At 33.1% G+C, this 58,720-nt stretch overlaps 2 protein-coding genes and 3 long non-coding RNA genes across 18 annotated transcripts in view; 2 read left to right on the top strand and 3 right to left on the bottom strand.

The window, feature by feature from the left end:
• The first annotated feature begins 1,429 nt into the window (after positions 1 to 1,429).
• Positions 1,430 to 5,905, top strand: LOC129928849 (uncharacterized). 4 transcript variants are annotated; one of them, XR_008780367.1, is made up of 4 exons: positions 1,430 to 1,634; positions 3,282 to 3,416; positions 3,779 to 3,847; positions 4,209 to 5,905. It is a non-coding gene; the product is annotated as an uncharacterized LOC129928849 (long non-coding RNA). The 4 variants fall into 4 exon arrangements; XR_008780369.1 differs by lacking the exon at positions 1,430 to 1,634 and adding an exon at positions 1,855 to 2,045; XR_008780368.1 differs by lacking the exon at positions 1,430 to 1,634 and adding an exon at positions 1,855 to 2,079.
• A 5,393-nt stretch (positions 5,906 to 11,298) lies between these two features.
• Positions 11,299 to 14,997, bottom strand: LOC129928858 (uncharacterized). The gene is made up of 4 exons (XR_008780379.1): positions 14,379 to 14,997; positions 13,048 to 13,154; positions 12,631 to 12,698; positions 11,299 to 12,267 (listed from the first exon to the last, which is right to left on the bottom strand). It is a non-coding gene; the product is annotated as an uncharacterized LOC129928858 (long non-coding RNA).
• A 5,596-nt stretch (positions 14,998 to 20,593) lies between these two features.
• Positions 20,594 to 37,411, bottom strand: LOC106079976 (TBC1 domain family member 7-like). 7 transcript variants are annotated; one of them, XM_056044471.1, is made up of 8 exons: positions 37,287 to 37,411; positions 33,195 to 33,313; positions 32,402 to 32,597; positions 29,644 to 29,831; positions 29,293 to 29,436; positions 28,387 to 28,535; positions 27,947 to 28,076; positions 20,594 to 21,222 (listed from the first exon to the last, which is right to left on the bottom strand). In XM_056044471.1, exons 3-8 carry the CDS (start codon positions 32,586 to 32,588, stop codon positions 21,088 to 21,090), a joined length of 933 nt encoding a protein of 310 aa, XP_055900446.1. In that variant the 5' UTR covers positions 32,589 to 32,597; positions 33,195 to 33,313; positions 37,287 to 37,411; the 3' UTR covers positions 20,594 to 21,087. The 7 variants fall into 7 exon arrangements, with proteins under 7 accessions (XP_055900446.1, XP_055900445.1, XP_055900450.1 ...); XM_056044470.1 differs by having other exon boundaries at positions 37,291 to 37,411; XM_056044475.1 differs by having other exon boundaries at positions 28,387 to 28,532; positions 37,291 to 37,411.
• On the top strand, positions 24,103 to 25,831 carry LOC106079977 (uncharacterized). The gene is made up of 3 exons (XR_001220104.2): positions 24,103 to 24,302; positions 25,370 to 25,497; positions 25,583 to 25,831. It is a non-coding gene; the product is annotated as an uncharacterized LOC106079977 (long non-coding RNA).
• A 4,983-nt stretch (positions 37,412 to 42,394) lies between the features above and the next one.
• Positions 42,395 to 58,720, bottom strand: part of LOC106054872 (ubiquitin carboxyl-terminal hydrolase 44-like) — a 61,644-nt gene continuing 45,318 nt past the window's right edge. For all 5 annotated transcript variants that reach the window (XM_056044045.1, XM_056044043.1, XM_056044044.1 and 2 more), the window contains one exon: positions 42,395 to 44,727. In XM_056044045.1, coding sequence (XP_055900020.1) covers positions 44,464 to 44,727 — 264 coding nt within the window. In that variant the 3' untranslated portion in view covers positions 42,395 to 44,463. The remainder of the gene's footprint in view (positions 44,728 to 58,720) is intronic.

Below are 58,720 nucleotides of genomic sequence, written 5' to 3'. Positions count from 1 at the left end.
TTATTTTTCGCGCATGGTGCAATATGGAGAAATTCAGGAGGATGCAAAAGAAGAAATTTACTCCTCCAGTCATTTGGATTGACCTCCAATGAGAGTAAAACTTTCCTACGCTTTATTTTATTAGATCTCTAAAAATTTCATCCATTTTCTCACAATGTTTTGTGATTTATAAAATTTTCCCGAATAAGGGATCGTCACAAAAGTTATTTTTTTAAGGCCACCCCATTAAAATAGCTGTTTTCAGTACTTTCACATTTGGGTATTTTACACAAAATCTGGATTTTTTTTATGTACATGAAATCATTATCATCTGTCCCGCGTAACCAAATCCTCCACTTTTCCCGGTCACCAATGTTCTTAACAAGATATCATGAGAGAGAGAGGCTGGTCCATTATTTGCGTAGTCCAGCCAGCTTTTATTCTGACAAACCTTTTTTCGTTTATTCTCTTGAAGGATATTTTTTTTTAAGTTAGTCTTACAAAATACAATTCCAAACCAACTCATGCAGTTATCGAATCGTCTTTTCGCAGTATTGAGGAGTCATCCTTTTTGCCAGCCAGAGTGTTAATTGGCTAAAGTAAAAAATTCATTATTTTATTTTTTTTAGTAAATATTCACAACTATATCTTTTATATAATAATATATTTTTTAAATAATAATATCTTTTATATAGACATGCTTTAATACAGTGATGCCCAACCTAATTCAAACTGCGGGCCATTTTAATTTCCGACACTGGTGTCGCGGGCCACATGACCAAAAAAATGTTAAAAAAAAACAAACAAATTGACCTGAAACTATTTCATTAAAAACTTTTGGATCTAGTAATTACATTAATAATTTGGTATATTTGAAGTTTAACCTTAATCTATTTGTTTTCTACGTGTCTGGAAATGGCTTTAGTTCTCTACTTCAATTGTGAGCAACTTAGTAGTTAGCCTCGCCATTAAGTCATGCTCTTGTCTCTTTTTATTCTTATGGATTGTTTTTTGATGCTGTTGCTATATGTTGTGTATTGAAACAGCTTGACTTTCTTTATAAAAAAAAAAGTTTGCTGGCTTATTTCCATGTTCCACAAAAAAGATTCGTTCAATGGTTCTGGTAGATTCTTAATTTCCTTTTCATAAAGGCACAAATGTTAAAGCTCTTGGTACCAATTTATCAGAGAAAAAGTGAGGGCCCTAACGTAGGTAAAGATTCATTTTTCAACCTTCAAATTTTTAAAGGGGTGGGGAGATTTTCTAAACTTTATACAGACGTTTCGGCGGGCCGGATGGAACCTCGTCACGGGCCGGTTCTGAGCATCACTGCTTTAATAGATCTAATAAATGATTAACGCGGCCCTACCAATATGGGTATATTAATACTTAAATCTGGGTATTTTAAATTTCGAATGCGCATTTTAAAAAAACCGAACTTATCTATAGATCTCTAGCTACAACACCCAGACTTAGACTATGGTTCTAGATCTATTTAAAGATATTTTTTAAAAATAACTCAATAGATCTAATAAAGTCATGATTTCCACTCTATTTTCTCTAGATCTAGACCATACATGAGATCAATATGAATGTTTATAGATCTAGTCTACGTCTAGAACTCCAGATCTATCGATCATCTATAGCTGTACACTGTATGTATAGTCAGTGTATTGCCTGTTTTTCACTTTTTGTAGATCTAGATTCTAGTACCTGTACTATTAAGTACTAATATTAGTTATTAGTAGATGTAGATCTATAATAATAATACTTTTTAATAGTAGAAAGTAGATTTATAATCTATCTAATCTAGATCTAAATCTAGACTTCACTTTCACATCACACGATTATTCATACAGACTGAGACAGTGAATGAAACGAATGCAGTGATTATATTATAGTTTATACTGATTATACTTATAGCTCTACCAGTTGATTATCATCATCATCATAGATAATAATCTAGACTATTCTAGATCTATAAATAATCATAGTCACCGTGATAGTGCCCTTTTTAGTCAATGTCCAATGTAGTCAAGTCAAGATAGTGGAACGTAAACTCGAAGGTTTAATATAATACAGTATAAGTAGAGTCTATGAGTTAGTATAAGGTCTAATTATTTTGTTTCTTTGTATGTCAATGTCTCATTTAAAATAATTAATATCATCAGCCATATCATTTTAAATATTAAAATAGTAGACATAGATTTCTATATTATAAATAGATAGATTAGATCTATAAAATATAATTTTACAAACATTAGAAATGATTGATTTTATTTTTAATTGATCAGCCTTCTAGACTAGATCTAGCATCTCTAGCTAGACTCTAACTTGTAGTTTGTAGATCTTGGAATTGGATCGAAATTCACCTTCCTAAATTGTCTCTAAAGTCTGTAGCTGATTTGAGAGGCCCAACGAGGCAAGAGTCTATTACTATTAGCACTCTGTCTCTTGATCTATCTAGTAGGCCTACTTAGCTAGTGCATTAGCCTTAGCCATAGTGTAGTCACATCTTGACAACTAGTCTTCTAGATCTAAGCTTCTAGAATAATTAGATCTAGATCCAGTTTAGATTTAGAATATAAAAGTATTTTACTACCTAAAATACTAAATCTACTGATCTAAATTCTAGATAGATATACAATATATAGATCCAGTTTTGATTTGGAATATAAAAATATTTACTAGCTAAAATTCTAAATCTACTGATCTATACTTAATATTTTAGATATTATATGACATCTACAAAAATTATTATTAAGATATAATTATAGATCTAGACTAGCTATTTATGTACATAAAATATATAAATAAAAGATAAAATTTATGCAGGCCTAGATCCCATAAATTTATAATTGATCCAGATCTATCAGTAAAAGTTACCTTCGATGGGAAGTTTTACCCAATCTAATCTATAGATACAAGACAATTTATAATCCATGCCTCGCCTACACCCCATACATTAAATAATATTTCCCATTCCATGCCATGCCCAGACCCATGAGTTCATGAAATAATAAATGATGTGGTGTCAAGTTGGATCTATCCCCTGAAATTCAGCACTTTAATATAAAACTCACATATCTAGTTAATTATTTGCTATGACACTCTGATCAACTTGGACTTGTGTGATACATTATATATGTTTCTTATCAGATTTAATGAATGAAGTTTTGGTTCATTTTAAGGCTACAAAAGTATCATCAGGTGCATTCTAACCATTGGTATTTTTCCTGGCAACATTTCTATTCTAGTCTGTGATAAATTATAAATTTAAAAAAATGTTTGTAATGTTTCAGTTATTAACAAGTAGAACCATGCCAACCAGTTCTGATGATGTACCAGAATGGCTCAAGGATCATACTTATAGTACTTATACTATTTCTACTCTCTGGGCAGACATTAATAATATTGGCATCCATTCAATATTTATTGTAAGTACTACTATACAATTTTTATTTTAGTTATCTAAAAGATGTTTTATGAAGTGTGATTTTCATGGTCAAGCAACATCCAAATATCGGGGATGGAATTTAACATTTTTCTCTAGTTTTTTTTTTAACACTCTTAAGCAAATTCATCTTTCATGAATGCCTAATATACATGGCTGTTGTGCAGGCCATTCCTTTACAATAAACTGTTAGATGAAATTAGGCAAAATTATGTCTGATAATTTGTATGTTTGATACAACAATGTATTCAATTTAATAATATTATTTTTTATTATTTAATATTATTTTTTAATTTTAATGTTTTCGAAAGAAATTAGCCATTATGCCTAATTGTATAATTACAGTTATGTTTGGAAATGCAAGAAAAAGGCATGCATTCCTGACAAGTCAATGATTGGTTGCACCTCTTAAAGGTAAGGTACTGCAATTTTTCCCAATGCACTTTTCTCATAAGCTGAAGTACTTCTATTTTTTAAAAACTAATTTTCCATGAAAATGTAAATCATAATATATGTTATAGTTGCTTTTAGATGAGTGCAATGTCCATCAAATTAACTGAATAGCTGCCTTCACCTTTAGTAATAATTCATAACTATTAAGGTCAGGGCCATGTCTACACATTAACACAGTAGCTAGTTTTAGGTACAGACTATTTTTAGAATGGCAAAATTATATAATTATACTTAATAACATATATACGTTTAGCATGGTCAACACATATGTCACACATATTTTTCTTTTTTTTTAAATCCTTTTATTTATTTTTATAACTAGATAACTTTCTGTTATGAGAAAAGATGAGATTCTTGGACTCCTGCATAGCACCACCAGAAAGGAAAATCCCATCATGTTGCAAAATAAAAGTCTTGGACCAATTTTAATTTAAGATATATATATTATGCTGTAAGCTCTATACATATTTATGTATATCCTGTCATTCAGCCAACAGGTTTGGATTTAGTATTTCTTTAAATCTGTTTGATATTGTACTTGAAAACTATTAATCTGAGCCCCATTAAAACAATAGGGAGTGCAGTGAATGAGTGGTAAAGCACTTGGCTTCTGAACTGAGGGTTCCTGGGTTCGATTAAGACTGGGATTTTCAATTTCAGAATTCAAAAGGCTAGGGATACATGGCAATAGTAAGGAATAAGTAAAGGCAGTTTGGGGATCCATGGCTGAATGGTTAAGTCATGGGTTTGAATCTCTGTGAAGACTCAGATTTAAATTTTTTAGATTTTTGGGTGCCCCTGAGTCCACCTAACTCTAATGGGTAGCTGACTTTTGTTTTGGAAAGTAAAGATGGTTGGTTGTTGTGCTGGGTACATGACACCCTCGCTAACCATGGGGCACAGAAACTGATAAACTTTATATCATCTGCCCCATAGATTGCAAGATATGTAAGGGAAATTTTACTTTTTTAAAATTAAAATAAGAATCTATCAAAAGTAAACATATAAAATATGGTGCATTCTCCTTAAAACTAAAACCTGGTGCGAAGGTTTAAAATGTTGGCAAAAAAAAGCAACATCATATATTCTTAATTCCCTTTGCAAAACTTACTGAGAAGAACATGCATGTTGTTGCCTCATAAGTTTCTTGACAGAGGAAATCTTGTTTATATTAGATTTGAATTAAGCAAATTAAGAAAAAAATTATAATTATTTTTTCAAATGGTTGTATCTAAACCTTATGAATTATTTTTCAGTTATAAGTATATTGAGATTAATGGATAATCATGAATTGTTAAATAATTGCTGCTATCATTCCATTGACTAAAGAACCATAATTATTTTTTTTTAAATTAATTTCAAAATGATTTTTTTCAAGCATAGAGTTCACATAGATCTTGAGTGAAAGTTTTTTTTTTATTTGACTAATGCTTTAATTTTATTGTATCATATTAGTTGTTAATTTTTATTACCCAGAATATTTAAAAAATGAGTACACTATTTTCATGTAATAATGTGTTACTTGGTATTCACACAATGCTAAAAATACACTATAATCTTTAGGCCATACAGATTTGTATAAATTAACTTGTTTAAATACATTGTAAATGTATATTGTTTGGATAAGAATAAAGTTTTTCTGTAGACAATTATTGTTCAAGATTTGTTGATGCTCCTGCTTAATCAATTATATATACAGGTCATTAGTTTTAACACGTCTGATAATAAATGACAGTACAAGTTAGTGAATGAAAATTTGTCATTATTTCAGCTGCTTTAGGCCTACATCAATGTGAGGTACCAGTACTTTGATTGTGTCATATATCAATTTAAAGCAACATTTTGAAATGAATAGTCTGTAGAATTGACAGTAAATACATTTAAGTGATGGGCTGTGATCTGCGTGAATTGAGAGCTGATCATGTATTGAATTTGTGTTTTTGATCTTTACTTCAAGTAAATGTTAATGAGCAATTAATTTTCAATGAATAATTAATTTAAAAATAAATACAAAAGAACCATAAACATCTACTTTAGTTTAATAATTTTTTTCATCAGAACAGAATTTCCAACTTTGCATTCTTAAAATAAAATATAATTTATTTAGAGTAGAGTCAGAACACAAAATCATAGTTTTAAAATATTTAGTAAATTAAGCTAAGCTGTGATCTCTTATAAACATTTGTTACAATTTGTATATAGACTATACACAATTTAATTATTATTTTTCATCAAATTGCAGGAACTAGTACATGTACTTATGCCTATTTGACAATAAAAAACCTTAGTCAATGAAATAGTAATACTAGTAAATGAGATAAAAGTAAACTAAATATCATCAATGCTATTGAAGCCACACTTGTTTTTTTTTTATCTTGTTTGGTGGATTGCAATTAAAGTTGCTAATAATTTTACTGATCGTCTTATCTGAAATGCCAGTGTCGTCTCTTTGAAACCTAAGCTTATTTTCTTGGTAACTGGAAGTCCAGATATTTGGAGTTTCATTTTAAGCACCTATACTTTCCGAACTGGCATTCCGATAGGCTAAACCATTTGCCTAACATGTCATATGCACGTAAAGAGGTACCACAGAAATGCTTTAAAGACAAGCTTAGGCGCCAACTTACTTTAACTGACATAGAATAAGAGAGCACCTGGTTGCATACAGCTTCAGAACGAGACAGCTGGAGGTCACTTACAAAGGTGTGGTATACACCAATGAAAATTAATTGCCGAGGGTAGACGGCAAAAAAAAAACAAAAAAAAAACTGACTCTACCACAGGTGGACAATGGTTATGCCTGTGCTCAGTGTGGCATAATATGTAGGTCACAGCTGGGGCTGAGTAGCCTCTGGAAACAGCATTCCTCATAAGTCTTAGGAATCAAAGACAAGCCTATCATTTTTGTAGCATAGTTTGTAGCTTCTGTAAATGCATGAAATGCCGTCACAAATGACACAAGTCCTCTGTGAGTTTGATGAATTATAAACATCTTACTTCTTTGCCTTATATTAAATGGTCCTTCTCTCTGTTCCTCTAGGTACTTGCGTTTATCTAAATATCATTGATATATCGTAACATGTCATCAAAATAAAAGCTAGAATCTCTGCAACTCGTGTACAAGTCAGAAGTCATCAATAACACTTGCCATTTAAAAAATAACAATTTAGATTAGTCAAATTAGTGACTGATTATTCGATTCATTTAGGCCTATAAATTTTTTATTTGAATATATAATGATCCTTTACACTTTGTGACTTTACTAGTATACTTTGGAGTAGACTTGTTGAGCTAAAGTCGGAAGTACACATTGAGTTTTACTGTGATCTACTAGATCTAGATCTATATATTATATAGATTATAGAAGTAGAGAGAGTATCTCATCAATAGTATCTCACATCTGTCATATCGTGATCAGTAGGCGGCTGCAGGTTTATAGATCTATTCCATGACAAAAACCCTGGCTAGATTTAGATCTACTGGTCTAGACATCTAGATCTAACTAGAATTAAACTAGAAAAATGAATTAGAGAAGTAGCTTTCTGGATCTAGAACTAGAATCTATATTATCAATATTAGATCTAGTTGCGTCGAACGTTTAATTTTTGGTTGTTGTTTTTAATAAATGCACATAAAATACATTGTATTTTGGCAATAAAAATACCCAGTTGTTAGTCAAGTAATTCTAATAATTAATTAATGAATGACTATCAGTATTTGTTTTAGATCTATCAGATTCATATGACTATGACTTATTATTTATACTTATTTTGTATCATTCGTCCAAGAAAACCTAGCTCTAGATCTATTTCATTTTAGATTAGGCTATAGTTGTTGTTTTTTTTGGTCATTTTATTTAGGCTACAATATTACCGAGATGAACTTTTTCTTTGTTTCCCACGAGAAGTGTATGCCTATAGCCTAGTCCTTTCGATAATAATAATTAAAAAAAAAACGATTAGAAATGCGTAGCTTGGAGTGTCAAAACTGTATTAGGCCTCCTATTTTATTTTTATTTCGTGCAATTTAGTATATCGTAACAAATACGCATTTAGCGGAACGGTAGACAGGTCTTCATCCAGATTTAGTGTAAATAAACCAAACACAGAAACACTGAAAGATTGTATTTTCGGAATTTAGATTCTATTTTTTTGAAAAAATGTGGCATTTTATAGGGTGGTCGAAAAAAATAACTTTTGTGACGATCTCTTATTCGGGAAAATTTTATCTATTATATCAGATAGTCAGAAAATGGATGAAGTTTTTACACATCTAATCAAATAGAGCGTACGAAAGTTTTACACCCATTGCAAGGGACTGACGGAGTAAATCTCTTCTTTGGCATCATCATGGATTTCTCCACATTGCACCATGCGCGAAAATGATGCGCGACGGCACTTCGACTCTCTTTGGCTTTGTAAAAAACTCGAAGCTGGTGTTCCATTAGTATAGTTCCATGGTTATACCATGGAACTATACTAATGGAACACCAGCTTCGAGTTTTTTACAAAGACAAAGAGAGTCGAAGTGCCGTCGCGCCATGGAACTATACTAATGGAACACCAGCTTCGAGTTTTTTACAAAGCCAAAGAGAGTCGAAGTGCCGTCGCGCATCTATTTTCGCGCACCATACCAATTTGAAAAATCGATGAGGATGCCAAAGAAGAAATTTACTCCGAGAGCCACTTGGATTGACCTTCATTGAGAGTAAAACTTCCCCACACTATATTTTATTAGATCTGTAAAAACTTTATCCATTTTCTGACTATCTGATAAAATAGATACAATTTCCCTGAATAAGAGATGAAGATCTGTCTACCGTTCCGCTAAATGCGTATTTGTTGCGATATACTAAATTGCACGAAATAAAAATAGGAGGCCTAATACAGTTTTGACACTCCAAGCTACGCATTTCTAATCGTTTTTTTTTTATTATCGAAAGGACTAGGCTATAGGCATACACGTCTCGTGGGAAACAAAGAAAAATTTAATCTTGATAATATTGTAGCCTAAATAAAATGACAAAAAAAAAACAACAAAAAACAAAAACTATAGCCTAATCTAAAATGAAATAGATCTAGAGCTAGATTTTCTTGGACGAATGATATAAAATAAGTATAAATAATAAGTCATATGAATCTGATAGATCTAAAACAAATACTGATAGAGTCATTCATTAATTAATTATTAGAATTACTTGACTACCAACTGGGTATTTTTATTGCCAAAATACAATGTATTTTATGTGCATTTATTAAAAACAACAACCAAAAATTTAGCGTTTGACGCAACTAGATCTAATAGTAGTAATATATTGGTTCTAGATCTAGATCCAGAAAGCTACTTCTCTAATTCAGTTTTCTAGTTTAATTCTAGTTAGATCTAGATGTCTAGACCAGTAGATCTAAATCTAGCCAGGGTTTTTGTCATGGAATAGATTTATAAAACTTCACATAAAAAAAATTATAGGCCTAAATGAATCGAATAATCAGTCACTAATTTGACTAATCAGTTACAATCTAAATTGTTGTTTTTTTTTGAAATGGCAAGTGTTATTGATGACTTCTGACTTGTAAACCAGTTGCAGAGATTCTAGTTTTTATTTTGATGACATGTTACGATATATCAATATTTAGATAAACGCAAGTACCTAGTGGAACAGACAGAAGGACCATTTAATATAAGGCAAAGAAGTAAGATGTTTATAATACATCAAACTCACAGAGGACTTGTGTCATTTGTGATGGCATTTCATGCATTTACAGAAGCTACAAACTATTCTACAAAAATGATAGGCTTGTCTTTGATTCCGAAGACTTATGAGGAATGCTATGTTTCCAGTGGCTACTCAGCCCCAGCTGTGACCTACATATTATGCCACACCGAGAACAGGCATAACCATTGTCCACCTGTGGTAGAATCAGTTGTTTTTTTCTTTTTTCCGTCTACCCTTGGCAATTAATTTTTATTGGTGTATACCACACCTTTGTAAGTGACCTCCAGCTGTCTCGTTCTGAAGCTGTATGCAACCAGGTGCTCTCTTATTCTATGTGAGTTAAAGCAAGTTGGCGCCTAAGCTTGTCTTTAAAGCATTTCTGTGGTACCTCTTTATGTGCATATGACATGTTAGGCAAATAGGTATTGCCTATCGGAAGGCCATTTCGGAATATATAGGTGTTTAAAGTGAAACTCCAAACATCTGGACTTCCATTAACCAAGAAAATAAGCTTAGGATTCAAAGAGACGACACTGGCATTTCAGATAAGACAATCAGTAAAATTAATAGCAACTTTAATTGCAGTCCACCAAACAAGATAAAAAGAAACAAGCTTCAATAGCATTGATGATATTTAGTTTACTTTTATCTCATTTACTAGTATTACTATTTCATTGACTAAGGTTTTTTATTGTCAAATATGCATAAGTACATGTACTAGTTCCTGCAATTTGATGAAAAATAATAATTAAATTGTGTGTAGCCTATATACAAATGTTTATAAGAGATCACAGCTTCTAAAACTTAATTTACTTAATTTCAAAACTATGATTTTGTGTTCTGACTCTACTCTAAATAAATTATATTTTATTTTAAGAATGCAAAGTTGGAAATTCTGTTCTGATGAAAAAAAATTATTAAACTAAAGTAGATGTTTATGGTTTCTTTGTATTTATTTTTAAATTATTTATTCATTAAAAATTAATTGTTCATTAACATTTACTTGAAGTAAAGATCAAAAACACAAATTCAATACATGATCAGCTCTCAATTCATGCAGATCACAGCCCATCACTTAAATTTATTTACTGTCAATTCTACACACTATTCATTTCAAAATGTTGCTTTAAATTGTTATATGACACAATCAAAGTACTGGTACCTCACATTGATGTAGGCCTAAAGCACCTGAAATAATGACAAATTTTCATTCAATAACCTGTACTGTCATTTATTATCAGACGTGTTAAAACTAATGACCTGTATCGTCATCATTGGCCTCCTTCAGTCGTAGAAAGACTAAGGTTTCATCTCAGAGCACACTTCCTCATGTGGCTGTGGAGCCCTATTTTGGAGACACTCCTGTCCACAGATAGCACAGGTTAAGGTGGCTTTTGCTTCGGTGGTAGAGGAGCTGGCCGTTTTTTGGACTGTATGTTTTTCTTCCTGAGCTGAGACCTATGTACTTTCACTGTCCATAGCTTTCTTGGTCATTGTCTCTCCATCTGTTGCGGTCTAAAGCTATGTCTTCCCAATTGTCAGTATTGATGTTCACTGATTTGAGGTCACGTTTTATTACATCTATAGATGTAATGGAAGTGGGGGCGACCAGTTTTTCTTGTGTCAGTAGTGTGATAAAACTAATGACCTGTATATATAATCTATTAAGCAGGAGCATCAACAAATCTTGAACAATAATTGTCTACAGAAAAACTTTATTCTTATCCAAACAATATACATTTACAATGCATTTAAGCAAGTTAATTTATATTTATACAAATCTATATGGCCTAAAGATTATAGCGTATTTTGATGTGTGAATACCAAGTTACATTATTACATGAAAATAGTGTACTCATTTTTAAAATATTCTGGGTAATAAAAATAAAAAACTAACGATACAATAAAATTGAAGCACTAGTCAAAAAAAGAAAAATTTCACTCAAGATCTATGTGAACTCTGCTTGAAAAAAATCATTTTGAAATTAATTTAAAAAAAAATTATGGTTCTTTAGTCAATGGAATGATAGCAGCAATTATTTAACGATTTCATGATTATCCATTCATTTCAATATACTTATAACTGAAAAATAATTCATAAGTTTTAGATAAAACCATTTGAAATAATGATTATAATTTTTTTCTTAATTTGCTTAATTCAAATCTAATATAAACAAGATTTCCTCTGTCAAGAAACTTATGAGGGAACAACATGCATGTTCTTCTCAGTAAGTTTTGCAAAGGGAATTAAGAATATTTAATTGATGTTGCTTTTTTTTGCCAACATTTTAAACCTTTGCACCAGGTTTTAGTTTTAAGGAGAATGCACCATATTTTATATGTTTACTTTTGTTAGATTCTTATTTTAATTTTAAAAAAGTAAAATTTCCCTTACCACTCATCCACTGCACTCCCTCTTGTTTTAATGGGGCTCAGATTAATAGTTTTCAAGTACAATATCAAACAGATTTAAGGAAATACTAAATCCAAACTTGTTGGCTGAATGACAGGATATACATAAATATGTATACAGCTTACAGTATAATATATATATCTTAAATTAAAATTGGTCCAAGACTTCTTTTGCAACATGATGGGATTTTCCTTTCTGGTGGTGCTATGCAAGAGTCCAAGAATCTCATCTTTTCTCATAACAGGAAGTTATCTAGTTATAAAAATAAATAAAAGGATTTAAAAAAAAAAAAAAAAATATGTGTGACATATGTGTTGAGCATGCTAAACGTATATATGTTATTAAGTATAGTTATATAATTTTGCCATTCTAAAAATAGTCTGTACCTAAAAAGAGCTACTGCGTTAATGTGTAGACATGGCCCTGACCTTAATAGTTATGAATTATTACTATAGGTGAAGGCAGATGTTCAGTTAATTTGATGCACATTGAACTAATCTAAAAGCAACTATAACATATATTATGATTTACATTTTCATGGAAAACTAGTTTTTCAAAAATACAAGTACTTCAGCTTATGAGAAAAGTACATAGGGAAAAATTGCAGTACCTTACCTTTAAGAGGTGCAACCAATCATTGACTTTTCAGGAATGCATGCCTTTTCTTGCATTTCCAAACATAACTGTAATTATACAATTAGGCATATTGGTTAATTTCTTTTGAAAACATTAAAATTAAAAATAATATTATTAAATTGAAAACGTTGTTGTATCAAACATACAAATTATCAGACAATTTTTCCTAATTTCATCTAACAGTTTATTGTAAAGGAATGGCCTGCACAACAGCCAAGGTATATTAGGCATTCATGAAAGATGAATGTGCTTAAGAGTGTTATAAATAAAAAAAAAAACTAGAGAAAAATGTTAAATTCCATCCCAGATATTTGGATGTTGCTTGACCATGAAAATCACACAATTCATAAAATATCTATTAGATAACTAAAATAAAAATTGTATAGTAGTACTTACATTAAATATTGAATGGATGCCCAGAGAGTAGAAATAGTATAAGTATGATCCTTGAGCCATTCTGGTACATCATCAGAACTGGTTGCCATGGTTCTACTTGTTAATAACTGAAACATTACAAACATTTTTTTTTATTTATAATTTATCACAGACTAGAATAGAAATGTTGCCAGGAAAAATACCAATGGTTAGAATACACCTGATGCTACTTTTGTAGCCTTATTACTGGTTAAAATGCACCAAAACTTCATTAATTAAATCTGATAAGAAACATATATGTATCACACAAGTCCAAGTTTATCAGAGTGTCATAGCAAATAATTAACTAGATATGTGAGTTTTATATTAAAGTACTGAATTTCAGGGAATAGATCCAACTTGACACCACATCATTTATTATTTCATGAACTCATGGGTCTGGGTATGGCATGGAATGGAAACTATTATTTAATATTATATATGGGGTGTAGGCAAGGCATGGATTATAAATTGTCTTGTATAGATTAGATTGGGTAAAACTGCCAATCGAAGGTAACTTTTACTGATAGATCTGGATCAATTATAAATTTATGGGACCTAGGCCTGCATAAATTTTGTCTTTTATTTATATATTTTATGTACATATATAACTAGTCTAGAATCTATAATTATATCTTAATAATAATTTTTGTAGATGTCATATAATATAGATCAACATATTAAGTATAGATCAGTAGATTTAGAATTTTAGCTAGTGGAATATTTTTATATTCCTAATCTGAACTGGATCTATATATCTAGAATTTAGATCAGTAGATTTAGCATTTTAGGTAGTAAAAACTTTTATATTCTAAATCTAAACTGGATCTAGATCTAATTATTCTAGAAGCTTAGATCTAGAAGACTAGTTGTCAAGATTTGACTACACTATGGCTAATGCACTAGCTTAGTAGGCCTACTAGATAGATCAAGAGACAGAGTACTAATAGACTCGTCTTGCCTCGTTGGGCCTCTCAAATCAGCTACAGACTTTAGAGACAATTTAGGAAGGTGAATATCGATCCAATTCAAAGATCTACAATCTACATGTTAGAGTCTAGCTAGAGATGCTAGATCTAGTCTAGAAGGCTTATCAATTAAAAATAAAATCAATCATTTCTAAAGTTTGTAAAATTATATGTAGATCTAATCTATCTATTTATAATATAATAAAAATCTATGTCTACTTTTTAAATATTTAAAATGATATGGCTGATGATATTAATTATTTTAATTGAGACATTGACATACTGTCACATACAAAGTAACAAAATAATTAGATCTTATACTAACTCATACTCATAGACTCATACCATATTATTGTATTAAACCTTCGAGTTTACGTTCCACTATCTTGACTTGACTATATTGACTAAATAAAGGGCACTATGATTATAGATGTAGATTATTATCTATGATGATGATGTTTATCAACTGGTAGATCTATAAGTAGTATCGTCACTTTAAGTATAATCCGTATAACCACTGCATTCGTTTCATTCACTCACATTCACTGTCTGTATCAATAATCGTGTGAATGTGATGTGAAAGTGAAGTCTAGATTTAGATATAATTGATAGATCTACTATTAAAAAGTATTAACTATACTAACTATAGTCTATAGTGTCTATACTATAGTATAGCGGCTATAGCCAGTATGACTCGTATGAGTATACTCATAAACTGTAAAAGTGTATAAGTATAGCTATACTAGACAGACTAGATGATCGATAGATCTAGACTCTAGACTAGATCTATAAATATTCATATTGACAATTATTTGAATTATTGATCTCATGTATGGTCTAGATCTAGATAAAATAGAGTGGATCTCATGACTGTCTATATTAGATCTATTGATTTTTTTAAAACGTTAAATAAATCTAGACCTTAGTCTTTAACTTTAGTCTAGGTGTTGTAGATCTAGAACTATAGTTATATAGTATATATTATTCTAGATATTATACAAGAGATCTAGATCTAGATCTATTTATAAGTTCGGTTTTTAAAAAAATCGCATTCGAAATTTTAAATACCCAGATTTAAGTATTTATATACCCATATTGGTAGGTCCGAGTTAATCATTTATTAGATCTAGCATAAAGCATGTCTATATAAAAGATTATTATTTTAAAAATATATTATTATATAAAAGATATAGTTAAGAATATTTACTTTAAAAAATTAAACAAATGAATTTTTCACTTTTGCCAATTAACACTCTGGCTAGCAAAAAGGATGACTGCTCAATACTGTGAAAAGACGATAACTGCATGAGTTGGTTTGGAATTGTATTTTGTAAGACTAATTTTCAAAACATATCCTTCATGAGAGAGAACGAAAAAAGGTTGTCGAAAAAAAAAAAGCTGGCTGGACTACGCAAATAATGGACCAGCCTCTCTTTCTTGATATCTTGTTAAGAACATTGGTGACCGGGATAAGTGGATGGTTTGGTTGCGCGGGACAGATGATAAAAATGACATGTACATAAAAAAAATTCCAGATTTTGTGTAAAATACCCAAATGAGGAAGTACTGGAAACACCTATTTTAACGAAGTGGCATTTAAAAAAAATTGTTTGTGACGATCCATTATTCAGGGAAACTGTATCTATTTTATCAGATAGTCAGAAAATGGATTAAGTTTTTACAGATCTAATAAAATATAGTGTGGGGAAGTTTTACTCTCAATGAAGGTCAATCCAAGTGGCTCTCGGAGTAAATTTCTTCTTTGGCATCCTCATCGATTTTTCAAATTGGTATGGTGCGTGAAAAAAGATGCGCGACGGCACTCTGATCATAAAATCTCGAAGCTGGTGTTCCATTAGTATAGTTCCATGGTTATACACATTAACACATCTCTCTACTGAGTCTGTTCCTAGGTCTAGGTTTAAAACTCTTATTGAACTCTAAGATGATAAAACTTCTTTTCGCAAAGATAGTTTTGTGCTTTAACACATAAACATACTAATTATTGTCCATTCATTTGATATTTTAATCAATTTAACATTCAAATTTGTTTTTCTAAAGCATTTTTAATACATTCGTTCGCTGTTCGCTAAAGTTGCGTAGCCGTGTTGAGATAGGCCTATATTCATTCATGAAAAAAGGTCACGCATGCGCAACACAGAATGAACTCTATAAAAGCCAATTTTTAACTCTAGATTAGTGTAGATTTAGATCTATGTCTACCTCAAGATCTACTTTATACTTTAACACATGAACATACAAAATTAAGTCTATTCATCTCAAATTTTAATCAAATATATATGTAGGCCCACAAGCAAATGTTTTAATTTGAAAAAAATGGATTTAAGCCTATTAGCTATTTTTATTTGATAGCTTCATTCACACTATTTTTACATTGACACATTCGCTTTACTTATTACATTATTATTTCGTTTAATTGTGACTATATCGACAGTAATGCGCAAATAAAGACCCGCGGGTCGCGGGTAACATAATACGTCTAGTTATATAATAAAATTACCAAGAATGTAAGGTGTATGTATGTATATGTGACTTATAGACATCAAAACCGCTTGACCAATCTTGATGGCAGGAATGTTTCTTGGGTACCAACTTAGACCGTAGTGTATGTATTGTAGTCCTAAAACAAACTTAAGACCCTAAAAAAAAAATAAAGTTTTCCGACTCTATTAATTAAAGCTATAGTATTTATGGATATATTATAGGCCATGGTTAACAATGTTGACATGAGAAAAGATCGAAAGGATTTAGACCTAGATCTAATTTTAAGAAATACACTTTAATGCGCAGATAGTTTTTTACTTTCATTAGACAATACCGTAATGAATCGCGTACTAAAAATTAATTCGTTTAATTGTTTACTTTATAGTCCCATCCCTAGATCTAAAACTCCTAATTCAACTCTAAGATGATAAAACTTCTCTTCGCACAGATAGTTTTATACTTTAACACATGAACATACTAATTATAGTCCATTCATTTCATATTTTGATCAAATAAACATTCAAATTTGGTTTTCTAAAGCATTTTTAAGAGACTACATTCGTTTACGAAAGCTGCGAAGCCGAGTTGAGATAGGGAAAGGACCAATGGCGAACGCTTTTGTGCCAGTTTTTAGTTTAGAATTTATAACTCCGCAATGGTTAAACTTATTTAAAAAATGAAAACATCTGCGGACTCCTCAGCTATTGGGCGATAAAACTAAATTTGACTCTTTTTTTCCAAATCAGCTATTAAATTTATAATTCAAGTCAACTTACGGTAGGGGTCGGACCTAATCAGCGAACGCAATTTTCGCGGGAGTCATAATGAGCGAAAGGCCGTAAAAAATAGCGAAATAGCATGTTAATATATAGGAAATTATGCTTCAATTAGTTCTATCATTGAAATTATGCTTCAATTAGTTCTATCATTTAACTTCTTCCATGAAGCATTATAACTATTGTCCTCCTTGTGGCATTAGGCCTAATTTTTTTTCACTAATCTTGTGCTCCACATCTTTCTCTGCTTGGAACTGATGTCTATATATAGCCTACGAAACTCGCGATCAAACTACAAAATTCTATCTCGCCTCCTCCCTATAGGCAAGTCCACGTCGTTTTACTTTCCATTTCATAATTTCTTGTTACTGCGACTATTTTTTTTTTTAAGCACACATGTTCAGTGCACTTAATCACCATGCATCAACTCGATCTCTCCCCCCCCCCCCACACACACACACGCGCGCGCTGATTGACCCAAAGGCAGATCCCGAATGCGATGGATTGATGATGTATGGGAGGCAGATCTACAACAGCTTGGGTTTCGGGCATGGAGACGAAAGGCTCAGGAGAGATCTTGTAATTTTATACATGTATATTATATGATAATTCTTATATTTATTACTAAATATATAGTTCGTATTTTTTCCGCTCCTGAGTACGTATATTTTCTCCTGGAAAACTCTTGGAAATCTCCTGAAATCCTAATCTCAGAATGGTGGGGGAACCCTGTAAAAATGAATTATGATCTTTTAAACATTTATACACATTAATATCATTAATTAGTAACAAGAGGTTAACCAGCCAGTTAAAAAAAGGAGGACGGCAAAACAGAGGTCAACCCCCATTCCCCCCCCCCCCCTCCCTCCCGTATAGGCCTAAGCGCTGTTAAGATCAATTTAAGCGTCATTTCACCCTCACTGGCACAGAGGAAAGTAACTGCCGCCAGCATATGACATCTGAGAGACTGTTGGAGAACCTTTTGAATAATGTTTTACTTGAAAAATATTCTAATATGAATTTATAGGCCCTTACTACATTACAAATACAACCAATTTGTAAGATACACAGATTTAGATTAAGGCTTTGAGGATTGCCGCCGAAAAAAAAATATAATTAAAAAATAGTTTTTTTTTTAAAAAAAAGCTCATTTGCAAGTGATAGCCTGTACATTTTGTTCTATAGTCCCATTTGTAACTTCGTTTTGTTACAGAGCTATAATTAAAAGCTCAAAACAAAAAAAATTGGAAGTGGGAGGAGAAATTTAGTAAACCAAATAGGTTCTACTGTAAATTTTTGCATTTTTAGCATTCAATCATAAATGTGATTTATAGTCCCAAATTTATTTATACAGTAAAAAAAATATCAGATTGAGTAAAGATTGGGAATAGGCGACAAAGAGAAAATATTTGGGTTCAGAACTTATCTCAATAGTTACTATTAACTGAAAAAATTTTTATGAATTCTAAATTTATCAAACAAAGTCTTTCTTAATATAATTATAATAATTCATGTGCAATTACATAATCTCTGTCGCCATATTTGACTATTCTTTTTTAAAACGTCAAGTTTTCATCTGAAAAAGGGGGCAGTAGAGTGAAAACGATTAATCGAGTAAGAGTCCTTGCTCCTTTTTATAATTTCTGCTTATGATTACATTGGCATTAATGGGCTGGGGAGACTCGATATAAGAATTTAATTTATAGATTTAATTTATATAAATTATATTAGTGACAGATTTTTTATTTTTATTTTGTAATTTCTTAACTAAAATACAATTGAAAAAGTATTGGTTTTTCTAATGGGCTAAGGCATGTATCGCCCCTCCCACCTGGTACAACCCTTTTTCATTTACTAAAGATAAAATTTGAGATTCGAGTGTGGTGCAACAAAACCAACATAAAATAAAACAAAACATAACAACATAAAATCAACAAATTTTGTTCACAAACTATGATTTCTCCATAAAAATAGGACCCCCCCCACACACACAGGGCTAGAGTGGGGAGGGCAGTAGAGGCAGGAATCAGCCAAGATACCAGAGGAAAGGGACATAATATAAAATTCTATAGTAATTCAACTAATTTTGTTCACCAACTATGATTTCTCCACAAAACTAGGACCGCCCCCCTCCTCAAAGGGTTTAGGTGGGAAGGGCCCCCATTGGCCAACAGGGGAACGACATAATATAAAGATCGGTTAATATATCAATAACAAGTTTTAATCATATAGATATTTAATTGATTTAGTTAAACAAGCTATGATTTCTACAAATAAATTGGACCGCCCCCACCCCTGAGAGTTTAGGGTGGGGGTTGGGGCGAAATAATCTAAAAATATGTTGAAATATAAATAATTAGTATATATTATATTCAATGGATACCAGCTCATATACAACTAGAAGGAAATGAGAAGGCTGACACGCTCGCCAAGAGTGGGAGAACTAATTCAAAATAAACTCTTCACTCTATCCAGAAGAATTGAAGAAATTAATTGTAAATAAAATAAATGAGAAATGGACGAGCTCTCATCCAAATCACAAGAAAGATGACGCTTACTATAAACTATCCCGAAAAGACCAACGTCTAATCTTTCGACTCAGGACCGGACACAACAGAATGCAACAACACATGTACCGGAAGCTCAAAATTGGAACTAGTGAAATCTGCCCATGTGGAGTATCACCAGAGAATGCCGACCACGTCCTCCAAAACTGCTCTCTTTACCAAAAGGCCTGTATAAGACACTGGCCCCAAAAAAAAACAAAAGAAAGAAAACTATATGGAGAGCTCCCTGATTTGGAAACCACTGCACAGTTCATCTCATATATTGGTCTAGTCATCTGAAAGCTCTAACATAACAATGAGAACGAAGAAGAAGTATATATTATTAACATAAGTAATAAATTTGTATACAAATTGTGTGATTTCTTTACTGAAATTCATCCCCCCCCCCCAATCCGCCAGTGGCGTTCCCTAATGACAATCTGGAGGAAACATGGGGACATCCCTAATGGACAATAAAGAGAAAACATGTCTATTTTCAATGATGTGTGTCAGGAAGTATAATGTAGACATTGAAAGATAAAAATGTTCCTATTGTGCTGTTACATGGTTGAAATATGGCAAGAGGCTACTAGCCAAAGTTGTGTTTGGGAAGGGGGGGGTGAGTTGAGGTAAAAGTGGGCTTTTAAATTGAGGGATGAAAAAAAACTTTTTTTTCTGGCAATTGAATTAACAAGCCAGAGCATCAGATTAGATGTCCACACATTTTATAGGCTACATAATTTTATTAGTTCAAACAAATAGAGTTTTAAGTACAGTTTCAGCATAACTAAGATAACAATATAGGTGCAGATACAAACAACAACAATTTTCTGTTTGAAATCATATTTTTTCTTCAACAGTAAGAAACATGTTATGAGCAACAATACAGAAACTGAACATATGACACTATGTACAGAACTTACTCTCACTCTTTCTCCAATCCTCTTCCAATAACTAGGCTAATTAATATTTTAAACCTAATTCCACACCAATTACGCAGTTACTTTTTTTTTTTTTTTTTTTTTTTTTGAGTACCAGCTATAACAAAGTGAGACAATATTACTTTCTGTATTCAAATGTCAACATGCAGACCAAGACCTGAGTTAATAAAGATGCCATACTTATTTTAATAGTAACTTTGACTACTACAATTTTATTTGCTTGCTACTTCTAGACATAGATTGTCTACATCCCTTGGTATACTGGTAGTCTTAATAATCACAATTTCTATGCGCAGTGTTTCAAAACTTTTCTTCCGCTATCACTGGATGGTGATTCTGATTGAACTGGAAACTGGACAGCATATTTATGTAGAAGTTCTAATGTTTCATTCACAATTCTGTCTCCACAATCTTCAGGAATCTAGGTACAACAAAAGAGATGATTATTTTGGTTTTTAAAAATTCATAGATATGGAACATGTTCAATTTGTTAGATGCTGGTACAAATATGTGTAAGATGTAAACAAAGAAAAGTTGAGGGCTCTCTGTGTAAGGGTGTTTCATTCAAACTAATTCTTAAGAGTCTTTAGTCTTGTAAAATGTTTTGTTTGTAAAATGTTTTACATGTTTCAGATGTTCCTTCAGAGTTGAAGATAGTTTACTTCCTAGTCCAAACCTCCCGCAGGACGACGGGGGATGGGAGCGGGCAGGATTTGAACCCTCGACCATCGATAAATCCGAACGACAGTCCAGCGCGCAAACCTCACAACCAGGCAGCCATCCTAAAACTAGCACTAATAAAGAAATGGTAGTCTCTATGTATTTTATTTAATGGAATGTTACACTTGAACTGTTTACTGAATAAAGAAAGGGCAGAGAAATGAGAAGAAAAAGAAGTGTGTTGAGTAGCATTTCTCTCTCTCTGATAGTGGAGATTGCTGCTCAATCTTCCAAGTCAAAGTCTAAGCCATAATAAAAGCACAATAAGCAGTAGGAAAGTGTTTTTTTTCCCCACAGAATGCACAAACACCGGCGACATATCTCTGGTTCTAGATCTAGTCTAGATGAATTAGAACTAACTAATTAATAAATTCCCAATTATATTGAAGACTTCATTTAAGCTGACACATTGAAAGGAACTCAACTTTATTTAGATCAGTAAGATCTAGACCTATAGATTATAGAAGTTTATTAAATTCGGACATTACATGAATTTGGACATTCACTGTTTTTGTGGTCATTAAATAATTATTTTAATATTTATTATAAAACTAGCGCGCTGTATAATGTGCTTGTCTTGATTCTAACCAATTTCCTTCCATTTAGCTGTCTTTTTATGTAAGAAAAACGAATTTCAAATTTGTAAGTCAGGTTGTTGTTTTTTCCTATGTTACCATGATGACTTTACCTCTTCCTAGGGTTAAGGCTATATTTTTTGATTGGCTAAGTCTATACTAATGAGCCCGGCAATATTTATTATGTTTTTGGAGCTGATTTATTTGATTCATCAGCTCCATAGACCCTGGCACCTGGGAGACAGAGGCACATGACAGAGAATCATGGTGTCGCACTGTGAAAACTGGCGCACAGGTTGCTGAGGAAAAAAGAACAACGCAGGCAGAAGAAAAACGCCAGAAAAGAAAAGCAAGACAAACGACACTAGCTCCAGCTGGAATAACCTGCCCAGTGTGCGGCCGAACATTCCGGGCTCACATAGGGACATAGGTCTCACCAACCAACATGAGGAGGCATAAAACCCCAGTGCAAAGCCCTCAGCCCCCTGGATGACAAAGTGGTCATCATCGAACCACGATGGACGAACTATATATATTTGATTCATAAGCCAAGTTGTTTGATTCCATACAAAAAAAATTTTTAAAATTAATAGGGTGTCCAAATTAAATTACGATTTTCTTACCAAAATTTATTTCGGACAGCCAGTTTTGGATATCAATGTTAATGATCTTATATTTGTTCATTTGTTGTTGTTTTTTTTAATAGAGAATAAATGGGCAAATGTTTGGAGTGAGCTTGATACATCGAATGAAGATTGAAGTTAAATGCCTAGATCTAGACATACTAGATAGATCTAGAATCTAGATTTATAAAGAGGATTCTATTAGGCAAGAATGGCTATCCTAACCTGTACTATACTACAAAAGATCATCTGTATTAGAAATTTATTAAATTAATAAACAAAAAACACAAACATTCAACACACATCTAAATCATGCAAACATAAAATAAGTCTAAAAGTCAGTGCAGAAGTCATTATCCCCGTGACCTAATTTTGGTAAAATAAGTGTGTTCATATTTTTATTTTTTGTGTTCGTATTTATGCATAGTTTGAAAACATCTTAATGATTTCATGTGAGGGGCTATGCCTGGAGATCTTAATATTTAGTTAATGTTAATTAATATAGAATTAAAATCTGAGTTTATTGATGCCTAAATATAGACTGTCTGAAATAAATTATGGTGTCCGAAATCAAATAATGAGGGTCAAATTTGTCTGAATTAAATGAAAACACATGGCCTCTTTGACCTTAAATATAATAACAAATATAGGTTAGGGGTACAAATATAAGTAGTTATCCTTATTCTCCTTTAACTAAAGAAGATTTTGATACTTCATTTTCATTTCTATGTCCAACCATTGTAAAATATTATAATGCGCTGTCAAAGTCAAACTTTCAAATTTGGGCCTATAGGTGTCGGAATAGCATAAACTACTCTAGTAAATATTTTAAATCTTAAATATTTAAATCTTCACGCGTCTGTGAGCGCGAAAAAAAAAGCGTTACTAGATCTAGATCTATCTCGTGGTAGATCTAATAGGAATAGTCCATTGACGCACTGATCTATATATATGATTAGCAAGAACTACTTGTTTTTTTGTTTTTTTTATTAATTTATTTTTCTGCTTTAGAGGGGGAAATGCATATTTTCAGATGATAAACCGTACTCGCGATTTTCGAGTCCATTTACTTACAAAATACGCAAGATGTGAACTTGTAGGCAACTCTGACAAAGGGGAATGTTAAAGATAAGTTTTCAAGTTTGAAATCCAGAAAAAAAAAACTGTAATTTACTTATAGTTGCATTTAGCAAAATTGAACTATATATTAATGGCGATGGCTGATAGACTTAAAAGATAAAGGATGAGTGCAGCGTTTCACAAGACTATGCAAACCTAGTGAACTGTAGATAAATTGCAATAAACAACTGAATTTTAAATTTTAATAGACACTCATTTTATAGTTTTTTGTTGAACAATCAAATAATGTATGTAATCATAAATGGTATGTATTACAGCGCAACAAACAAAAGAAAAAAAGGATTTTTTATTAAAAAGCGGGTGGATACCGTGTGACACCCACCCTAGTGGCACCACTGCCGCAGACCATAACTTTTAATGGAGAAACGTGGCACCACTAGAAGCGATGAGTCTATTGAGCGCAGGACTCTCCGAGGGACATTTGGAGTTATCAGTTCGCAAAGGTACAAGGGCATCTCATTGTTATATATACAAGGATGTTTGTGTATGGAGGGCTATACTACAAACAAAAGCCAAAGAGAGGATATTAAATTGCTAATTTAGAAGGGGGTTTCTCTGGACAGCAAAGTTTTTTATGGGCATGTAATATTAATAATAATATCTAATAACCAGGAGGAAATTTGTCTTATAATTTGTTCATTAAAAAAATACATATAACTATTCAAACAAAATAAACATTCTCACTAGTTTCACTCAAAGGTTACATGTTCTTACAAATGTTTCTCTCAAACAGTTGTCTGAATGGAGTTTGTTTAGGATTTTCTGCAGTTTATTTTTAATGTTCAGATTGGTATACCAGGCAGTGATATTGAAACTTAAAATACTGCAAATGTGAGCATGGTAAAACATTAATAGTAAAGGAGGACATTTTTCTTAGTAATTATAATCTTTGTTGCCATTTTATATCTACTCACTCTGTTTGTCTGGTAAAAAGTTTGAACACGATATTTCTCCCACACCCATTCTCCGATCAAGTTGAAACTTTTGCACAATTATTCATTGGCAAAGACAATACATGAATCAATAGAAAAATAATTAACCAATTAGTCAATTGGTAATTAATTATTTTGTTTGATACCAACAAGGGATATTAATTCTTCAGTATTCACAGATATGGCTAAATATTCTGAACCGGGGGTTCATGTTCGAATCCTGGTGAAGACTGGGGTTTTTAATTTCTGTATCTTTGTGGACCTCTGAGTCCACCCAGCTCTAATGGGTACCTAACATTAGTTGAAGAAAAGTAAAGGCGGTTGGTCGTTGTGCTGGCCACATAAACCATAGGCCACAGAAACAGATGACCTGCCCTATAGACAACAAGGTCTGAAAAAGGAACTTTACTATGTTGGGGTTTGTCCCTGTGATGGAACGTCTTAAGCTTAAGTTTAGTTGAACACCTAGTCAAGGCATGCCCCTCCTCCCATTCACTGGATCGACATAGACATATGATGGACGGGACCGTTCCCCTCCCTCATGTCATGACCAACTGTAAGTACCTCCTTCTCCACAGTCTCCTCAACTATGGACCACTTCAAAGGCACGCTTCAGTGACTGCATACCAGTTCAAGTAAAAAAAGAGGCACCAATGACAAGCCAAGATTTTTTCCCCTGGTCCTTCAATTCACAAGTGGACATAAGGTCTGGCTTTGGTCAGTTTATTTTGACAATTAATATAAAAAAATTATTGTTGCAGTATTCTTGAATGTTTTTTCTTTCTCTAAAGATACTCATTTAGGTCTGAACTCTAAGAGCAGGGCCAGGAGAGCTGCATCGAGAACTTTGTCAAGGAGCAAAAAGGACTATCTATCTTATTCAAAATCATTTGTGAATAAAATGTACCACAATGGCGATGTCACAGCCCCTTGGGGCGTCCCTGTGTTGACTTATGTGTTTTAGATGTTGCATTGTTTATCCTTACCCTCTGAGGTCTTTGTCGAAAATTCATTAGCCAATAGTATGATATATGGACTAATCTTCAATGTTTTCTTTTTTCAATAAGTAAATGAAATTGTATGGTATTGAATGCTGATGAAAAACCACTAAAGACTAAGACTAAGACTGCTTTATTGATCCTTATGGAAATTTGTTGTGATTACAAGGACTCTTTTCTCATATAAAAACAACACAACAGAAAAATTCACATAAATAGAAAAGACACAACATAAAGAGTTAACTGAGCAACTACAACACCAACATTTGGGAAATTTAGAACAATTTTACATGAGTTTATTGACTCAGCAAGTAATGAAGGGTCTAACTTAGCACAAAGATCATTCAAAAGCAACATTTTAACAAGATTTTCTAAAATGAAACATTTAAACACCATGGAAGTAATTGAAATAGGTCTAAGTTCATTCATTTCCTTTGGTTTGGCAACCTTTGGTACAAGAATAATTATGGACAACTTTAAACTTTAAACTTTTTGATGGTAAAGATATTTCAACATTAAGGACTAAAACTGAATGTATCGTATCCATGCTGGACTCTTCCATTGGAGGGTTAATAAAGGCTTTTAAAATTTAAGGGATAAGGATCTAAGAAGAGGAAGGTGAATGTCTAGCATGTTGTTCCATGGGGGAAGGTGAGTGTGTGCAAAATAATAAACATAAATCATTCAAAACCATTTAACCCACGAAGCGTCGTCGGACGATTATATCGGCCGACTTTTCGTTTCTGTGGCCTCCCAGCCGATATAATCGGACGACTTTAGATTGCTGATATTCTATTCCAATCCACGTTTTTAAAGCGACCATTTTTAAACTTCAGATCTAATAGACGTTCTTCTTCCTGTCAGATCCAAAAATAGCCCATTTCCCCATCTGTTTTTGTGTTAACATGCTGATTATTCACCGGTGAATTTTTCTTGCAATATCCGATGCTAGCCCTGGTCCATGAGATGTTACAAAACATAAAGTTTCAAATACTTTTAGTTGTTCTTTTTTAATATTACAATTAGATTTAGATCTAGGAATAATGAGAATATTTTACATATTAGATCTAGATCTATTGATGAAGTGGCCGATGATTTATGTCCGTAGATCTAAAGTCTAGATCTAGAGACCGGACTGGATCTGCACCTAGACCTAGTCAAAATTTAGTGAAATTTAAAACATTTTAAGATAGATTGAAGCATATTAATGATATTATTGATTTCTTTATGCATTAATTATTCTATTTCTTCAATTTTTAAATGCTTTTATTACTTTTAACTTAACTGAACAAAAAAAAAAACGATATTTATCTATTTTTTTCCTTCACTGTTACTTGTATTAAAAGGGTAACCAATTCACTAAAAAAATTTTTTTTTCAAATCTAATGGTCCATTTTTAACAAATATATATATATATATTTATAAAGGAAAATGAATGGGCTATCCAATTACATCAAAACTTTTGTTATAGCTCTAAAAATGTTTCTCACAGAGGTCAGCAAACAAGCTTTTTTGTTGATAAAAAAAATCAATCATACTAATTAGGTCAGGGTCAAGGTCAACTGATTAAATTCAGGTGTTCAATATATGATCTATAGTGTTTGCTGTCCAATTACCTTTCAGAATATATATAAAACATGGATATCATCCTTCATTTTATGGCATTTTAAGACCATTTTTTAACATGCATAAAAAATGCTAAAACTCCCCAAACGCCACAGAAAGTTTCTAAAGACGCTTCGTGGGTTAAATAAAATAAAATTGTTCAATACAAATTTACAAGTTTTAAATAATATTAGTACAGGTCCTGAAAGGAATTCTCAAAAGAGCACAATCTGTGGTATTTTATGTCTCAAGAGACAATCTCTTTGTAACTTTCATGTGACTAATGAGGCCAATCCTAGATACACATCGCATCATAGATTGGGCATATGTAATCACCAGATGCTACAGTTTTTTAATTTTTTCTGGTGTGTATAACATCCACAATCATGGACCTTCCCTTTAGGCTTGCTCTCCATTTGGATCTATGCAGTGCTTCTTTTTCCAAATGTTGGTTTGATTCTGAAGAGCTTTATGTTGCCCTTGCCTATTTTAGGTCTAGATCTACTTATTTGACTCAAATGTTACAAATGAAAGTGAAGAAGAATAGTTTACCTTGCTCAAATAGTTGACCATGTGACTAGCTGACTGCAAAGCTAACAATGGTCGTCGGAGGATAAGAAAAATAGAAACAGCCACATAGATTAATACTGCACTCGATCCACCAATGACACGATCCCAAATTCTTAGGGAAGAAAGAATCAGTGCAAGATGTTGAAGCTCAAGAGACAATAATAAATAAATGATCTAAAGAATAAATTACAAATTAAAAAAACAAAACTAAACCGAAACTAATATTTTTTTTAAAAGGACAATACCTCCATTATAAAACGTATAGAGCTATTGTTTTTCTGTTAATAATGAATGTTACATTAGAAAACAATGGCACATTTTTTACCCCCCCCCCCCCCCCCTTCCCTGTTATAGTTAATCATCTCCATTAGGCCCCACTAAAAATGGTTTGTGTAATAGAAAATGTGTGAAAGTAAAATTACCTTTCGAGTGCATTTTCTGGTAAAACATTAGCATAGCAGGTAGATAACCATTCCATAATAGGCAGAGACTTCATCAGTTGATGGTGAGACAAATGTTGATAGAGTTTCACATCTTCTTTCTTTAAACATTGTATTATGTCATCTGGCTGCTAACAAAACTCTTGCTTAGTTATTGAATACCACACTTAAACATGTTTTGAAACAAGCAATAGAAAAAAGAATACCTTTTCAAAGCTTAAGCTTATCTAAGGGGAAATAACTTCTAATTACTACCATTTATCTGATAATTACAGGGTTTAGCCCCCTTTCTGCTAAATAAAACAAAATCAATTAATTAGTACTAAATTATTAACTAATTGGATCATTTTTGCATTGATTCGTGTATTGTTATCGACTCTGGATAATTATGCAAAATTTCAACTTGATCCAAGAATGGGAAGTGGAAGAAAAAAATGTGTCAAAACATAATAGGGGGACTAAATTCATATATATATCCACATCTCTCTTTAAGTAGCATTTATCCCCTTTTTTTTTAAATAAAAAAAAATCATCACCAACAATTAATTAACTAATTGTTTAATTATTTTTTTTATTGATTCATGTTTTGTCAGGTTCAATAAATAATTGTCCAAAGTTTTAACTTGATCTAAGAATGGGAAATGGGAGAAAAACATGTTCAAACTTTTTACCAGACAGATAGAGAGAGGTGATATAAGTTTTGTAATAATAACAAGTTTATACTTTCAGAAAAAAAAAAATTATACCCAAATCATTAAAGCACACATAGCCAATACCTAAACTATTCATATGTCATTTAAGCATAGATTACACACAAAAATACTAACTCTAAAATTTTTTTTTCTTTTAAATGTACTAATGGAACCAGTGTGACCAGATACTACTCACATATTGTACCAAATTAGAAACAAAGAGCTCCTGGCTATGTTTATAAAATTTGGTAGAGATCCAGAACAAATCCACATCTGAACTGACAAAACTACTTGTTGCTTGAACTATAGAGACAAATTTGGAATCACTTGAATCCGTCACCTGCAAGTTAAAAAATGATTCACATAACTCTAAAATGCTCCACAATCAAATGAAACTAAGACATATAAAACATGTCTGCACACATACTATTATAGCAAATCCAATTCAAAATTATTATCTACAGCAATAGATGGATTATTAAATAAATCTTAGGTTTAAAGTTTTTACAGGGAGGAAAGAGAGAGTTGATAAAAGCTTTCAGTTTACCAAAAATGTTTTGTTTAGAGGGAGACAACCTTCATCTATTAATTTCAATCCTAATATTTTTTGTTCCAGAGAGAAAGCATTGCTTTCTGGAACTAACAGAGTTGCTGCTCTTTCCAGTTCTCTCACATGTTCTTGTCTATGTTGCCAAACATAGTCTTGAATACTTTGATTCAAAGGCAAAATTCCTGCTAGACAGAAACAACATTCAGTACATAGAATCTTGAACAGTTTGAATAAAAAGTAAGATGCTTATATAATATGGAAATAACAAAAATTACCACAAAGCTGAGTACAAACACTGGTGTCACTAGGGTCGGTGTCACCCGGTGCCGGAAGCTCGGGGTGTCACCCCACCCAAAGGAAAAAAATCTCCCCCTAAAAAAAAAACCCAGCTATTGTTTTCTTTTTGTTTCTTTATGTTGAACAATAAAACTGAAAGCTAAATCATTGATTGGTTACACCTGAAAATGGTTTTTGATTCTATTTTACAATATTGTTTTTTTTTTTATTGTTTATCAAAATTTATTATATAAATTGAAAATGTACTATTATTGAATTGATAAAAATTTGAGTTGAACCTTTTTTTTATTAGAGATTATTTAAGAGCTCCTTGCAGATAAGGTTTTAAACTATACTAGTGTTTCTCAGCTGCTTCTGAAAAAATAAATCAGTACTGAACAGGTTTATGTCCTTGAATGCCAACAAAGAATGTTGACCTGTTTGTAGATTTTTTTTAAAGTTTGATGCGTCCATCGGAATCACTCTGAAAAATAGCAAGAGAATAAGGCATCTCGCAACAATTTTTCCAAATTCAGCGACACGTCTAAAGCAAATCAAGCTGTTGTGTCACAACAGATGCTGGAATTCTTCAACATCGAGACAAATATGAGATTAGGGTGCATCTTATCCCATTCGGGTTCCCATGGCTTATAGCAAACCGAGTTGGACTTTTCCAGACGACATAGCATTACTTTGAAATATAATTAAATGTATACACGATAAGATGGATAAAGACACCCTCAAAGTTAAACATATTGGGTGCAAGTTCCCCATCAACATTGGTCATACAGATCCTGAACTAATAGAAGTTAACCTAATAGGCAGTTTTATCTCAAGTGATGGAGATGCATATCATGATGTTGCAAGTCGGATTGGAAAGCAGGTCATTGGTCATACAGATCCTGAACAAATAGAAGTTAACTTATTTAGGCAGTGTTATCTCCATGTCGGATAGGAAAGCAGGAGCCGTTTTTCAAAAAGTACGGTCTATCTGAACAAACACATCAATTTGCCTGGAGATTAAAATCCAACTACTCGATACAATCATTGTCCCAACGGCCACTTACACTTCGAGACGTGGAAGGTTGAAAAAAAGACTGAGCGGTGATGACTGAGAAGGATCCTTCGAATAACATACCGAAATAATGTTACCAATAGAGAAATCTTTTTCCGCATGCTATCTAAGAAAAGAGGCAACTGAACATCGACTGACATTTTTGAGATATATCATTAGACAAGACGAGACACGTTTACCAAAGTCAGCCTTAACATGAAAGCCAAAAAGATGAATGCAAAAACATGGCCGTCCACGTCATGGCGTCACACCTTTTTAGTAGTCCTGAATTTCATGGGCACCAGCTGAGAAGTGGCTGTGAAAGTTGCCTTAGACTGATTTCTGTGGAGAGAGCTTGCAGCCATAAACGTCTAATGACATGCGAGGGGCTTAATTCTATGTGTTTCTGAATATATTACTATAAAACATGTTACGTTCGCCACTCAACTGGTCAGAAAAGATGTTAGGAAAGCTCCTTAAGCTCAGAGTTGTCAGGGGCGAAGCCATGGCCGCCAAGCATTTTTCTACATTTCTATTCTTTAGAAACTCTTTCTCATGGCGTCTACAACCCATTAATTTTCTCATAATAGGAAAATTACAAGTCAAACAATATTAAATTAAGAAGGTTTGGAAAATGTTGATACGAAACTGTGAAAGATATTCGAGCTAGTAATTTTCTATTTAAAAAAATGCATTTTGGAAAAGTGCATTTTTTCGACTTGGGTGTCACCCCCTGGTGGGTGTCACCCGATGCTGACCGCACCCGCCTAGTGACAAGCTTCCATTAAACACATTCTAGGTGTCCATGAGCACAGAGGGGTGTCCAGCATGTTTCTTTTCATTCACAAATGTCATTACAAAGCTCAAAATTAACATACACTTCCCATTTTCTGATCAAGTTGAAATTTTGCACAATTATTTATTGTTGATGACAATCAATGAAAAAATTAATTCATTTTGTTTTATACAGAAATTGTACTAAGTTTAGGGGATATTGGCCTTGTGTAGAGAATAAGTTCGTTCCCTACAAATTTAAACAATAATCTATGAAACCTTATATTTTGGCAAGTATTGAATAGCTCAGTGGCTAGTATGGCAGCCTTCATGGAGGCTTGAGGACTCGAGTTCGAAGTCAGGCTCAGGCAACTTTATTTTATTTTTTTAAAATTGCTTTTGAAAAAGTAGCATGGATACCTTCCCCCCCCCCCCCCCCCAACTGTTCTAAAACAATTAAGCAAAATATATTTTTATATTTTACTTGTTTTCAAAGAACTTCAGGCTTTAAGTATTAAATAGATTATACTGTGAATAGGGCATGGATATCTTCTCTTTTTTTTTTCTTGACACACAGGGGGTAAGAAACAGAAAAACAGTTCACTTGTTTATATAAATATAAACTCTCATAATCCCATAAAAAGAACATACCCAGTATTAGTTTCCAGATATAAATTCTGTACATGGCAGGCACACCATAACGAAGACAAAATTGAATTAGCTTTTCCCTTTTGATTGGCTGGTCTTTTAATAATATTTCTATAGATTTCTTTTCTTCAACTGCTCTAAATCCAACCTTTTCATAATAATGTGTTCTGAAATTTCTTTCTTGGTCCATCTTTGCTCGCTAAGTAATATAAACAACAATAACAAGAAATATTATAGATTAATCATTTTCCTATGTGTTTTGAAATACTTAGCACCAGACAAAGATGCCAGTGCTATATTAAGGGCTTCAAAAAGGTAGAACTACACGACAAATAAAGAAGTTTTAGTCAATGCCACCCTGACAATATAGAGGCCAAGCTCCAGGGAATAAAGTGTTCACCGAGTGCTCTTCCAAAATTAGCTCTTTATTCTCTTGACACTATAAAAAACAGCTGTTATATGAAAGGAATAGCTGGAAAGATCACACACAGCAAAATATTCAGGTTAAAACTGAAGCCATTCTATGTTCTAGAGTCTAAATTTTCAGAATCATATAACCTATATAAATTATTTCTTTCATACACAAATTCATCTCCATTTCTTTCACAAATTTATTTGAAATATTTTTAAAAGTGGGTAGCCCATAGAGATTCTATTACATTGATTAAGAGAAATAAAACCATGTCTCATATAACAAGAACCTCAAACTTTAAAAAAAAAAAATCTCTGAGTAAATTGACTTTTTTTTTTTTTACAGATATTATAGACTACTAAAATTGAAAAGATCAATAATGACCTTGAAATCATAAGATTGGAATCAGTGATGTTGAAGGAATTAGCAGACATGGGTAGCACCAACACTCTTGCTACTTCTTTAAGAGAGTTTCCAGACTTGACTCATCTAATATTCCCATGCTGGAAAGACAGTGAAAATAAATGTTTTGCAAACAAAAAAATGTGGTTTTGAAATCTAAATACAACTATTTCTTCTTCTTCCTCCTCATTCTCATTTTTATGTTGGAGCATTCAGATGACTAGACCAATACATGAGATGAACTGCACAGCGGTTTCCAAATCAGGGAGCTCTCCATATAGTTTTCTTTCTATTAGGGTGTTTTGGGGCCAACTATATTTCATGTATTTTTCTCCTCTGTTCAGAAAATATGTGACACAAAAAAAACAAAAAAACAAACACATAAAGCCTTCAATCAATTGATAAATTTTAAAAAAGCTGAGTATAATTTATTATAACAAATAGAATTATGACTGCGAAAAGCAAAATATTGATTTTCAACCACCTTAAAGCTCAAAACATATAATTTCGACAAATGTAAACTAGATTCAAAATCTAAATTTGGGTGTTCATTAAAAAAAAAATACAAAGAAAATTATGGATTTTGCAAAAAGTTTAGAAGAAATAATTTTGACGTTGGCAGCAGTATCTATTGAATGTCAATTTATATTTATAGTTATATAAGAGAAGTAACCAGTTATCATATATCACTGATTAACATGCATGACTAGTTTGATACATGAAATGTGTAGGACAGTGATGCCTTAAATATGTCCTGCGGGCCTAATCCAGACAGCAACGTGATTCTATTTGACCCGCCAAAACATCGGCACAAAGTGTCGAGAATCAGGTTGAAAAATGTATTTTTACCCATGCTAGGGCCAGAATTATTCTCTGATGGATTGGTACCATGACCTTCTGTGTGTTTATGAAATGGGACTCTGAATATAGAACCAACCTACCAGGAAAAGTGAACGGATCTTTACTTTTTTGTGGAACATGATAATAAACCAACTTTTTTGTTATATAAAGAAAGTGTGGCTGTTTAAATAAAACAGCAACATATAGAAGGCATATAAAATAAACAGGCAGCATTCTTGATTTGAGCCGCGAATAAAAGGATTGTTTAACTACGCCTAGAGATTGGAGGATTGATGGGATTATTTACCAAAAAGAGACAAGAAAATTAAATGGTGGTAAAGCTACCAACACTGTCAGTTTATTTAGAGAACTGAAGCTATTTTCTGATGCATAAAAAAATTCTAATCATCAGCATATCCCCATTAATTAATTTAGTACCAAACCTACGGGTTTCTAGTAAAATAGGTTCAGAACAATTTTTGGAACTTTTCAATTATGTAGCAATAATGAGAGTGGGAAATTAAAATGGCCCGCAGGTCGAATTAGTTTGGGCATCACTGGCGTGGAACAAGACTCTGGCCCCAAAACCTTATAGAAAAAAAACTATACGGAGAACTGCCTGATCTGGAAACCACTGTGAGGTTCGACATTTATATTTAATAAATTAGTCAGTAAATTCTTGACATCTAAAAAAAAAATGGGATTCTTTGAGATTTTGTTTTAAGCTATTTCAAACTTCACTTCTCTCAACAATACTGAAAGAGAAACTACATTTAACCAATCGTATCACTTCATTCTTACAGTAGCTATTAGTCTTAGTGACGGCCTAGTCCAGATAGAATCTATGATACAGTTTTATATATATATATAAATATATATATACTTGTACATGTATAAATAGATCTAAAAGCATTGGATAACCAACTCGAGAAAAAAAGTAACATTTTCATCTAAGCCTTTCCCTGTCCCAAGAAGTAAATAGACTGATTCGAACAAACTGGTCAGTGTAAGGCTAGTCGAGACTACGTGTAGTCAGTTATGACAAGACAACCAAGCGATAGTGTTTTTTGTGTGTTGAGTGGTCTGGCAAGAAAATACACACTGCCGTGGTTAGTCAAGTATGTAAATCTACTTTTAATACACATTTTTTTCTTTGCAGTCAATAGATTATTTAAAAATTAAACGTATTTGTGACGTCACAGAGAAACCCGGTGAAAGTCTGACTGTTTTGGATGGACAGGAAAATTACGTTGGAAAAACACCAATTACTAATTATTATTGCAAATAAGAAAAAAAGAATAGATCTATATTCATTATCTGTAAATCAGAACATATATCAAAAATTGTGAAAACCATTGGAGTTTCCCTTCAAACTGGTTTAAACTGCTTAAGTTAAACTTAAGACAAAAAGATTTTGATACTTCATTTTCTTTTCTATGTCAAACCAGTATCAAATAATGCACTGTCAAAGTCAAACTTTGAAATTTTGGCCTATAACTTAATGAGTATAACTATAGTGACATTATAGTCTCTAGGTGTCTGAACAGCATAAACTACTATATTATATTAATTATAACATTATTATATTATAAATAATTATATGTATATTGTGACTATAGTTGCGTCACGCATGTCCTGTGGGACATGACCTGTTTCCCAACAGCGGCAGAGGAGAATATAGAGTTCAGGGAGCAGGAGTGATTCGTTGACTTTCACTACTTCCACTGGGATACCATCACTCCCAAGAGAAGGTAAGGAAGCTACTCGTCAGGGAACTCCTGTATGCTGATGATGCAGCTATTGTGGCTGATTCTGATATTCAGCTACAGTCCATGGTTGACAAACTATCTGCTGCTTGCCAGAAGTTCGGCTTAAACATCAGTCAAAGCAAGACTAAGATACTTGTCCAAAACACAAACACTGCACCTCCAGTAAGCATTAATGGCCAACCACTAGAAATTGTTGATCACTTTTGTTACCTTGGCTCCATCATATCCAACAACACTCTACTGGATAAAGACATAAACAACAGGATAGCCAAGGCAATGGCCACCATGTCACGGTTGCAGAAAAGAGTCTGGGACAACATATTGCTGACTAGCAGTACTAAAGCCCTAGTCTACTGGACCTGTGTGTTGAGCACCTTGCAGTACAGAAGTGAAACATGGTCAACCTACTCATGGCAGGAAAAAAAGCTGAATGTCTTCCACCTCCGATGCCTAAGGCGGATCTTTAAAATAAGGTGGCAAGATAAGATAACCAATGAGGAAGTGCTACATAGAGCAGGATGCAGGATGCCAGGACATCCGCTCTGTTATCAGCAGCAGACGCCTTGGCTGGCTTGGCCACGTTCGTAGAATGCCAGTAGGTTGACTTCCACAGGACATCCTGTATGGCGATCTAATAGAAGGCAGGAGAGCCGCTGGTCGCCCACTTTTACGTTATACGGATGTATGCAAACGTGACATGAAGCTCTTCAAAATCGACACTGGCAACTGGGAAGAGGTGGCACTGGACAGATCCACATGGAGAGAGAGCATAAAGGAAGGGTCACAGATTGCAGATGTCATACACACAACAGAAGCAGAAAGAAGGGTGAAAATGCAACGGCGCCTGGTGATTATATATGCCCAACCTGTGATCGCAGCTGTGTATCAAGGATTGGCCTCTTTAGTCACACAAGAAGTTGCAAAGGGAAAAGATCGTCTTTCAAGACGTAAAATGCCACAGAAATAATTATATATATATATATCTATATATATATATACTAATATAGATTATAGAGTCTATAGGATCTATTCTAGATCTAGATAGATTATAATAGAAAAATTATAAATTTTGCTTTGGTATCATTCATTCATTTTTTTATTCAATAAATAAATTATAATATTATTGTAAATGTAAACATCTCACTCTCAGCAAGCTCTGTATTCATGAGTCATGAGTGTATTCTCCATAACATTGTATCATTATTATTTTAACTACTAAACTAGTATCTTAGTATAGATTTAGACAATTTAGTATACTATAAAAAGTATTAGTATACTATTATTATTAGTATTACTATACTCACTATACTGTCTATACTACTATACTCAACTATACTCAGACTGTATTAGATCTAACTAGAGTTAATAGAGATCTATAGTCAGATAGTTTCTGTTGTTGACACAGTTGTTATATTAATATTCTAGATCTATATATTTATTTTGAATTTTTGTTAAGTCAAAGTACCTACACTGGAGTCTTTGTAATACCATTTTATTAGTTCAGCAGTTACTTTTGAAATAAATAAGAATGGATAAAAATTTCGGGGAGGTGTTCCCTTTTCATGCCATTTCGCTGATGGGCATTTCCTAAATATAGATCTAATAGATCTAATTCTAAATATATAGATCTAGATTCAGGTCTGACCTATATAATATATATATATATATATATATATATATATATATATATATATATATATATTATATATATATATATATATATATATATATATATATTGTTACGTATTTCTGAATCTTCTGGCTAGATGTACTAGTAGGCACACAAATAAAAACACTGCAAAGAACTTGACGACTAAACTCTCAGCTTCATATAACTTTATTGACTAATAACTCTAACAATTTGTTACTGTAACATGTAGCGCAGAAGACTGTACAATATCTGTCAGTTTACAGTTAGCTATACTTCGTTGCAATTCATCTCTTCACTTCGTTGCAATTCATCTCTTCTCAACTTGCATCGAGCCGTATTCCACAGAACAGACCAACGACACACTTCCCAGTGTCGCTCCAGGTCTCCCAAAGCTGAACCAAGTCGTACTCAAGTCTACCGAATCAGAGCCGCACACGTCTTACATCGACTGAATCGACTGTAACGGCTTAAGTCCACTGTTGTTCACCGTATAGACTTTAACGACAGTAGTCCATTCCAGTTAACTCTACCCTAGTTAACTTGCATCGAGTCGTACACATCTCTCTTCTACTGTCTCGCACAGTAGACAACAGTACCGACGACTCACTCACGACTGACTTTCACATTAACTCTCTGGCTTATATAGAGTCCCTAACCGCTTGTCCAAAGTTGCACAAACACGGCTAGTATCCTCTGGAATAACACGTGAGGAAACGTCACATCGTGTCTTTGTTTATACATGTAGATTCCAGAAAACATTGGCTGCAGTGTCATCTTGCCGGGGTCACAAGTTAGGACCTCTATCTGTCACTGGACATTGCTATATAGTACCTTCTGGAATAACACGTAAGGACACGTCACATCCTGTCTTTGTTTATACATGTACATTCCAGAGAACACCCGCTGCTGTGTTATCTCGCCGAGGTCATACGTTGACCTCTACCTATCACTGTCATTTGTAACACTGCCCCCTTCTTAGATCTGTTCGTCCCGTACAGATTCCACTTCACCACGATACTGAAGAAACCGATCGACGATCAAGAAGGAAGCTTTGGTGGTTGCCCCCTTCTCAGAGATGTTCTTTCAATCTGGCAGTTGTTCATCTTCTTTCCATAGAAGAATGGGAGCCAAATACTCATTTTTTCAGCAGTTCCTCATAAATGTTTTCATCAATCTTGGTATGGAAACATCGACCTTCAGATGACGACATTGGGCACTCTTGTCGAGAAAATTCATCAGCATTCTAACGAGTTCGTGCTTCACTGGCTGAGTTTTAAATTTTCAAGCATCTTTTTCCAGAGCTTCTTCAGAGATGACCAGGTTGATTACAGTACAGCAATATTCACATGCTCTTCTTTTAAACAACAGCAACTGACTTGGGTTTGTACGATGTCTGTAAGGTTGATCTTCTTGTACAGTTCTGTCACAGATGGTTACTCACTACAGTTCTGACATCTTAATCTACTTCTTTTCTGTCCTTCTTGCTTCTGACTTAATTAGCGTTCTTCTAAAAACCTCAGTTATACTTCATCAAACCTATTCTTATGAGGAATGTTTTTAGATTATTCTTTAGTGGCTTCACACTTTCAACTGATTCGTAAGGCTTTCTTCTTTTGGTTCATGGTCCCGGACAGAATCTTTCTAAAAACATGGGCTGTGGAGTTTCATTAGTGCAGGTGGGGGTCTATCAGTGGGAGAAGTGGTGGGCTTGTTTTCTAATAAGATGGGCTATGGAGTTTCATAAATGCAGGTGGGGGTCTATCAGTGGGAGAAGGGGTGGGTTTGTATCTTGATCTTGTTAGAGCCATCCACGTTGCACTCTGCATGTGTCGCTTTCTCCGCCTCCTCAATTTGATATTTCTTTGGTTGCGTTGATGTCGTTGTCGTTGTCTTGCTTTCTTGTCGATCAATGCTGATGGCAGCCACTTAGCACATAGGAAGGCATTGCATTTCATAGCTGTAGTCATCAAGACTGTTGATCTAGCAAGTTGTTTCAGCATTATTCTTCGATGGGTGCTTTGCGAATGAGCTGCAAGTCCACTTGAAGGCAAGGTGTCAAACACGTCATCACCTTCATCCGAGTCTGAAGGACTCGATTGTGGGGCAGGTTGATAACATTCAACGTGCAAAGGTCCATCAACTTCAGCATCAGTTTCTATTGTAATTCCTTGACTATCACCAGGGATTCTCGCGCCTACCTTGATAGATGTACAAGTTTCTGTTAAGTCTAGAGCTTGTTGGTGTATTTCTTGGCATTCACAATCTTCTTGCATAGCTACGTACGTACAGTTCTTGTCAAACGCATGAGTGCAGTAATCAAGCTTCGAGTTCCTCTCGTAGACACATGCAAATAGAAGACAGAAGTCTTTAAGGCCCACAGCAACAGGCTTGGACGCAGACCCAACGTTGTCTTGTTCTGTCAGACTGGTTGAGGTACTCATATTGGGTATATCTCTAGCAAAATCTTCGGTCTCTTCTCTTGTTTCTTCAACTGTCTCATTCAGATTCTCGTTGAAACAATAACAGCTATCGTCTCTTTTCATTTCTTGTGGGCCACATTCATTTGGTTTGCTATCACAGTCAAAGACAGCACAACCATCACCAACATGCCTATCGTAATTGTCTGTATCGCCACATCCTTGGTTGGACAATTGTTCGCTGTTCATCAATGGTGTAGCTCTTTCATCAGTCGACTCAATCTGATACTGCAGGGTGTTCAGCAGCTCATTAATCATGATTCTCGTTTGATCTTTTATCGTATTTGTTTGTTCTTCTGTCTTGTTGGGCGTGGTAGCTATTTGTTCATTCTCATTCATGACTTTAATCAACTGGTTAAATGAAGAAAATCTAGTGTTGATTTCTGATTCTATCTTCTTAATGCTCTCTTTCACCGAGTTCATTTTGTATTGCAAAGTTTTCAGGAGCTCCGTCATACTAGGTTTGATTTCAAATTGGTAGGTGTCCGGATTCTCATCTTCCTCCAACAGGGCTTGTCTGAGACGTGCTGTTAGCGTTTCCTTATTTCCGTTAAGCTGTAGATCTCTTTCTCGAAGCTCTTGTCTAAGTTCTTTCATGTCAAGTTCAATAAGAAGTTTGATGGAACACATTCTAGCCAGAAAGATCCCACTTCTGACACCAATTGTTACGTATTTCTGAATCTTCTGGCTAGATGTACTAGTAGACACACAAATAAAAACACTGCAAAGAACTTGACGACTAAACTCTCAGCTTCATATAACTTTATTGACTAATAACTCTAACAATTTGTTACTGTAACATGTAGCGTAGAAGACTGTACAATATCTGTCAGTTTACAGTTAGCTATACTTCGTTGCAATTCATCTCTTCTCAACTTGCATCGAGCTGTATTCCACAGAACAAACCAAAGACACACTTCCCAGTGTCGCTCCAGGTCTCCCAAAGCTGAACCAAGTCGTACTCAAGTCTACCGAATCAGAGCCGCACACGTCTTACATCGACTGTATCGACTGTAACGGCTTAAGTCCACTGTTGTTCACCGTATAGACTTTAACGACAGTAGTCCATTCCAGTTAACTCTACCCTAGTTAACTTGCATTGAGTCGTACACATCTCTCTTCTACTGTCTCGCACAGTAGACAACAGTACCGACGACTCACTCACGACTGACTTTCACATTAACTCTCTGGCTTATATAGAGTCCCTAACCGCTTGTCCAAAGTTGCACAAACACGGCTAGTATCCTCTGGAATAACACGTGAGGAAACGTCACATCCTGTCTTTGTTTATACATGTAGATTCCAGAAAACATTGGCTGCAGTGTCATCTTGCCGGGGTCACAAGTTGTGACCTCTATCTGTCATTGGACATTGCTAGTACCTTCTGGAATAACACGTAAGGACACGTCACATCCTGTCTTTGTTGATACATGTACATTCCAGAGAACACTCGCTGCTGTGTCATCTCGCCGGGGTCATACGTTGACCTCTACCTATCACTGTTCATTTGTAACAATATTATATCTACTAGACCATATAGATTTAATAGAGTCACTATTGCGGAACAGTTTGCTGCTACTTTTAGTTTTCAATTTTTTCCTCCGTAATGGTTAGACCGGTGGAAAAATTAAAAGTATCTAGGCATTGCCCATCCATTTTCCGATAAAATAAGACGCAATGCTTAGTTTTGCAACACATATTTACATTTTACATTCAAATCGACTGATATGGTCAGTCACAATTACTGAACAGGATTGCGGAACACGGTAAAAATGTCGGAGCTTTGTTTGCATTAGATGTGGCAAAATATGCAGGTCACAACTGGATTAACACTGTCATGTGCTGCACTTATCTTTCAACTTTGGAATGGAAGACATTGCCTTATAGTCCGTTGTAGCTAGGTCTATTGTCTGATCAGATTTGGGAATGGAAGACATTGCCTTATAGTCCGTTGTAGCTAGGTCTATTGTCTGATCAGATTTGGGAATGGAAGACATTGCCTTATAGTCCGTTGTAGCTAGGTCTATTGTCTGATCAGATTTGGGAATGGAAGACATTGCCTTATAGTCCGTTGTAGCTAGGTCTATTGTCTGATCAGATTTGGGAATGGAAGACATTGCCTTATAGTCCGTTGTAGCTAGGTCTATTGTCTGATCAGATTTGGGAATGGAAGACATTGCCTTATAGTCCGTTGTAGCTAGGTCTATTGTCTGATCAGATTTGGGAATGGAAGACATTGCCTTATAGTCCGTTGTAGCTAGGTCTATTGTCTGATCAGATTTGGGAATGGAAGACATTGCCTTATAGTCCGTTGTAGCTAGGTCTATTGTCTGATCAGATTTGGGAATGTTTTTTTGTGAACACACAAAACTTTACAAAGAATCAGCTTTTTTTTTTTTTTTTTTTTTTTACATAAAAAACAAACAAAAAAACAAACAAACAACAACAATGTGACAAAACGTATTGATGGGGTACTGTCAGTGCTATTATTTAATTTTATTTTATTTTACATGTACCGGTACTTAAAGTAATGTACAATGCTAAGTAGTTGAGGAATGTAGTCATAATATTGTACAAGTGAAGCAATTTTGACTCAAATATTTATTTATGCATCCAAAATGTGAATATTTCTTAGTCATAAAATATCAAGATTTTTCATTCATACTGAAGTGGTCATACTTAACATTTTTTTTTTACTTGACTCCTTCAAGTTTTGAAGGTGCCATAGTTCTCATAGAGATTCATAGCATGAAATGGAAACTCAACTATCACTTAACAATTAATTGACAATAAAAACTGCTACTGACAGCAAAATGAGTTCATTCAAAATAATAAAGTTTGATCAGCATGAAAGCTAGTGAAAGGACCCGTCATTCACAAATCCAATATTTTGAATATTCTGACCTGACACAGATAAATCCTGTTTCATAGTGGCAATAGTCAAAATGGGTTAAAGGACAATGATGGTTACTTCATATATATATACAGGGCTTTTTTTGTAGCGGTACGCACTGGTATGGCGTACCAGCACCTTTTTCAATGTGGGAAAAAAATTATTACTTTACAATCCATCGCTGAGTACCGGCCCCTATTTTTTTTTACAAAAAAAAAACAACCCCTGCATATATATATATGATCAATTGCATAGAATCATTTGTCCTAAGTGTATTGTTTCATAGTATGCTGTATGCATAGTTTGTGCATTAAAGCCTACTTTCTTCACACTGTAGCTTAGATGAAAAAAATATTTGTTTCATTCATTTAGAAATCTATTTTTTCTTTGTATATAACAGTGTAAATAATGTCACAACAAGAACATATTGAATATGTGCAATAGCACTCAACAAAATGAGATCATCAACTAAATACAAAACATTGACCCTTCAGAATTTTTATAGCCAGCAAACCCACTTTAACTTTCCTTGTATCTCACATATCTTTACTTCTAAACATTGTCTTACTTATCTGTACTTTATTCTATACACTATCTCACATTACTGTACTTTATTCTATACACTATCTCACCTATCTGTGTATTTATCTTTAACAATAGCTCTGTATCTTTACTATGTGTGTGGTTGTCTTGCTGAAACTGGAGCAACCAATTGTCACATCTTTGATGAAGAAAGTATTAGTTGGTTTGTGTAACTAAATACTTGTCTTCCCTAGTGCAAATAAGTGCCAGTAAGTTGTGTTCAAACCAACACAAAGTTCTATTTCCATCTAGTTACATTCTAGTACAAGTAGAAAAGTCAAAGTCACACAAGTTAGTTTGAACATGTCAACTAAATGGTAGGTTTGTATTAAAGCTAACAAGTTAAATTCAAAATGTCAACTAAATGGTAGGTTTGTATTAAAGCTAACAAGTTAAATTCAAAATGTCAACTAAATGGTAGGTTTGTATTAAAGCTAACAAGTTAAATTCAACATGTCAACTAAATGGTAGGTTTGTATTAAAGCTAACAAGTTAAATTCAACATGTCAACTAAATGGTAGGTTTGTATTAAAGCTAACAAGTTAAATTCAACATGTCAACTAAATGGTAGGTTTGTATTAAAGCTAACAAGTTAAATTCAACATGTCAACTAAATGGTAGGTTTGTAGAACAAATATACACATTGTTTGCAAACATCAAGTAACAAACAAAAAAATACTGGCAATAATGTAGAAACATTGTACACTTTGTGTACTTGAGGTAGGTGTGCACTCATGACACATTATATTGTCTTAGATTAACTCATTTTGAGACTATAACTTATTCATATATCATGTACTGACTAAAGAAAAATGAACAACTAAAGATTCTAACCCTCAGAACGTCTGCATCAATAACTGTAGTTAGGAATCTATTCAAATCAATGTTGTTGTTTTGTTCAAATACAACAAGTAAGTTATTAGGTTTCTGTTCAGAACAAACTAGAATCTTCACTGGAGATACATTGAATTATTCAAATTAACCTTACAAAGCAAACAAATTGGAACAATTTTTAAAAATCCTATACAAAAGTGAAGCATTATTTGTCTGCCTTTGCTTGTATGTTAGCCTTGAATAAGATTGTGTCATCCATTTTTTTTTCTGGAGGTTCCTCTGCTGCTATTTCTGGCAACAGTGTTCTTTTGCAGCTACTGTTTGACCTTGAAGATAAATGTTTGACCAGTACTGGGTCTCTGTGGAAACTTAAAGTGACTTCTTCATCAATAACATGCTGTGTGTGTCCAGGGGCAAGCTGCCTGAGAGTGTGCATGGTGTCCTGGTCCAGGTCTGGTAAAGTAGACAACTGAACAAGAAAAACATTAAAAAATATAATTAAAAAAAAAACAACAAAGCTTACATTAAGTGTAATTGTATCCATTAGTTTGGATCAGTCATATAATTAAACTTGGGACTAACTTTGACATAATAAATTTTTGCCATCAGAAATATTTTTACAAAGCTTATATCAACTCTGTCTATCTGGTAAAAAGTTTGTACACAAGATTTCTCACACACCAAATCTTGGATCAAGCTGAAATTGAGTGTGGGAGAAACAACATGTACAAACTTTTGGCCAGACAGAGTGAGTTAATATAAGTTTTGTAAAAATGGACAATGTTAAGATTGTCTTTAGCAAGGAAATCATGTTATTTGGCAGACAGAAGTTAGATTGAACAAGTTACATCACTAGCAGACTATAGTCAACTTATATATTGTCAGACAGAAGTTAGATTGAACAAGTTACATCACTAACAGACTATAGTCAATTTATATATTGGCAGACAGAAGTTAGATTGAACAAGTTACATCACTAGCAGACTATAGTCAACTTATATATTGGCAGACAGAAGTTAGATTGAACAAGTTACATCACTAGCAGACTATAGTCAACTTATATATTGTCAGACAGAAGTTAGATTGAACAAGTTACATCACTAACAGACTATAGTCAACTTATATATTGGCAGACAGAAGTTAGATTAAACAAGTTACATCACTAGCAGACTATAGTCAACTTATATATTGTCAGACAGAAGTTAGATTGAACAAGTTACATCACTAGCAGACTATAGTCAACTTATATATTGTCAGACAGAAGTTAGATTGAACAAGCTACATCACTAGCAGACTATAGTCAACTTATATATTGTCAGACAGAAGTTAGATTGAACAAGTTACATCACTAGCAGACTATAGTCAACTTATATATTGTCAGACAGAAGTTAGATTGAACAAGTTACATCACTAGCAGACTATAGTCAACTTATATATTGACAGACAGAAGTTAGATTGAACAAGTTACATCACTAGCAGACTATAGTCAACTTATATATTGGCAGACAGAAGTTAGATTAAACAAGTTACATCACTAGCAGACTATAGTCAACTTATATATTGGCAGACAGAAGTTAGATTGAACAAGTTACATCACTAGCAGACTATAGTCAACTTATATATTGTCAGACAGAAGTTAGATTGAACAAGTTACATCACTAGCAGACTATAGTCAACTTATATATTGGCAGACAGAAGTTAGATTGAACAAGTTACATCACTAACAGACTATAGTCAATTTATATATTGGCAGACAGAAGTTAGATTGAACAAGTTACATCACTAACAGATTATAGTCAACTTATATATTGTCAGACAGAAGTTAGATTGAACAAGTTACATCACTAGCAGACTATAGTCAATTTATATATTGTCAGACAGAAGTTAGATTGAACAAGTTACATCACTAGCAGACTATAGTCAACTTATATATTGGCAGACAGAAGTTAGATTGAACAAGTTACATCACTAACAGACTATAGTCAACTTATATATTGGCAGACAGAAGTTAGATTGAACAAGTTACATCACTAGCAGACTATAGTCAACTTATATATAGGCAGACAGAAGTTAGATTGAACAAGTTACATCACTAGCAGACTATAGTCAACTTATATATTGTCAGACAGAAGTTAGATTGAACAAGTTACATCACTAACAGACTATAGTCAATTTATATATTGGCAGACAGAAGTTAGATTGAACAAGTTACATCACTAACAGATTATAGTCAACTTATATATTGGCAGACAGAAGTTAGATTGAACAAGTTACATCACTAACAGACTATAGTCAACTTATATATTGTCAGACAGAAGTTAGATTGAACAAGTTACATCACTAGCAGACTATAGTCAACTTATATATTGTCAGACAGAAGTTAGATTGAACAAGTTACATCACTAGCAGACTATAGTCAATTTATATATTGGCAGACAGAAGTTAGATTGAACAAGTTACATCACTAGCAGACTATAGTCAACTTATATATAGGCAGACAGAAGTTAGATTGAACAAGTTACATCACTAGCAGACTATAGTCAACTTATATATTGGCAGACAGAAGTTAGATTAAACAAGTTACATCACTAGCAGACTATAGTCAACTTATATATAGGCAGACAGAAGTTAGATTGAACAAGTTACATCACTAACAGACTATAGTCAACTTATATATTGGCAGACAGAAGTTAGATTGAACAAGTTACATCACTAGCAGACTATAGTCAACTTATATATTGTCAGACAGAAGTTAGATTGAACAAGTTACATCACTAGCAGACTATAGTCAACTTATATATTGTCAGACAGAAGTTAGATTGAACAAGTTACATCACTAGCAGACTATAGTCAACTTATATATTGTCAGACAGAAGTTAGATTGAACAAGTTACATCACTAACAGACTATAGTCAACTTATATATTGTCAGACAGAAGTTAGATTGAACAAGTTGCATCACTAGCAGACTATAGTCAACTTATATATTGGCAGACAGAAGTTAGATTGAACAAGTTACATCACTAGCAGACTATAGTCAACTTATATATTGTCAGACAGAAGTTAGATTGAACAAGTTACATCACTAGCAGACTATAGTCAACTTATATATTGTCAGACAGAAGTTAGATTGAACAAGTTACATCACTAACAGACTATAGTCAACTTATATATTGGCAGACAGAAGTTAGATTGAACAAGTTACATCACTAACAGACTATAGTCAACTTATATATTGTCAGACAGAAGTTAGATTGAACAAGTTACATCACTAGCAGACTATAGTCAACTTATATATTGTCAGACAGAAGTTAGATTGAACAAGTTACATCACTAACAGACTATAGTCAACGTATATATTGTCAGACAGAAGTTAGATTGAACAAGTTACATCACTAGCAGACTATAGTCAACTTATATATTGTCAACTTATATATTGGCAGACAGAAGTTAGATTGAACAAGTTACATCACTAACAGACTATAGTCAACGTATATATTGTCAGACAGAAGTTAGATTTAACAAGTTACATCACTAACAGACTATAGTCAACTTATATATTGTCAGACAGAAGTTAGATTGAACAAGTTACATCACTAACAGACTATAGTCAACTTACATATTGGCAGACAGAAGTAAGATTGAACAAGTTACATCACTAGCAGACTATAGTCAACTTATATATTGTCAGACAGAAGTTAGATTGAACAAGTTACATCACTAACAGACTATAGTCAACTTATATATTGGCAGACAGAAGTTAGATTGAACAAGTTACATCACTAGCAGACTATAGTCAACTTATATATTGGCAGACAGAAGTTAGATTGAACAAGTTACATCACTAGCAGACTATAGGTCAACTTATATATTGTCAGACAGAAGTTAGATTGAACAAGTTACATCACTAACAGACTATAGTCAACTTATATATTGTCAGACAGAAGTTAGATTGAACAAGTTACATCACTAGCAGACTATAGTCAACTTATATATTGTCAGACAGAAGTTAGATTGAACAAGTTACATCACTAGCAGACTATAGTCAACTTATATATTGTCAGACAGAAGTTAGATTGAACAAGTTACATCACTAGCAGACTATAGTCAACTTATATATTGTCAGACAGAAGTTAGATTGAACAAGCTACATCACTAGCAGACTATAGTCAACTTATATATTGTCAGACAGAAGTAAGATTGAACAAGTTACATCACTAGCAGACTATAGTCAACTTATATATTGTCAGACAGAAGTTAGATTGAACAAGTTACATCACTAGCAGACTATAGTCAACTTATATATTGTCAGACAGAAGTTAGATTGAACAAGTTACATCACTAGCAGACTATAGTCAACTTATATATTGTCAGACAGAAGTTAGATTGAACAAGTTACATCACTAGCAGACTATAGTCAACTTATATATTGTCAGACAGAAGTTAGATTGAACAAGTTACATCACTAGCAGACTATAGTCAACTTATATATTGTCAGACAGAAGTTAGATTGAACAAGTTACATCACTAGCAGACTATAGTCAACTTATATATTGTCAGACAGAAGTTAGATTGAACAAGTTACATCACTAACAGACTATAGTCAACTTATATATTGTCAGACAGAAGTTAGATTGAACAAGTTACATCACTAACAGACTATAGTCAACTTATATATTGTCAGACAGAAGTTAGATTGAACAAGTTACATCACTAACAGACTATAGTCAACTTATATATTGTCAGACAGAAGTTAGATTGAACAAGTTACATCACTAGCAGACTATAGTCAACTTATATATTGGCTGACAGAAGTTAGATTGAACAAGTTACATCACTAACAGACTATAGTCAACTTATATATTGGCAGACAGAAGTTAGATTGAACAAGTTACATCACTAGCAGACTATAGTCAACTTATATATTGGCAGACAGAAGTTAGATTGAACAAGTTACATCACTAGCAGACTATAGTCAACTTATATATTGTCAGACAGAAGTTAGATTGAACAAGTTACATCACTAGCAGACTATAGTCAACTTATATATTGGCAGACAGAAGTTAGATTGAACAAGTTACATCACTAGCAGACTATAGTCAACTTATATATTGTCAGACAGAAGTTAGATTGAACAAGTTACATCACTAGCAGACTATAGTCAATTTATATATTGGCAGACAGAAGTTAGATTGAACAAGTTACATCACTAGAAGACTATAGTCAACTTATATATTGTCAGACAGAAGTTAGATTGAACAAGTTACATCACTAGCAGACTATAGTCAACTTATATATTGTCAGACAGAAGTTAGATTGAACAAGTTACATCACTAGCAGACTATAGTCAACTTATATATTGGCAGACAGAAGTTAGATTGAACAAGTTACATCACTAACAGACTATAGTCAACTTATATATTGTCAGACAGAAGTTAGATTGAACAAGTTACATCACTAACAGACTATAGTCAACTTATATATTGGCAGACAGAAGTTAGATTGAACAAGTTACATCACTAGCAGACTATAGTCAACTTATATATTGGCAGACAGAAGTTAGATTGAACAAGTTACATCACTAGCAGACTATAGTCAACTTATATATTGTCAGACAGAAGTTAGATTGAACAAGTTACATCACTAACAGACTATAGTCAACTTATATATTGGCAGACAGAAGTTAGATTAAACAAGTTACATCACTAGCAGACTATAGTCAACTTATATATTGTCAGACAGAAGTTAGATTGAACAAGTTACATCACTAGCAGACTAAAGTCAACTTATATATTGTCAGACAGAAGTTAGATTGAACAAGCTACATCACTAGCAGACTATAGTCAACTTATATATTGTCAGACAGAAGTTAGATTGAACAAGTTACATCACTAGCAGACTATAGTCAACTTATATATTGTCAGACAGAAGTTAGATTGAACAAGTTACATCACTAGCAGACTATAGTCAACTTATATATTGACAGACAGAAGTTAGATTGAACAAGTTACATCACTAGCAGACTATAGTCAACTTATATATTGGCAGACAGAAGTTAGATTAAACAAGTTACATCACTAGCAGACTATAGTCAATTTATATATTGGCAGACAGAAGTTAGATTGAACAAGTTACATCACTAGAAGACTATAGTCAACTTATATATTGTCAGACAGAAGTTAGATTGAACAAGTTACATCACTAGCAGACTATAGTCAACTTATATATTGTCAGACAGAAGTTAGATTGAACAAGTTACATCACTAGCAGACTATAGTCAACTTATATATTGGCAGACAGAAGTTAGATTGAAAAAGTTACATCACTAACAGACTATAGTCAACTTATATATTGTCAGACAGAAGTTAGATTGAACAAGTTACATCACTAACAGACTATAGTCAACTTATATATTGGCAGACAGAAGTTAGATTGAACAAGTTACATCACTAGCAGACTATAGTCAACTTATATATTGGCAGACAGAAGTTAGATTGAACAAGTTACATCACTAGCAGACTATAGTCAACTTATATATTGTCAGACAGAAGTTAGATTGAACAAGTTACATCACTAACAGACTATAGTCAACTTATATATTGGCAGACAGAAGTTAGATTAAACAAGTTACATCACTAGCAGACTATAGTCAACTTATATATTGTCAGACAGAAGTTAGATTGAACAAGTTACATCACTAGCAGACTATAGTCAACTTATATATTGTCAGACAGAAGTTAGATTGAACAAGTTACATCACTAACAGACTATAGTCAACTTATATATTGGCAGACAGAAGTTAGATTGAACAAGTTACATCACTAGCAGACTATAGTCAACTTATATATTGGCAGACAGAAGTTAGATTGAACAAGTTACATCACTAGCAGACTATAGTCAACTTATATATTGTCAGACAGAAGTTAGATTGAACAAGTTACATCACTAACAGACTATAGTCAACTTATATATTGGCAGACAGAAGTTAGATTAAACAAGTTACATCACTAGCAGACTATAGTCAACTTATATATTGTCAGACAGAAGTTAGATTGAACAAGTTACATCACTAGCAGACTAAAGTCAACTTATATATTGTCAGACAGAAGTTAGATTGAACAAGCTACATCACTAGCAGACTATAGTCAACTTATATATTGTCAGACAGAAGTTAGATTGAACAAGTTACATCACTAGCAGACTATAGTCAACTTATATATTGTCAGACAGAAGTTAGATTGAACAAGTTACATCACTAACAGACTATAGTCAACGTATATATTGTCAGACAGAAGTTAGATTGAACAAGTTACATCACTAGCAGACTATAGTCAACTTATATATTGTCAACTTATATATTGGCAGACAGAAGTTAGATTGAACAAGTTACATCACTAACAGACTATAGTCAACGTATATATTGTCAGACAGAAGTTAGATTTAACAAGTTACATCACTAACAGACTATAGTCAACTTATATATTGTCAGACAGAAGTTAGATTGAACAAGTTACATCACTAGCAGACTATAGTCAACTTATATATTGGCAGACAGAAGTTAGATTGAACAAGTTACATCACTAGCAGACTATAGGTCAACTTATATATTGTCAGACAGAAGTTAGATTGAACAAGTTACATCACTAACAGACTATAGTCAACTTATATATTGTCAGACAGAAGTTAGATTGAACAAGTTACATCACTAGCAGACTATAGTCAACTTATATATTGTCAGACAGAAGTTAGATTGAACAAGTTACATCACTAGCAGACTATAGTCAACTTATATATTGTCAGACAGAAGTTAGATTGAACAAGCTACATCACTAGCAGACTATAGTCAACTTATATATTGTCAGACAGAAGTTAGATTGAACAAGTTACATCACTAGCAGACTATAGTCAACTTATATATTGTCAGACAGAAGTTAGATTGAACAAGTTACATCACTAGCAGACTATAGTCAACTTATATATTGTCAGACAAAAGTTAGATTGAACAAGTTACATCACTAGCAGACTATAGTCAACTTATATATTGTCAGACAGAAGTTAGATTGAACAAGTTACATCACTAGCAGACTATAGTCAACTTATATATTGGCAGACAGAAGTTAGATTGAACAAGTTACATCACTAGCAGACTATAGTCAACTTATATATTGTCAGACAGAAGTTAGATTGAACAAGTTACATCACTAGCAGACTATAGTCAACTTATATATTGTCAGACAGAAGTTAGATTGAACAAGTTACATCACTAACAGACTATAGTCAACTTATATATTGTCAGACAGAAGTTAGATTGAACAAGTTACATCACTAACAGACTATAGTCAACTTATATATTGTCAGACAGAAGTTAGATTGAACAAGTTACATCACTAACAGACTATAGTCAACTTATATATTGTCAGACAGAAGTTAGATTGAACAAGTTACATCACTAGCAGACTATAGTCAACTTATATATTGGCTGACAGAAGTTAGATTGAACAAGTTACATCACTAACAGACTATAGTCAACTTATATATTGGCAGACAGAAGTTAGATTGAACAAGTTACATCACTAGCAGACTATAGTCAACTTATATATTGGCAGACAGAAGTTAGATTGAACAAGTTACATCACTAGCAGACTATAGTCAACTTATATATTGTCAGACAGAAGTTAGATTGAACAAGTTACATCACTAGCAGACTATAGTCAACTTATATATTGGCAGACAGAAGTTAGATTGAACAAGTTACATCACTAGCAGACTATAGTCAACTTATATATTGTCAGACAGAAGTTAGATTGAACAAGTTACATCACTAGCAGACTATAGTCAATTTATATATTGGCAGACAGAAGTTAGATTGAACAAGTTACATCACTAGAAGACTATAGTCAACTTATATATTGTCAGACAGAAGTTAGATTGAACAAGTTACATCACTAGCAGACTATAGTCAACTTATATATTGTCAGACAGAAGTTAGATTGAACAAGTTACATCACTAGCAGACTATAGTCAACTTATATATTGTCAGACAGAAGTTAGATTGAACAAGTTACATCACTAACAGACTATAGTCAACTTATATATTGTCAGACAGAAGTTAGATTGAACAAGTTACATCACTAACAGACTATAGTCAACTTATATATTGGCAGACAGAAGTTAGATTGAACAAGTTACATCACTAGCAGACTATAGTCAACTTATATATTGGCAGACAGAAGTTAGATTGAACAAGTTACATCACTAGCAGACTATAGTCAACTTATATATTGTCAGACAGAAGTTAGATTGAACAAGTTACATCACTAACAGACTATAGTCAACTTATATATTGGCAGACAGAAGTTAGATTAAACAAGTTACATCACTAGCAGACTATAGTCAACTTATATATTGTCAGACAGAAGTTAGATTGAACAAGTTACATCACTAGCAGACTAAAGTCAACTTATATATTGTCAGACAGAAGTTAGATTGAACAAGCTACATCACTAGCAGACTATAGTCAACTTATATATTGTCAGACAGAAGTTAGATTAAACAAGTTACATCACTAGCAGACTATAGTCAACTTATATATTGTCAGACAGAAGTTAGATTGAACAAGTTACATCACTAACAGACTATAGTCAACTTATATATTGGCAGACAGAAGTTAGATTGAACAAGTTACATCACTAGCAGACTATAGTCAACTTATATATTGGCAGACAGAAGTTAGATTGAACAAGTTACATCACTAGCAGACTATAGTCAACTTATATATTGTCAGACAGAAGTTAGATTGAACAAGTTACATCACTAACAGACTATAGTCAACTTATATATTGGCAGACAGAAGTTAGATTAAACAAGTTACATCACTAGCAGACTATAGTCAACTTATATATTGTCAGACAGAAGTTAGATTGAACAAGTTACATCACTAGCAGACTAAAGTCAACTTATATATTGTCAGACAGAAGTTAGATTGAACAAGCTACATCACTAGCAGACTATAGTCAACTTATATATTGTCAGACAGAAGTTAGATTGAACAAGTTACATCACTAGCAGACTATAGTCAACTTATATATTGTCAGACAGAAGTTAGATTGAACAAGTTACATCACTAACAGACTATAGTCAACGTATATATTGTCAGACAGAAGTTAGATTGAACAAGTTACATCACTAGCAGACTATAGTCAACTTATATATTGTCAACTTATATATTGGCAGACAGAAGTTAGATTGAACAAGTTACATCACTAACAGACTATAGTCAACGTATATATTGTCAGACAGAAGTTAGATTTAACAAGTTACATCACTAACAGACTATAGTCAACTTATATATTGTCAGACAGAAGTTAGATTGAACAAGTTACATCACTAGCAGACTATAGTCAACTTATATATTGGCAGACAGAAGTTAGATTGAACAAGTTACATCACTAGCAGACTATAGGTCAACTTATATATTGTCAGACAGAAGTTAGATTGAACAAGTTACATCACTAACAGACTATAGTCAACTTATATATTGTCAGACAGAAGTTAGATTGAACAAGTTACATCACTAGCAGACTATAGTCAACTTATATATTGTCAGACAGAAGTTAGATTGAACAAGTTACATCACTAGCAGACTATAGTCAACTTATATATTGTCAGACAGAAGTTAGATTGAACAAGTTACATCACTAGCAGACTATAGTCAACTTATATATTGTCAGACAGAAGTTAGATTGAACAAGTTACATCACTAGCAGACTATAGTCAACTTATATATTGTCAGACAGAAGTTAGATTGAACAAGTTACATCACTAGCAGACTATAGTCAACTTATATATTGTCAGACAGAAGTTAGATTGAACAAGTTACATCACTAGCAGACTATAGTCAACTTATATATTGTCAGACAGAAGTTAGATTGAACAAGTTACATCACTAGCAGACTATAGTCAACTTATATATTGTCAGACAGAAGTTAGATTGAACAAGTTACATCACTAGCAGACTATAGTCAACTTATATATTGTCAGACAGAAGTTAGATTGAACAAGTTACATCACTAACAGACTATAGTCAATTTATATATTGTCAGACAGAAGTTAGATTGAACAAGTTACATCACTAACAGACTATAGTCAACTTATATATTGTCAGACAGAAGTTAGATTGAACAAGTTACATCACTAACAGACTATAGTCAACTTATATATTGTCAGACAGAAGTTAGATTGAACAAGTTACATCACTAGCAGACTATAGTCAACTTATATATTGGCTGACAGAAGTTAGATTGAACAAGTTACATCACTAACAGACTATAGTCAACTTATATATTGGCAGACAGAAGTTAGATTGAACAAGTTACATCACTAGCAGACTATAGTCAACTTATATATTGGCAGACAGAAGTTAGATTGAACAAGTTACATCACTAGCAGACTATAGTCAACTTATATATTGTCAGACAGAAGTTAGATTGAACAAGTTACATCACTAGCAGACTATAGTCAACTTATATATTGGCAGACAGAAGTTAGATTGAACAAGTTACATCACTAGCAGACTATAGTCAACTTATATATTGTCAGACAGAAGTTAGATTGAACAAGTTACATCACTAGCAGACTATAGTCAATTTATATATTGGCAGACAGAAGTTAGATTGAACAAGTTACATCACTAGAAGACTATAGTCAACTTATATATTGTCAGACAGAAGTTAGATTGAACAAGTTACATCACTAGCAGACTATAGTCAACTTATATATTGTCAGACAGAAGTTAGATTGAACAAGTTACATCACTAGCAGACTATAGTCAACTTATATATTGGCAGACAGAAGTTAGATTGAACAAGTTACATCACTAACAGACTATAGTCAACTTATATATTGTCAGACAGAAGTTAGATTGAACAAGTTACATCACTAACAGACTATAGTCAACTTATATATTGGCAGACAGAAGTTAGATTGAACAAGTTACATCACTAGCAGACTATAGTCAACTTATATATTGGCAGACAGAAGTTAGATTGAACAAGTTACATCACTAGCAGACTATAGTCAACTTATATATTGTCAGACAGAAGTTAGATTGAACAAGTTACATCACTAACAGACTATAGTCAACTTATATATTGGCAGACAGAAGTTAGATTAAACAAGTTACATCACTAGCAGACTATAGTCAACTTATATATTGTCAGACAGAAGTTAGATTGAACAAGTTACATCACTAGCAGACTAAAGTCAACTTATATATTGTCAGACAGAAGTTAGATTGAACAAGCTACATCACTAGCAGACTATAGTCAACTTATATATTGTCAGACAGAAGTTAGATTAAACAAGTTACATCACTAGCAGACTATAGTCAACTTATATATTGTCAGACAGAAGTTAGATTGAACAAGTTACATCACTAACAGACTATAGTCAACTTATATATTGGCAGACAGAAGTTAGATTGAACAAGTTACATCACTAGCAGACTATAGTCAACTTATATATTGGCAGACAGAAGTTAGATTGAACAAGTTACATCACTAGCAGACTATAGTCAACTTATATATTGTCAGACAGAAGTTAGATTGAACAAGTTACATCACTAACAGACTATAGTCAACTTATATATTGGCAGACAGAAGTTAGATTAAACAAGTTACATCACTAGCAGACTATAGTCAACTTATATATTGTCAGACAGAAGTTAGATTGAACAAGTTACATCACTAGCAGACTAAAGTCAACTTATATATTGTCAGACAGAAGTTAGATTGAACAAGCTACATCACTAGCAGACTATAGTCAACTTATATATTGTCAGACAGAAGTTAGATTGAACAAGTTACATCACTAGCAGACTATAGTCAACTTATATATTGTCAGACAGAAGTTAGATTGAACAAGTTACATCACTAACAGACTATAGTCAACGTATATATTGTCAGACAGAAGTTAGATTGAACAAGTTACATCACTAGCAGACTATAGTCAACTTATATATTGTCAACTTATATATTGGCAGACAGAAGTTAGATTGAACAAGTTACATCACTAACAGACTATAGTCAACGTATATATTGTCAGACAGAAGTTAGATTTAACAAGTTACATCACTAACAGACTATAGTCAACTTATATATTGTCAGACAGAAGTTAGATTGAACAAGTTACATCACTAGCAGACTATAGTCAACTTATATATTGTCAGACAGAAGTTAGATTGAACAAGTTACATCACTAGCAGACTATAGGTCAACTTATATATTGTCAGACAGAAGTTAGATTGAACAAGTTACATCACTAACAGACTATAGTCAACTTATATATTGTCAGACAGAAGTTAGATTGAACAAGTTACATCACTAGCAGACTATAGTCAACTTATATATTGTCAGACAGAAGTTAGATTGAACAAGTTACATCACTAGCAGACTATAGTCAACTTATATATTGTCAGACAGAAGTTAGATTGAACAAGCTACATCACTAGCAGACTATAGTCAACTTATATATTGTCAGACAGAAGTTAGATTGAACAAGTTACATCACTAGCAGACTATAGTCAACTTATATATTGTCAGACAGAAGTTAGATTGAACAAGTTACATCACTAGCAGACTATAGTCAACTTATATATTGTCAGACAGAAGTTAGATTGAACAAGTTACATCACTAGCAGACTATAGTCAACTTATATATTGTCAGACAGAAGTTAGATTGAACAAGTTACATCACTAGCAGACTATAGTCAACTTATATATTGTCAGACAGAAGTTAGATTGAACAAGTTACATCACTAGCAGACTATAGTCAACTTATATATTGTCAGACAGAAGTTAGATTGAACAAGTTACATCACTAGCAGACTATAGTCAACTTATATATTGTCAGACAGAAGTTAGATTGAACAAGTTACATCACTAACAGACTATAGTCAACTTATATATTGTCAGACAGAAGTTAGATTGAACAAGTTACATCACTAACAGACTATAGTCAACTTATATATTGTCAGACAGAAGTTAGATTGAACAAGTTACATCACTAGCAGACCTATAGTCAACTTATATATTGTCAGACAGAAGTTAGATTGAACAAGTTACATCACTAGCAGACTATAGTCAACTTATATATTGGCTGACAGAAGTTAGATTGAACAAGTTACATCACTAACAGACTATAGTCAACTTATATATTGGCAGACAGAAGTTAGATTGAACAAGTTACATCACTAGCAGACTATAGTCAACTTATATATTGGCAGACCAGAAGTTTAGATTGAACAAGGTTACATCACTAGCAGACTATAGTCAACTTATATATTGTCAGACAGAAGTTAGATTGAACAAGTTACATCACTAGCAGACTATAGTCAACTTATATATTGGCAGACAGAAGTTAGATTGAACAAGTTACATCACTAGCAGACTATAGTCAACTTATATA

Source organism: Biomphalaria glabrata, chromosome 10 (assembly GCF_947242115.1).
Source record: "Biomphalaria glabrata chromosome 10, xgBioGlab47.1, whole genome shotgun sequence".
Taxonomy (NCBI): Eukaryota; Metazoa; Mollusca; class Gastropoda; family Planorbidae; genus Biomphalaria; species Biomphalaria glabrata.
Note: the sequence above shows the minus strand (reverse complement) of the source record. Positions and strands in the feature narration are given on the sequence as shown.

Bases quoted from the DNA above. Each gene is read 5' to 3' on its own strand.
- LOC106079976 (XM_056044471.1), bottom strand. From the start codon at position 32,588: ATGGACCAAGAAAGAAATTTCAGAACACATTATTATGAAAAGGTTGGA. The intron at 28,077-28,386 runs GTAATTTTACTT...TTCTTCCCTAAG, and splicing joins CCAGAAAATGCACTCGAAAG to AATTTGGGATCGTGTCATTG. The intron at 21,223-27,946 runs GTAAACTATTCT...TGTTGTACCTAG, and splicing joins TGGTCAACTATTTGAGCAAG to ATTCCTGAAGATTGTGGAGA.